General features: G+C 43.5%; 1 protein-coding gene and 1 long non-coding RNA gene across 3 annotated transcripts; one reads left to right on the top strand and one right to left on the bottom strand.

Moving 5' to 3' along the window:
- Positions 1-30,603: 30,603 nt before the first annotated feature.
- LOC144894040 (uncharacterized) lies at positions 30,604-65,233 on the bottom strand. Of its 2 annotated transcripts, none has more exons than XR_013624730.1 (3): positions 64,733-65,233; positions 37,100-37,743; positions 30,604-31,681 (listed from the first exon to the last, which is right to left on the bottom strand). It is a non-coding gene; the product is annotated as an uncharacterized LOC144894040 (long non-coding RNA). The 2 variants fall into 2 exon arrangements; XR_013624729.1 differs by having other exon boundaries at positions 64,597-64,742.
- Positions 64,947-68,799, top strand: LOC137434528 (homeobox protein Hox-A1a-like). The gene is made up of 2 exons (XM_068127641.2): positions 64,947-65,589; positions 67,707-68,799. Exons 1-2 carry the CDS (start codon positions 64,947-64,949, stop codon positions 68,096-68,098), a joined length of 1,035 nt encoding a protein of 344 aa, XP_067983742.2. The 3' UTR covers positions 68,099-68,799.
- Positions 68,800-72,089: the final 3,290 nt, after the last annotated feature.

Raw genomic sequence — 72,089 nt, 5'->3', positions numbered from 1 at the left:
GGCACTCGTGGCATATTCCACTGTTCAGACAGACCTCTTGATATTTCCTGCTGCTGTTCACGCCAGTAACGGAAATGCATTGCCTCTATTTCTGGTATAATGTCTCTGCAATGGAGATGTGCACATTACCACTCAATATGGAGTTGTCGGCAGAGCATTGGTCCGCAGGCAGGAGTGTTCTGGAGACTTCAGAACAAATTGAAATACGAATGTTAAATGTAATGGATGTGAATGCTTAATATAACTTGCCTATAATGTTGGCGCACTTGCAACCCCCGCCATGACCGCTTATTACCACGGTAGGGTGTGAAGTTGCAACCGCTAGAAACAGTCGCTTCGAGGATAGCCAAATTGAGGAGTACCCCCCAGTGGTGTGGACACTTCGTCTTTTAAAGAGAGCGTCTAAACACACTCGTTACCAAGATTACGATTAACTTTATTAACTTAAACGGAACCTCCAGGGATTTGCCACTACAGTATTCCGAACAAATTTGGCTCAGCGTGGCAAGATGCGGAATGATGCCGCCTGATTTTTTGGAATAAGAAATGTTTATAAAAACACAGGACAACATAAAAGTAGAATCCCATACAAAAAAGACTTTGACTATGAATAATAAATAAATATACTTAGCTATACAAATAATGAAACTAAAGGCGCCACAAACACACAGATCTCACACACACAAACCAGACCGGATTAGAGGGGCAGGAAGCGGCTCGTAATGATGCTGGTGCAGACGGATGAGAAGGCATGGATAGTTCAGCCATGCCACAAGAACGACGACTGCAAGGAGAGTAGCAGAGTGAGAGTGTGAGGAATCAGCAGACCACTAGGGCCCCAGTCACAAGACCTTGAAAACCCTCCCAGAACCTCGAGGAAGAAACACCAACATCCTTCGGTCACTCCTTCGATGAGCTCCCATAGAACCCACTCCTTTGAGAGTCTGACCTGCCCAGCCACTTGAGACTATAAGCATGATGGTAGCTAATACCTCCCATGGACATATCCACTGAGGGCGCCATATGCATGCATCCCCGGGGCCAATGGGCTTGACCTTGCAATGATGTTCCCCTCCACCAATCATGAGGCAGACAGGTGCCAGAGCCTGTTGGATGGCTAATCACCGGCTGTGATGCAGCCCCTGGGTATACACAGTACATGTGGACCAGCCATGTTAACGTTTAATTGGCCATTTTGTCACACTGCCTCTTCATGGCTTCTGTCCAGTTCACATAGGGAGGAACATCAGATGAGACACCCTCACCCTATCGGTCTCTAATTTTTACCATACCCCCCACCCCCCTCCCCCAAGCGAGCTAGCCACCAAGTAGCTTCATTCCAAACATAGATTAATGAATGAAGAAAGCCTTTTGCTGGTGGAATATTCATTTAGTTTTAACCACCGCTCGGGTCACCCCAAAGTAATGGTATTTTCGTCTCCTGGAAATCACCATTTCATGACGGGATTACCCGCCGAGACCTTAGGCCATATTCTGGGGGAGCATTGGCTGCATCTTGTTGGAAATATCACCTTTACTTCCATTTCGCCATGTTAGTCGAGCGTAACAGGAAACGGAGAATTGCCAGCAAGTATCTACCATCTCATGATCACACGTGAGTAGAAATTCACACACACACAACATTTTTACAATAGAAAGACCACCAACCTGCCTGCGGTGAGTGAGTGAAAGGCCCTCAGAGATAGCTTCATCACGGGAGATTCCAATGATTCTGAAAGCTTTGGTTTTAACAGCGTGGAGCCGAGCTAGGTGTGAGGCAGGAGCACCGGCCCAGAGGGGAGAGCAGTATTCCATTGAGCTGCGGATGAAAGCCTTGTACGTGGTGAGGAGCTCAGGTGTGCCAAGGAAGGACTTCGCATGACGGAGGATGCCCAGTCGGCGACTGGCTTTGGAGGCCAGATTGGAAATCTGGTTTTCCCAGGAAAGATCATGGTTGATGGTGAGACCCAAAAGCCTGAGTGACAGAATTTCTTCGAGACGATTGTTGAGAAAGTAGATGGGAGGGTTTTCCAGATGGTATTTTTTTTAAATCGTTTTTTGCCATATCTTTAAATGGTGTAGAAACACCTAAAATTATAGGACCCAGATTTGGATCTTCACCAAATCGAATAATTTAGTCATTGTCAGACACCCAACCCATCCCACCAAGTTTTATCCAAATCAATACACAACTTTTTGAGATATCCTGCTATGTGTCGTTTTTGGCCATATCACTCAATGGTGAAGAATCACTTCAAAAATTATACTAGCTGGATCCAGATCTTCACCCAAATTGAATCAATTCTTCCTAGTCACACACACACACACACACACACAACCTGTCCAACAAGTTTCGTCCAAATCCATCTATAACTTTTTGAGATATCCTGCTATGTATCGTTTTTGGCCCGATCTCCCAATGGTGAAGAATCACTTAAAAATTAAATAATTCTCACATCCGAATCCATATTCAGATCTTCACCAAAATCGAATAATTTAGTCATTGTCACACACCCAACCTGTCCCACCTAGTTTCGTCCAAATCCGTCCACAACTTTTTTAGTTATCCGCTCACAGACAGGCAGGCAAACAGGGGTGAAAGTGTCTTAGAATGTACAAAGTTAAGGGTGTAGTACTGGTGAACAGGTGTTTTTTTTGTTTGTTTGTTTTTTCAGCTGAACAGTTTCCTTATAGTCTTATAAACAAGAATCATGCTATTAGAGGTCATAGAAGTACCCCTAATTATTGAAAAATTCAAATTTCAATTCAATTCAATATAATATTTTGCATGAAATTTGTTATAACTTGGGAAATGCATCATTCTTTTGGGCTGAAATTTGGACAGGATATTCAGAATATCACTTCCTTTAAAATGATGAAGGCTTTTGTTTATAGGAGTAGCCATTGTGGATTTATTGAAGGACGACCAAGTTTTATCTGGTAATTGGCATAATTAGCTAATTAGTGAACATTTGACATAATTTCACAAAATCCTCTCATCAGGTAGTAGAGTAACACATGTATAATACATGTACCAAGTTTTGTGTGAAAAGAATGACAGGTGACATAGAAGATAGAAGTAGAAATGTGTTCTTTGTTTTTCCTTGTTTTTTATTCACGGTCTAATTTATGCAAATGATATGCATGTAATATGACAAAGAAGCGTTGAAACTGGTCTGAGTTAAAGCCAAGATTATATCTTTCAAGAAAAACTGAAAATTAGATATTAACTTGACTTTGTTTTTGTGTAAAGGCCTCTCAAAGGTACCTATGTAGTTTTCTCAATTTTTCACCAGCACTACACCCTTAAGGCTAAAATTACAAAATTCTCTACCCGGTGTCCTCACCCTACCAGTTCCTCGCTCTGCTCCCTCTCCTGTCTGTCCTCCCTCTCCTCCCTCTCCTCCCTCTTCCCCTTGGTCAGTTCACTCCCTCGCACCACAGATACTTTTGATCCTACCACTGATTCTTCTATCAATGTTGGCAACTATGTTGTGGTAGACCGTGTGTGCTCTGCAGAAACCTGTGAGAGTGCAAGAGAGCCAAGAGAGTGTGCAAGACCAAAAAGGATGTGATATAATAGAGAGGCCACCAACCTGTATGTGATGTGAAAATAACAGGTGTATGATTGTTTGTCCAAACATTATGGAGCGTTACAGGGAAGTAGGGGATGTTACCAGTGGCGTTATATAATGTTATTGACCAAAGAATACTTTGTTTACCTCTATAATGGAGTCGCAACAGTTAAATCCTTATGCGTACATGACTGTATACAGTACCAACCGCCAGGAACCGGAAACGTTGTATGAAAACGTCACGACGTTGTAAGAAGGTGATCTTCTATTGGTTAGCAACGTAAGAGTAAAACGACATTGTTAGGAACGGCGTTGTAGGAGAACTTACTGTACATTAAGTATGAGATAACTGACCTATATTATGCAAAGTTATCCCCTAGGAGTCATTCCCAAAACACTACCTACCTTCCTTCTTCAGACTCTCCTGAGTCTGCCCCAGAAAGGAGGAGCATCGCGAGGTCTGGCTCCACTTCCCGTGCAGTACAACTCCGCACCCTAATCTAAACCCGCATGCAATAATTCAAAAGAAAAGAGTTCGTTTCCAATTCATCGTTCCACTAATCCTATGCATTCACTCCATAGTGCGTGCAGATTAAACTACTAAACCTGGATGCAATGAATAGAAACAAAAATGTGTGGTTGAGATGGGGGTGGGTGCACCAGGGGCTTTTCTTCTTTTGCTCATTTGAGTCTATGAAGTCCATTGTTTCTGTATCCGCCTACCCGTTAGCATCTCCCTCACCTAATGCTGTCTATCAGGGTCTATCAGCACCCAGTGCTCTGCAATTGCCCATAGAGCCTCTCCAAAACGGAACTCTTCCAGCCTTTATGACCCAACAACAACAACAACAATTGTGCAAAAGGGATGGGAATTTTCTTGGCTCATGTGAAAACTTGAATGGCACTCGGTAGAGTCGGTAGTGGAGGTAATGGCATAGGGCTCATGTGGCCTTTCAACAAAGGTCTTCAGCCTTAAAAGCCCAACAAGCAATGATGGCACAAAAGTGTCTTCATAGCACAATCAGAAAATGGCACAGGTTAGGGGAGGGTAGGGTTAGGGTAGGGTAGGGTTAGGGTTAGGTATTGCCAGATGTGTCTGCCAGGTGGGAAACATGGCAGGTATGTGGCATGGCTGGCAGGTGGGCAAAGTGAGACAGGTGAATGGGCTGATGTTGTAAGCCAGCAGATGGATTGAGCCAGCAGATGTTAATGGTCATGGCAGCAGGTAAGATGGCCGGCCTCGGCTCTTATCTATACCCTCCTACCCCACTAATCTCTCTATTTCATCCATATATCCTGCCCCTCTAATCCCTCAAAGGTAATTGGGAGTATTCGCTTAGAGGGTTTAGGGGGATCTAGGTGTCTTGGGAGGAGATCAAGAAATGTGCAGTGACAACGAAGTGGAGGTGGCATGGCCTTACCTGGCTCGCCATCGTTGTAGATTGATGGGGGTAGTGCCCACCCCCTACTCTACAATTTTGGACTCAAGGAATGGTACAATACCCTACTCTGGTTCTTCTCCAGGAGCCGCAGATGTGTGTTACGCTCGATCGTTTGGGACATTCCAACGATTGGAAAATAGCGGGTTAAAGCAGCCAACTAACATCTGAGGGCGTTACCGGTCTACTTGAGATGTGTTTACACAGCACGACCTTCATCTACGATGGTACACACTGTCGAAAAATATTTGGCTCAGCTATGGGTTTACTGATCTCTGCTGTTGTAGCTGACTTGGTAATGGAGGAACTTGAAATAAAGATATTTGAGGCCCATGAGAATTGACTTCTGCAATACTGGAACCAGTACGTGGATGAGACTTTCGTCATTGTGCATATAGACATGACAGACCACCTACTTGGGCAAATTGGCCGGGTATTCCCCAACATTCGTTTTACAATATAAATGGAAAAAGAAAGCAAATTGGCCGGGTATTCCCCAGCATTTGTCTTACAATTGAAATGGAAAAAGAAAGCAAATTGGCCGGGTATTCCCCAACATTCGTTTTACAATTGAAATGGCAAAAGAAAGCAAATTGGCTGGGTATTCCCCAGCATTAGTTTTACAATTGAAATGGCAAAAGAAAGCAAATTGGCCGGGTATTCCCCAACATTAGTTTTACAATTGAGATGGAAGAAGAAAGCAAATTGGCCGGGTATTCCCCAACATTCGTTTTACAATTGAAATGGAAAAAGAAAGCAAATTGGCCGGGTATTCCCCAACATTAGTTTTACAATTGAGATGGAAGAAGAAAGCAAATTGGCCGGGTATTCCCCAGTATTAGTTTTACAATTGAAATGGAAAAAGAAAGCAAATTGGCCGGGTATTCCCCAACATTCGTTTTACAATTGAAATGGAAAAAGAAAGCAAATTGGCCGGGTATTCCCCAACATTAGTTTTACAATTGAAATGGAAAAAGAAAGCAAATTGGCCGGGTATTCCCCAACATTCGTTTTACAATTGAAATGGAAAAAGAAAGCAAATTGGCCGGGTATTCCCCAACATTAGTTTTACAATTGAGATGGAAGAAGAAAGCAAATTGGCCGGGTATTCCCCAGTATTAGTTTTACAATTGAAATGGAAAAAGAAAGCAAATTGGCCGGGTATTCCCCAACATTAGTTTTACAATTGAAATGGAAAAAGAAAGCAAATTGGCCGGGTATTCCCCAACATTCGTTTTACAATTGAAATGGAAAAAGAAAGCAAATTGGCCGGGTATTCCCCAGCATTAGTTTTACAATTGAAATGGAAAATGAAAGCAAATTGGCTGGGTATTCCCCAACATTCGTTTTACAATTGAAATGGAAGAAGAAAGCAAATTGGCCGGGTATTCCCCACCATTCGTTTTACAATTGAAATGGAAAAAGAATGCAAATTGGCCGGGTATTCCCCAGCATTAGCTTTACAATTGAAATGGAAAAAGAAAGCAAATTGGCCGGGTATTCCCCAGCATTAGTTTTACATTTGAAATGGCAAAAGAAAGCAAATTGGCCGGGTATTCCCCAGCATTCGTTTTACAATTGAAATGGAAAATGAAAGCAAATTGGCTGGGTATTCCCCAGCATTAGTTTTACAATTGAAATGGCAAAAGAAAGCAAATTGGCCGGGTATTCCCCAACATTCGTTTTACAATTGAAATGGAAAATGAAAGCAAATTGGCTGGGTATTCCCCAACATTCGTTTTACAATTGAAATGGCAAAAGAAAGCAAATTGGCCGGGTATTCCCCAACATTCGTTTTACAATTGAAATGGCAAAAGAAAGCAAATTGGCTGGGTATTCCCCACCATTCGTTTTACAATTGAAATGGCAAAAGAAAGCAAATTGGCCGGGTATTCCCCACCATTCGTTTTACAATTGAAATGGCAAAAGAAAGCAAATTGGCCGGGTATTCCCCAGCATTCGTTTTACAATTGAAATGGAAAAAGAAAGCAAATTGGCCGGGTATTCCCCAGCATTAGCTTTACAATTGAAATGGAAAAAGAATGCAAATTGGCCGGGTATTCCCCAGCATTCGTTTTACAATTGAAATGGAAAAAGAAAGCAAATTGGCCGGGTATTCCCCAGCATTAGCTTTACAATTGAAATGGAAAAAGAATGCAAATTGGCCGGGTATTCCCCAGCATTCGTTTTACAATTGAAATGGAAAAAGAAAGCAAATTGGCCGGGTATTCCCCAACATTCGTTTTACAATTGAAATGGAAAAAGAAAGCAAATTGGCCGGGTATTCCCCAACATTCGTTTTACAATTGAAATGGAAAAAGAAAGCAAATTGGCCGGGTATTCCCCAGCATTCGTTTTACAATTGAAATGGAAAAAGAATGCAAATTGGCCGGGTATTCCCCAACATTCGTTTTACAATTGAAATGGAAAAAGAAAGCAAATTGGCCGGGTATTCCCCAGCATTAGCTTTACAATTGAAATGGAAAAAGAATGCAAATTGGCCGGGTATTCCCCAGCATTCGTTTTACAATTGAAATGGAAAAAGAATGCAAATTGGCCGGGTATTCCCCAGCATTAGCTTTACAATTGAAATGGAAAAAGAATGCAAATTGGCCGGGTATTCCCCAACATTCGTTTTACAATTGAAATGGAAAATGAAAGCAAATTGGCCGGGTATTCCCCAACATTCGTTTTACAATTGAAATGGAAAAAGAATGCAAATTGGCCGGGTATTCCCCAACATTAGTTTTACAATTGAGATGGAAGAAGAAAGCAAATTGGCCGGGTATTCCCCAGTATTAGTTTTACAATTGAAATGGAAAAAGAAAGCAAATTGGCCGGGTATTCCCCAGCATTAGCTTTACAATTGAAATGGAAAAAGAATGCAAATTGGCCGGGTATTCCCCAGCATTCGTTTTACAATTGAAATGGAAAAAGAATGCAAATTGGCCGGGTATTCCCCAGCATTAGCTTTACAATTGAAATGGAAAAAGAATGCAAATTGGCCGGGTATTCCCCAACATTCGTTTTACAATTGAAATGGAAAATGAAAGCAAATTGGCCGGGTATTCCCCACCATTCGTTTTACAATTGAAATGGCAAAAGAAAGCAAATTGGCCGGGTATTCCCCAACATTATGTTTACAATTGAAATGGAAAATGAAAGCAAATTGGCCGGGTATTCCCCAACATTCGTTTTACAATTGAAATGGCAAAAGAAAGCAAATTGGCCGGGTATTCCCCAACATTAGTTTTACAATTGAAATGGGAAAAGAAAGCAAATTGGCCGGGTATTCCCCAGCATTAGCTTTACAATTGAAATGGAAAATGAAAGCAAATTGGCCGGGTATTCCCCAACATTCGTTTTACAATTGAAATGGCAAAAGAAAGCAAATTGGCCGGGTATTCCCCAACATTAGTTTTACAATTGAAATGGGAAAAGAAAGCAAATTGGCCGGGTATTCCCCAGCATTAGTTTTACAATTGAAATGGAAAAAGAATGCAAATTGGCCGGGTATTCCCCAACATTCGTTTTACAATTGAAATGGAAAATGAAAGCAAATTGGCCGGGTATTCCCCACCATTCGTTTTACAATTGAAATGGCAAAAGAAAGCAAATTGGCCGGGTATTCCCCAACATTATGTTTACAATTGAAATGGAAAATGAAAGCAAATTGGCCGGGTATTCCCCAGCATTAGTTTTACAATTGAAATGGCAAAAGAAAGCAAATTGGCCGGGTATTCCCCACCATTCGTTTTACAATTGAAATGGCAAAAGAAAGCAAATTGGCCGGGTATTCCCCACCATTCGTTTTACAATTGAAATGGAAAAAGAAAGCAAATTGGCCGGGTATTCCCCAACATTCGTTTTACAATTGAAATGGAAAAAGAAAGCAAATTGGCCTTTTTGGATGTGAAGGTACACTGTACGTCTGGTGGCCAGCTGAAGACGTCGGTCTACAGGAAACCAACCCACACCAACAGATTACTGGATTTTAATTCCTGCAACCCAATCTCCCACAAACACAGTGTAACATGGACTGTGTCATTTTCCATAGCTGATGGAATTAAAGAAATCTGATTCGTTAGAGGAGTCTTGCTCAAAAGTGGGCATAGCAAAGGGATGCTCCCTAACCTGAAAGAACCAAAACATACAGAAATGGAGGAGCCATACATACTTGGGCACTGTGCACCGTCATACTACCTGGGTCTTTCCGAAAAAATTGTCAAGATAATATGCAGCACACGGATTGGTGTGGCCTGCAAGCCGCTATGCACCATCCACGATGTCATTTCAAAACTTAAGGACAATATCAACTGCTGATAAATCCGGAGTGGTTTACCATTCCTCATGGAAAGACTTTGACCAATTCTTCATTGGTGAAACTGGAAGAAATTTTAAACAAAGGCTGGAAGAACATGATAGAGCAGTTAGACTCTGAAAGGTGACACAGTCAGCCATAGCACATTGTTTCCTGCAATCTAACCACAAATTTGACTTTGATGGGACCCGTGTCCTCGACACGACGTCCAACAAATGACGCAGATTGAAACTGGAAGGATTGCATGTGAAGAGCTGAGAGGGTGGTCTAACTGGGGAGATGGCGGACATACCCACACAATACACACCTCTCATACAAATGGTAAAGGCTGGTTGGTACAACCAACTGGACAAGATGAGTAACAAACAACAACAACACTCGATGCCAAACACCACACCCACGTGTTTACAACACCCAACAGAAACTCCAGCAACCACACAACCTGCACCTCTTCACATGCAACCCGGACATGAAACCACCCATGTCATTCCCCGGAAATACTACAAAAACAACAACACCAATCGCGCACGTGCTCACACACACTCATACAACACCAGATCACGTGTAAGTAATAATAAAAAAGAGGAGAGCAGCCCATCATTGGTGTGCTTTGAGGTTTATTTGCTTTAGGTTTGCAAAAAATATACTAGAACAACACTCTTCGACGCCACGCGTCGACCGATATGCCTCCGCCTTTTTCACGCAAGAGCACCTGAGATTTTGGCCTGACCTTGATCGTCCACACCGTCTTGGGTCCTTCCTGATACCTGGGCGTCAGCAGCTAACTAACTTGCCCTCATAGAATCTCTGGTGGCCCTCCGTCATTTAAAAGGCCTCAAAGCTAGGCGTCTCCAAAATCCTACTTGTCTACTTCTCCGACACCACCCTCCCATCCCACCAACCACACTTTCACACTCCATACTTTCCTCCTCTTCATCGACAAACTTTGCCATGCCCTATGACCAGCATCCTCGCAGTTCACATTTTTTACTTATCGAAACCCCCAAACTTGCATATAGCTAGGAGAAGCCCCCATCCAGTAGGGGGTGCTGCTCTTTCACTTTCACTTGCACTCACTCATTCTTCACACCATACAACTAAAATTTTGTCAAACACCCATTCCAAATTCACACACCTAGACACTCTCCATTTATATCAAATCCAACTAGAACGCCACTCAGTAGAGCGCATACTCCCGCCGTGGGTCAAGTTGGAATAATACGTTTTGTTTAACATCCCCTCTCCCCAAAACAATAAATGAAAAAGAAAGTAAGCCCTAACTGTCAGATAATTTATTTTGATATATCTCGGAATTAGAGGAGAAAAACATCATTTAAGAATAAGAATAAAAGCTTTAATGCAGCAAAACAGAAAAAAAAAATTCCCCAAAAAATTTCCAAAAAATATTCCTGGATCCGGAATAATATCCTGAGCTTCACCAAAAACTGATCAATTCTTCCTTTTCCCAAGCGCAATCATCCCACCAACTTTCATCCAAATCCGTTCAGAACTTTTCCAGATATCTTGTTCACGAACACACGAACATACGAACACACACACACACGGACGGACACGATCGAATGCGTTACTCCCTCGCGGGAGTAATAAACCTGAAAATCGCAGAGCCAGAACCAGAATTATTTATTTGGTCTGGGAGGTTTCTTCCATGCGAGGTTTCTTCTTCTTCAGCCCCTCACAACCCTGGGTGAATATGCGATCTTTAAAAAAAAAGTTGGAATTTTGCCAAATCTGTTTATTCGTTTGTTAATATACCTCAGCCATTGACAAATCTGGAACTAAGTCTTCATAAGTTCATCAAATACTGACACCGCGAATGAAATTCGCTGAGCTAAATGTTGATATCTCTTCTGAGGTAAAAAAAAAAAAAAAAAAAAAAAAAAAAACCCTCAAAAAACCAGTTTTAAAGCATTATACGTATCAAACGATACATTTTATGCAACTGGGAAACCTAATACACACTTTGGTGGTTTTAAAATGACAGAATATGTCTTTATTAGAAGAAAAAGAAATGAACATTGAAGACGACGCTGCTAATAAAATACACCGCTCTAACGCATAACCACGAGTTTAAACTACATTTACAACAAATATGAAAACGAATTTCATAGCACAATGTTAAATATAGAATATATAGAAGATAATGTTTAAAAAAATGAGCCCTATCTTCCAATGGTAAAAAAATCCTTCAAAAAATTCCTGGATCGGGAATAATATCCTGAGCTTCACCAAAAACTAATCAATTCTTCCTTATCCCAAGAGCAATCATCCCACCAACTTTCATCGAAATCCGTTCAGAACTTTTCCAGATATCTTGTTCACAAACACACACACACACACACACACACACACACACGGACACGAGTGAATGCATTACTCCCTGGCGGGAGTAACCAGAGCAGGAAGGGGAGAAGAAAGGTATACCCTAACACTGTGTATGACTACAAATCATGCAAATTAACCTCCATTCTAACTGTATGGAATTTCTTCTTCATAATGCCAATGCTCCTCCTACTTATTTCCCACTTTAATTTATAGTAGTCCTACATCACCTCTGCTCTCTACCAACTGTCTGTCCATTGCTGTCACTCACAATTGACAGCTACAGCCTTTATTGCTCTGGGCTCTGCTGCAAGTCTAGGCCCCTCTGTTGTTATTTGCCCTGTTGGTTTTCCTTGTGCCAAGGTGGGCCCTGGGCCAAATTTCTACATACCGTATGATTAGGGGGAGAGTGTCTCTAAATTGTGAAGATGATAAATATAATTCCTACTCACCATTTGGATTGAAGAACCGTTAGAATAAACTTTCACTAATGTAAAAGAGGCTTAACTTTCAGGAAAACCCTCTCCATTCGGTAATCATGATATGAAGCAAATGGCGAGCAGTGTTGAGAGAACTAAATACCTCGTGAAAAGTCCATGATAAAACATCAGATCCCTCAGAGAAGATGTGGGATGTCCATGAGTAAAAGGGAAAGCACTTCTGGCGAACAATTCAAGTGATAAGTGTAAAATCCACAAGCAGGTCACGCAAAAGACGTCCCACGAAAGGTGATACTTCGCTGTATAAAACTCCATAATCAGCGGGAAGTAGAACGAGTTCTTCCTAAGGCCATGTGTCTCTCCAGTCTTCTCCGCACCATCCTCCCTGTGGTTTTTCCCACCGTTCTGGTGACGTCATTCTCTTCCAAGAAGATTGGCCAAGAAAATATATCGCCTTTTCCCCTTCCAAAACCAAGCCAAAGAGTGGAAAAAGCACCCAGAAAGAAAAACGAGGATTGATGGTCAATAAGGTAAAACCACGCTTCACACTAAAACGGTCACATGGCTATTGGAATGGTGTCGGCGGAGACATGACTACAGCTAGCCAGCTCTGAGATCATTAAATAAAATTAGGATATGCATTCCATGCCAATATACAGTATGTAGTGTTGAATGAATGTAAGTGGAGAAAAAAAATATATGCTAAATTAAAAAGGCAATGTAGGGATGGCAAAGTACAGTCTAAAAAAGGTCCTAAACAAGATCGGGATTATGTTGGTTTCGACAGTAGCTAAGAGTATTGCCATCACATAACAATCCCTACATCACTGCCTCCAAACTAGTGTCTCGGGCTAGGCCGAGCTAAAAAATATTAGAAGCTCCTATATTTCATTTCTGCATAAGTATAAGAAGCTCCTATATAATTTCAGGGACTTCTTGCAGCTTCAGTTGTCTTTCCTACTTTTCTTTTTTATCAACTTAGAGTAACCAATCACAAATGGAGATAATTATAGAATGCTGTTATTAGAGATGTCCATGCAGTTTGTAAGAAGTTGATGATCATGTACTGATATTATAACATTGTACTCCGGCTGCTAATTTGTACAGTCTCAGTATGTGGCTACACTACAAGAGTAATCAAGTACCGGTGTAACCAATGAAGTGTTTGTTGAAGCTTGAAGCAATAATTGATGAAGTGTAAATGAGGCAGTGATGTAGGGATTGTTATGTGATAGGCAATACTCTTCGCTACTCTCCAAACCAACATCATCCCTAAATGTGGAATAACACAATGGTATATCTCAATACCCAATCTCAGAAGATACCCAATCTTGGAGCAAAAGTGCCAAGATATCTTAGTCAGCAATGTCAAACACTGCACATGTATTCCTATATTGTCTTACGTAACCCTGACTGTATCTTGCAGCTCTGTCTCATTGCTCGTTTCTCAAAGAGTAATGTCTTCATCCAGCCTCAGCCACACAATGACCTGCACTTATAAATGCATTATTGTTGAAGTGTTTTACTTGTTTAAATGAAACTTGTGCAATAATGTTTTGACAACTTGGTCAGTTTTGAAGCTGAAAAGCATTTTTGTTTCTTTCCCCCCAAGGATCTGACTGCTGAGTGCTGACGTCATGTGTGCCATAATCTGGTGCAATTATTTCCGTACTATCCGTTTTCAGGTAACTTGCGATGCAAAATAGTTAGTTTGATCCAGATATACTGTACCAAGTCTGGCGTCGCAGGTCTACGAGAGCTCCACATGGTTATTGTTGTTGTTGCTGTTGTTGTTTTTGTGATTCTTGTTGGGGGTTGACTTTTTAAATGTGCACCCATTGGTCGGACAGTTTCCGGACCCCACACACATTTGTGGCTTGACACCCACCATGGCACCCAAAAAACATAATTTGACCTCCATGTTGGTTATCTTGTGGGCTTAAGACATCAGGCCTGTAAGCCTCTGCTGATTATACACTGCCTGGGTTTGTTGCACCAGATTTCCATTGTTTTTTTTGGGGGGGTTGAGTGTTATTCACGGAGCGACCCCAAAAAATCTAATTACATGTCAAATATAAATTATTAGTAACTAAGGTTTAATCAAGGCTGTCAGTTCACACGCTACATCAGAACACATGGTAATAAAGAGTTACATAGATTACTAAAAAAAAAATAGTGTTACGTAATTTTTGAACAGCCCCATATGCGGGTTAAACAATCCGTGACCATATGACGAATCAGCTCGTTGTGATATAACCACGGGGAGGCTGATATGGATGAGAGGTGTCAAGTTATTTTCTTATTAGTGCGTTAAATGCGCGTTTCCCAATCACGCTGTTCATCTTTTAATCGTGTGTTAAATGCGCGTTTCCCAATCACGCTGTTCATCTTTTAAGAGTGCATTAAATGTGCGTTTCCCAATCACGCTGCTCATCTTTTAATAGTGCGTTAAATGCGTGTTTCACAATCACGCTGTTCATATTTTAATAGTGTGTTAAATGCGTGTTTCCCAATCCCGCTGTTCATATTTTAATGGTGCGTTAAATGCGCGTTTCCCAATCACGCTGTTCACCTTTTAAGAGTGCGTTAAATGCGCGTTTCCCAATCACGCTGTTCATCTTTTAAGAGTGCGTTAAATGCGCGTTTCCCAATCGGCCTATTACCAGATTTTGTTGCAGGTTGTGACCACAGTGCGGCCATTCTTGTTTGAGAAAGACCTAATATATACAGTTGTCGGATGAAGAAATGTTGGTTGTGCAGTTACTAACTGGATAACTGGAGGAACCAGGGGTAAAAATTACAGCACTTCACCAGGACACCATCTCCAAACAAGAGCTGATATAGATCCAGATGCACTTGATAAACCTTTCCATTTATTGGCCTGTTTCTGGTGTTGCAAAGACACAAAACAGAAAAGATAATGTTATAGCGTCACTGATACAAATTTCTTTCCTTAATGAAGGTTATGATACTTATTGAAGTATACAAGAGGTACAAAAAGAATGGCGTCAATGAAATGTGTACCTTTATCTCAATGTACCCTCTATTGTGTATTGTCAGGTTGATGAAGTATCAACAATGGAACCTGGTCTAGTTACAGATTATATTGTTGGTACTTCATCAAACGATGATCAAACTTTGCCAGAGCAAAAATAATAATAACGTTGTTTTATTTTGCTTTGATGAAGGCTAACACTCAAAACATCAGCCACACCTTATTTTCCACACTTGTACCTGGTCTTGTCTCATATACAACATGTAGTCTGCAGGTGTGCATCGTTGCTTGGGCGAACAGCTCTGTAGCGGATTCAAAACGCCCTGTGGATTAGAGCAGAAATTTGTTGAGAGTGTCCATCGATGATAACTCGCCTACTCTTTGTGCGACACTGTGGGACATTTATTGTCCACTAAATAATGATAGCAGGCAGGACACCTAGCTTAAAGTCCATCCAAGGGATGTTGCACTCTGTCATGCGATGCCCTGCCTGCGAAACACTAATATGGCAGTTTATGGCCGGCCATGAATCAAACCCAGACGAGACAGCACAAATGTAAATATGCCTTTCCAACTACGCTCCTTTCCTATTCCAGCTCGAAGCATGATCAGATTGAATTGAAAATTGAACAGCATTTGCACATTGAGTCATTAAATAGGGAAACCAACTATTTTAAGGTCAAAAGGTCAAAGGTCAACTCAAGGTCAAACTTCCAAAATCATCAATTTTCATCTGAAAAACCATCAATTTTTGTCCAATTGACTTGAAAATAAAACAGCATTTGTAGATCGAGTCACTAACTGGGGAAACCCACTATTTGTAAGGTCAAAAGGTCAAAGGTCAACTAAAGGTCAAACTTCTAAAAGCATCAATTTTCATCTGAAAAACTCAATTTTCATCCAAATGACTTGAAAATAGAACAGCATTTGCATAGTGCTTCACTGAATTGGGAAACCAACTATTTTTGAGGTCAAAAGGTCAAAGGTCAACTCAAGGTCAAACTTCTAAAATCATCAATTTTCATCTGATTGACTTCAAAATTGAACAGCATTTGTATAGTGCCTCACTGAATTGGGAAACCTACTATTTTTGAGGTCAAAAGGTAAAAGGTCAACTCAATGTCAAACTTCCAAAATCATAAATTTTCATCTGACAAACCATCATTTTTCATCCAATTGACTTAAAAATAGAACAGCATTTGCATATTGAGTCACTAAATATTGAAACCAACTATTTTTAGGTCAAAAAGTCAAAGGTCAACTCCATGTCAAACTTCCAAAATCATAAATTTTAATCTGACAAACCATCAATTTTTGTCCAATTGACTTGAAAAGAGAACAGCATTTGCATATCGAGTCACTAAATACGGAAACCAACTTTTTGTTTTAGGTCAAAAGGTGAAAGGACAACTCAAGGTCAAACTTCCAAAATCATAAATTTTCATATGAAAAATCATAAATTTGCATCCGATTGACTTGGGAATTAAACTGAATTTGCATAGTGCCTCACTGAATTGGGAAACTGACTATTTTTGAGGTCGAAAGGTCAAAGATCAAATTTCTAAAAGTTATCAATTTTCTTCTGACAAACCGTCATTTTTCGTCTAATTTACTTGAAAATAGAACAGCATTTGCAAATCGAGTCACTAAATACGGAAACCGACTACTTTTGAGGTCAAAAGGTCAAAGGTCAACTCAACATCAAACTTCCAAAATCCTGAATTTTCATCTGAAAACCCATCAATTTTCATCCGATTGACTTGAAAATTTAACAGCATCTGCATAGCACCTCACTGAATTGGGAAACCAACTATTTTTGAGGTCAAAACATCAAAAGCTCAACTCAAGATCAAACTGCCAAAATCATCAATTTTCATCTGAAAAACCATCAATTTTCATTAGCTTTAATTGAAAATTGAACAGCATTTGCACTTTGAGTCACTAAATAGGGAAACCAACTATTTTTGAAGTCAAAAGGTCAAAGGACAACTCTGGGTCAAACTTTCAAAACCATCAATTTTCATCTGAAAAATCATCTATTTTCATCCGATCGACTTGAAAATTTAACAGCATTTGCATAGCTCTTCACTGAATTGTGAAACCAACTATTTCTGAGGTGAAATGTCAAAGGTCAACTCTATGTCAAACTTTTAAAATCACCAGTTTTCATCCTATTGACCCGAGCTTTTTATTTTTTTTATTTTTTTTTGTATACTGAATCGAGGCTTGTGAAAGAGCTAACATTTACTTCACAAACAAATCAACCAGACAAACAAAATATATAAAAAGAGGGAGCGGAAAACAAGATGGGGAGAGAAGGGGAAGCACACAAACACAACATTTGAGAGCAGGGAGATGTGTGGAAGAGAGAGGGCCCGGGGAGAGGAGGCGTGGGAAGGGGGGAAGGGAGAAGTATAAAACACAAAGACACCAAGGACTTCCAGGACAGAAGTTGGTATTTCAAAAAAGTGGAACTGGTGTGAAATTAGCAGGGGGTAGAAAAGATCAAGGTTTTGGATGGGGGAAGATAAGAGATGGTGGTGAACAGCTGTTTTAAAGACCTGGAGGGTGGAGTGGGATTGAAGAGAGTGAGGGAGTTTGTTCCAGAGGCGGGAGAAAAGAGGAATGAAGGAGTGAAGGTGAGCAGAGAGTCTTGATTTTGGCAGTTTGACCATAAGAGGGTTGCAGGCAGATCTTGTGCGACCTGTAGGAATATTTGCGGGACAGAGCCCAGAGAGAGCTGGGGGGGCAAGGCCAGAGAGGAGTCGGTAGAAGACGGAAAGACCACCAACCTGCCTGCGGTGAGTGAGTGAGAGGCCCTTGGAGTTAGCTTCATCGCGGGAGATTCCAATGATTCTGAATGCTTTGGTTTCAACAGCGTGAAGACGAGCTAGGTGTGAGGCAGGAGCACCAGCCCAGAGGGGAGAGCAGCATTTCATTGAGCTGCGGATGAAAGCCTTGTATGTGGTGAGGAGCTCAGGTGTGCCAAGGAAGGACTTCGCACGACGGAGGATGCCCAGTCGGCGACTGGCTTTGGAGGCCAGATTTGAAATGTGGTTTTCCCAGGAAAGATCATGGCAGATAGTGAGACCCAAAAGCTTGAGTGACAGAACTTCTTGGAGAGGATTATTCAGAAAGTGGATGGGAGGGTTGTCCAGTCGATCTTTTCGGAGAGACATCGTAAGAGTGTGAGATTTGTCAGGATTGAAAGACATGTTCCACTTGTTTGCCCAGTCTGTGATTTTGTCCAGGTCTGCAGAGAGTGAGGAGGCTGCAGACTGCCGATCTGAGGGATGAAGAATGGAGCGACAGAGAGTAGAGTCATCAGCAAAGAGATACAGAGGATTTTCAAGAGATTCAGAGAGATCATTGATGAAGACCAGAAAAAGCACAGGGCCCAGAACACTGCCTTGTGGAACTCCAGCCTGAACAGGAAGAGGAGATGAGAGAAACCCATTCAGGGCCACACGTTGACTACGTCTAGAGAGGAAGTCCGCCAGCCATGCGTGGAGATTTCCATGGATACCAAAAGAGGAGAGTTTGGTGAGCAGAGCGGGGTGCCAGACCATATCGAAGGCACGTGATATGTCAAGGGAGACTGCTCTAATTTCCTGTTTGGCATTGAGGACCTCCATCTATTGTTGAGAAAGCAGAAGCAGCATGTCCAGAGTAGAGTGTCCAGGTCTGAAACCAAATTGATGATCAGAGATCAAGCCATTGGAGAAGAGGAAAGATTTCATATCTGAAGCAATGATGGATTCCTTGACTTTGCTGATAATTGGGAGAAGGCTGATTGGTCTGTAGTTGCTGGGATCTGTTTTTGCACCTTTTTTGTGCAAAGCGGTGATGTTGGCAGATTTCCAAGCAGATGGAAGATGACCTTGAGCAAAAGAGAGGGTGAAGAGAACAGAGAGAGGGAGTGAAAGAGCGGAAGAACAGGATTTTAGGACCCGTGGGCTGGTGCCGTCAGGTCCAGTTGCAGAATCCGAGTCGAGGGTTGACAGAAACTTTTCCACCTTGTCAGGAGGAAAGGACACAGAGTCCAGGAGCAGCTGGGTACGACTGGGTACGGTGGGTACAGAGAGGGATGGGTTTGGGACACAAGATTTAGAGGCAAACACAGAGTTGAGGCATTCAGCTTTTTCACGTGCGGAGTCAGCCGTGTGGCCATTTGAGGTGAGGGAGGGGATGGAGGGGGAACAAACACCAGAAACAGATTTGACCAGACGCCACCAGGATTTGAAAGAGGGAGACAGATAAGAGAGTTCGGTCCTGAGAACGGAGAGATATTGTTTCCTGGCTCTCCTGAGGGTGGACACACACTTGTTTCGTGCTTTGTGAAAGGAAATGAGATTTCCTGCCGTTGGATTTGCTTTACAGGACACGAAAGCAAGTTGTTTCTGGGCAATAGCCTCACCACAAGACTCCGTGTACCATGGACGGGAGGAAGGGTATGACAACAGAAGACGACATGGGATAAATCTGTGCATGAGAGAGAGCAGTTTGCTTTGGAAGAATTCCCAGGAAGAATTTATGTCAGAGGCAGTAGAGATGGGAGACCAGTCCAGATGATTGATGGCTGCTTGAAGACCGTGCCAGTTGGCCTGAGTGAAATGCCAGACTCGACGACGCTGAGGAGGCTCTCTGAGAATGGTCAGAGAGATGTCCACTTTAACAAGCACATGATCAGATGAGCCGATTGGAGCAGAAGAAGAGCAGCAGATATTTTCAGGGAAGTTAGTCATAACCAAGTCCAGAAGAGAAAATGCTCCGTTGACTGAGATCCGGGTCGGGAAATTGACAGATTGTGTCAGTCCCAGTGAGTCGCAGAAGTCCTTTGCTGAACAGCCATGGCTGGTGAGAGCGGTACCCACACCCAGCCAACTGGCTTGGTGACAATTGAAATCACCACATATGAGGAAGAGAGAGTTGGGATGGGTAGATAGAAGTTGGTCCATATTATCAGACATCGAGATGTAGATGGAGTCATCACTGTTTGGTGGACGGTACAACACACATATGAACAAAAGGTGGGAGCGAAGGGGAAGCCGTAGCCAAAGGTATTCCTGGGGGTGAGATGGAGAGAGGGCAGTGCAGGGCGAGTGAGGAAGAGAGTTTTTTAAATAAAGATAGCAACCCCACCTCCAGGACGAGGCTCAGGTCTATCATACCGGAGGAGGGAGTAACCTGGGAGAGATACCAAGGAATCAGAGACATCATGAAGGAGGAAAGTTTCTGTTAAGCAGATCACGTCTGGTTTGTCAGAAGCAACCTGTATGGAGAGATCAGACAAGTTTGAGCGAAGGCCCCGGATGTTTGAGGTCCATACTGTTAAGGAAGAGGAAGGGGGAGCATCGGATACAGAACATGGGGGGGGGGGGGGAGCGGTAGGGTAAGATGTGGAAGAGGAGGAAGAAGTAGGAAGAGCTGTTGAAGGTGTGTCGGAGATTACAGAATAGCTTGGAGAAAGGGAAGAATGGGGCGGACAAAAGGTTTGATGGTGATTGGGAGAGGCGCAGTGAGGTGTTATTTGATGAGGGGGAAGAGCGAGGCAGAAGGTTGAGGGAGATGAAGGTGAAAGTTGGAAGGGGGAAGAAGCGGGGAGGACGCTTTGAGGAGGAGGGGTGAGAGGGGAGTCTAGGAGGGGAGGAGTGAGGGAGAGTCTCGGAGGGGAGGGGTGTGGGGGGAGATTTGAAAGGAATGGGTGATTGGGAAGATTTGGAGGGGAGGGGCAAGGGGGTAGATTTAGAGGGGAGGGGTGATGGGAAATGGGATTTTGGGGTGATGGGATTTTGAAAAGTGTACGATTAATGGGAAACGAACATTTATTGCAAAATGAGTTTCTTGAGACATTCGAGTCAAAAATAATTTTGAGGACGCTGGAGGGAGGATGGAGTGCTGGAGAGTTTAGGGAATGAATGAAAGATGCACTATAAGAGATGGAATTTTTTTTTGGAATGAATAGATTTGGTGAGCAAGTCGAAAGCATCCTTTTATAGAAGAAGAAGAGAAAGGTGTTATAGAATATGACAGAGTACAGGTCTTCAGGGGAGAGATGAGACATTTTTTAACAACGTGATCACGTGATCACAAACAACGTGGTCGAAGAACGAACAAACAAATAAGAACGAATAAACGAATAAGAACAGAAGGAAAATATATATATATATTTTTTCTTTTTTTCGATTTTAAAACAAGGAAGTATGGGGGTGAAAAGACCGTGAAAAACAGAGACCGGAAAGTAATTCCAGCTCGATCGGAGAACCGCTGAGACAAAAACAAAGCCTCAAGTCAAGGTCGGACACGATAGCCTCGTACTACACTTAGGCCTCAGAATACGCGATACGAAAGACCGACGATTCTGTACACAGGTATGAAAAACCAACACCAAGAATACTATTAAAGACACCCCAAGAGGTACATAGTACATACACCGAGAGAAAGATACAGTTTCGACAAAAACACAATTGTGAAAAGTTACTTAACTTCGAAAGCGAGCGCGCATGGGCAGCTTTGAAGAGACGAGACCTCCAATCTTGTGCATGCGCATCCAATTTCAAAATGTCAATTTTGATGAAGATCGTCAATTTTGATCTTGATGAAATTGACAATTTGCTGTATTAATGGAAACCTTTTTTGGGGGGAGGGGGGGGGTGGGAGGCAGGAGAAGAAGGGGAGTGGCTCACGTTTCTGAGTGAATGTGCCTCACGTTTCTGAGTTAAGTGTGATGCCGATCAGGAAGAAGAAGAAGCCATACTACCAAATTCATACACTTCCGGAATTGTTTGATTTATTTGTATTCAAATGTCTGGTAATTGTTTTGTATTTATTTATGCGAATGTGTACTTGTATATAACTGTTGGTTCACGAGTTATCAAGTGACCACTATATTCGTCATGTGTGTGTGTCTGTCTGTGTGTCTGTCTGTCTGTGTGTGTGTCTGTCTGTCTGCAGCATAACTACCCGATGATATCATCCGATCTTGATGAAACTAGCGTGGGAGGTTGAGATCATGATCTAGTTGTGTCCTGCCTAGAGTGGGCATATTGGGCCCATTGTGGGCGGAGCCACGCCCAAAAAAGATGTCTTTTTAGGGGTAATCGATTTCAGGCTACATCTTCCCTGAGGGGTTTGGTGGAATCTGACAGGGGTTTCGCTATTTGGTTAGGCCAATGTCATGTGTCTAGCCCCATGGAGCTCGATTTTTCATTTTTCATTTAATTTAATTTTTTTTCATTTTTTTTTTTTCATATATATATTTTTTCATTTCATTTTTCACCGAATTTTCGGTATTGTGAAGCTAACTAACCTCATAACTGATTATACATTATTTTCTTTCTCATTTCAAGGCCAGCAACCTTCGTTTTGACATTTCCGGGCCTGGCCTCTCCGGGCCTGTTTCGGTTATCGTCCGTCCTTTGTCATTGAATACCGCTCGTTCGTGAACCATCGTCATCTCCTGACTTGTCATTCATTTAAAAAGGCTTTGGCACTATCGAGCGTATTTTTTTTAACTCCAAAAAACGAACTTTTTTTTTCATTTTTATTTTATTTTTTCAAAACGAACTTCGGCACTTCAATCAACTTTTTACCCATGCTCACACGCCGATAGCTTAGGGCAACGGAATGAATTGCATAAAATCGAGAGGTTTCAGATCATCCTAACTCGGACATTCGGTCTACCATGCCCGTGTTGCATCCTCGTAGAGCACCAATGTACAACTAGTCATGATCAGAAAACATCAAAACTTTTTTGTTGTTGTTGTTCTTGTTTTTTAATAAATCATGAAGATGATCTTGTGATAAACTGTCATTATTTGACAATATGGCGTTTCTTTTTGGAATTATTTGTGCCACATTACAGAACTTACCGCAGGTAAATTTAAAATGGCCACATTGGAGGCTGGTAGGTAATAATGTTTTATTTTTGCGACTGTAATATATTCTGCATCTGTATGCCACAGGGATGGAGCTTTATCTGAAATATATATTTCATGATTTTCCTAACAGTGTTCATATATGAAAATGGGAGTATTTTAGCATTTACAACATGATGGACCTGTATTTATTAAAATAGAGCCACATATTGTTTTTTAAAATTTCCTTTTGCAAATGAATAACAAATTAACTGGGTAATTATGTATATTATCCTTAAAATTTACGACGGAACATCTATATAATAATAGCGTAAGGACTCGACTTTGTTATCCCTTTTACGCCGCACCCAGTGACCCGATGCCCACGGCACTAATGGATTTACGATCTACGAACGGCGCTCTTTGTTTATCACGTACAGACATACTCGAAAAATCTGAATTAGCCGACGTTGGGGCCCAAAAGCATCTGATTAACTGCCGATACGACGCCATCTTACGACGCCATCGTATTGGCGTCTGCTGCGCGAAGGCGAAGCAAGCCGTCCGCTGATTGGACAGGCGAAGGCGAAAGCAAGCCGTCCACTGAGTGGACAATCCACAGCATGCATTTGTGCCGGTGTCGGCGATCGTTGTTCATATACGCACTCTTCATTCTCATCTTTCTTCCTAACTCTTACTCGGACAAGCAAATCCCCTATGCCATCCATAATGGTACACTCTATCCATACACCACATCCTCCCTTCCGTGGATGTTCCACGGGTTTCGGCTAGTTAAATATGATTCCTGGAAAAAAATATCCAACACTCCGCCCCATTAGTGGGAACGTTATAGGCCAGTTTTCACATTTCAAACAAGGTGGACCTGTGATGTATAAAGTATATCCATATATTGCATCTTTTTGTAATTTTTTGTAATTATTATCAATCAATACAGTCAACAATATAGCAATAAATTTGAGGGCCTGTGGTGAATTTTTTTTGTTTGTTTTTTTGTACACAGGATCGAGGCTCGTGAAAGAGCTAACATCTATCTCACAGAAAAAATCAAACAGACACACAAAACATATAATAAGGGTAGCGGTAGACAAGATGGGGAGAGAAGGGGAAGCACACAAACACAACATTTGAGAGCAGGGACATCGGGAGATCTGTGGGAGGGAGAGGGCTTGGGGGGAGGAGGCATAGGAAGGGGGGGGGGGAGGGGTGGGAGAAGTATAAAACACAAGGACACTGCAAGGACTTCCAGGAAAGAAGTTGGTATTTCAAAAAAGTGAATCTGGGGTGAAATTAGCGGGGGTAGAAAAGATCAAGGTTTTGGATGGGGGTGAACAGCTGTTTAAAAGACCTGGAGGGAGGAGTGGGATTGAAGAGAGTGAGGGAGTTTGCTCCAGAGGCGGGAGAAAAGAGGATTGAAGGTGAGCAGAGAGTCTTGATTTTGGCAGTTTAACCATAAGATGGTTGCAGGCAGATCTTGTGCGACCTGCAGGAATATTTGGGGGACTTAGCCCAGAGAGAGCTGGGGGAGCAAGGCCGGAGAGGAGTCGGTAGAAGACAGAAAGCCCACCAACCTGCCTGCGGTGAATAAGTGAAAGGCCCTCGGAGTTAGCTTCATCGCGGGAGATTCCAATGATTCTGAAAGCTTTGGTTTCAACAGCGTGAAGCCGAGCTCGGTGTGAGGCAGGACCACCGGCCCAGAGGGGAGAACAGTATTCCGTTGAGCTGCGGATGAAAGCCTTGTATGTGGTGAAGAGCTCAGGTGTGCCAAGGAAGGACTTCACACGATGGAGGATGCCCAGTCGGCGACTGGCTTTGGAGGCCAGATTTGAAATGTGGTTTTCCCAGGAAAGATCATGGCAGATAGTGAGACCCAAAAGCTTGAGTGACAGAACTTCTTGGAGAGGATTATTCAGAAAGTGGATGGGAGGGTTGTCCAGTCGGTCTTTTCGGAGAGACATCGTAAGAGTGTGAGATTTGTCAGGATTGAAAGACATGTTCCACTTGTTTGCCCCATCTGTGATTTTGTCCAGGTCTGCGGAGAATGTGGAGGCTGCAGATTGCCGATCTGAGGGATGAGGAATGGAGCGGCAGAGAGTGGAGTCATCAGTAAAGCGATAGAGAGGATTTTCAAGACAGTCAGAGAGATCATTGATGAAGACCAGAAAAAGCAGAGGGCCCAGAACACTGCCTTGAGGAACTCCAGCCTGAACAGGAAAGGGAGATGAGAGAAACCCATTCAGGGCCACACGTCGACTCCGATTAGAGAGGAAGTCCTCAAGCCAAGCGTGGAGATTTCCATGGATACCAAAAGAGGAGAGTTTGGTGAGCAGAGTGGGGTGCCAGACCGTATCGAAGGCACGTGATATGTCAAGGGAGACTGCTCTAATTTCCTGCTTGGCATTGACGACCTCCATCCATTGTTGAGACAGCAGAAGCAGCACGTCCAGAATAGAGTGACCTGGTCTGAAACCAAATTGATGATCAGAGATCAAGCCATTTGGGAAGAGGAAAGATTTGATACCCGAAGCAATGATGGATTCCATGACTTTGCTGATAATTGGGAGACGGCTGATTGCTCTGTAGTTGCGAGGATCTGTTTTTGCATCTTTTTTGTGGAAAGCGGTGATGTTGGCTGATTTCCAAGCTGATGGCAAATGACCTTGAGCAAAAGAGAGGGTGAGGAGAACAAAGAGAGGGAGTGAAAGAGCGGCGGAGCAGGATTTTAGGACCCGTGGGATGATGCCGTCAGGTCCAGTTGCAGAATCAGAGTCGAGGGTTGACAGAAACTTTTCCACTTTGTCAGGAGGAAAGGACACAGAGTCCAGGAACAGCTGGGTATGACTGGGTACGGTGGGTACAGAAAGGGATGGGTATGGGGCACAAGATTTAGAGGCAAACACAGAGTTGAGGCATTCAGCTTTTTCACGTGCGGAGTCAGCTGTGTAGCCAATTGAGGTAAGGGAGGGGATGGAGGGGGAACAAACACCAGAAACGGGTTTGACCAGATGCCACCAGGATTTGGAAGAAGGAGACAGATAAGAGAGTTCGGTCTTGAGAACGGAGAGATAGTGTTTCCTGGCTCTCCTGAGGGTGGACACACACTTGTTTCGGGCTTTGTGAAAGGAAATGAGATTTCCTTCCTTTGGATTTGCTTTCCAGGAGGCGAAGGCAAGTTGTTTCAGGACAATTGCCTCACCACACGATGCCGTGTACCATGGACGGGAGGAAGGGTATGACAACTAATTGCGAGATGGGATAAATCTGTGCATGAGAGAGAGCAATTTACTTTGGAAGAATTCCCAGGATGAGTTGATGTCAGAGGCGGTAGAGATGGGAGACCAGTCCAGATGATTGATGGCTGCTTGAAGACCGTGCCAGTTGGCCTGAGTGAAATGCCAGACTCGTCGACGCTGAGGAGGCTCTCTGAGAATGGTCAGAGAGATGTCCACTTTAACAAGCACATGATCAGATGAGCCGATTGGAGCAAAAGAAAAGCAGCAGACATTTTCAGGGAAGTTTTCCATAACCAAGTCGAGAAGAGAAGATGATCCGTTGACTGAGATCCGGGTCGGAAAATTGATAGACTGTTTCAGTCCCAGTGAGTCGCAGAAGCCCTTTGCTGAGGAGCCATGGCTGGTGAGAGATGTGCCCACACCCAACCAACTGGCATGGTGACAGTTGAAATCAACACATATGAGGAAGAGAGAGTTGGGATGGGTAGATAGAAGTTGGTGATACCCCCCTTATATCAGGCAAGATGTCCCACACTAAAGCAAACACCAAAAAAATATAGCAGAAGCATGGTGCAGTAGGCTGTTATTTGCTACATTACACATATACCATTAATATGATTTTAAAAATTGCATTGGGAACAACAGACTTTGAGATCATAACCCTATTTTTAGACAAATTGTCATTGCTAACCACTACTATACAAAATGGCCTTCAGGAAAAAAAGACCTATAGCACAATCTGGAGTTACACTCCAGGTGACAGTGACAGTGATTTGACAGTGAGTGACAATCTGGAATGACAAGTGCCATTCTGCAATACTAGAAATATTCCAAAAGTAAAAAGTGTTAGGTTGCCCTAACAGAATATACAGTCAAGCCTTGTGGTGTGGGTTGAAGGTGACCTTTTTTTTCCCAGGCCCTGCTCCTGGACTACTCGAGAAACATGGCACAATCATATTGACTAAATCTTTTCATATGATATTCAAAGTAATTTTGTAAGACTGTAAGAGTATATCAGAGACTCCGTCCCAGCAAGAGCAGAAGAGCAGATGAGCAGATTTGAAACAGTTGGGGGCGCTGTGGTTCCCAGCTAACCGAAAGAGAGCAAAGCCAAAAATGGATCTTTGCAACAAATCTCCTTTATTGTTTGTCAAAGGGTTTTTCCTGCTTTTCCAACAGTTTCAAACCCGAAAAACATGATAATTATTCCAATGCCAAAAAAAAACACTGGCCGATGGCAACAATATGACACAAACTACTTAGAAAAGAATGACCAGCTGTGCCGAGTTTCGGTATGTCTGGATGAAAAACTTTATGATTTGCCTTCGTATTTGTGAAATTATGATTATTATTCCCAATACCTTAAATCCACGATTGAATGTATTTATTGCATTTTCGAAGGTGAGAAGCCAGCACTTACTGGTGGAGGTTAAAAATCCATGCAGAGAGTCTTTTGCAAAGAGGTGAACAAATAAAAAAATCCTGCACCTTCATTCTAAGGTTAGGCTTGGCCAGAGGCTTATAGGACCGTTCTTGAACCGGTTCATAATAGACGGGTCAAGAACGTTCCCCAGCTGACCACTCAATAAGGTGGAAATAATTGAGGCCTCTGAAGAATCAATAATCCTAGCTCCTCTAGAAGCCTCGACTCTATATCGTGTGTGTCTCCTCTCAAGAGAGCCAGAAAACAACATCTGTCGAATCTCAGGAATGAGCTTTCAAACTTATCTCCCTCCTCTAAAACTTGGGGACACCTTGTTAACTCTGTCTCTGGTGTATGCTCCCCTTCCATCCCTTCCCTCACCTGAAATGGCACCACAGCTACTCCACTCATGAGAAGGCCAAATGCCTCAATTCCGTGTTTGCTTCCAAATCTTATGTCCCTCACCCCTCTCTCTCTGTGTGCCCACCTACTTCTGAATTCTGTGTATTTTGCACCTGAGAAGGTGGAAAAGTTTCCAGAAACTCTGCAACAGGACTGGACGGCATCAGCTAACGTGTCCTAAAGTCTTCTCTTCTGCTCTTGCACTTCCTTTCTTTGCTCTTTTCACCTTATCATTTACCCTAGATCATCTTTCGTCTGCTTGGAAAACAGTCAACATCACGACATTACACAGAAAGTTGCAAAAACGGATCCCCTTAACTACAGACCAATTAGCTTCCTTCAAATCATCAGCAAGGTCATGAATCCATCATCACAGTTGACATAAAATCAATCCTTTTCTCCAACAGCACCAATTTAGATTCAGACCTGGTCACATCTACCTTGGATATGCCACTTCTACTCTCCCAACAATGGATGAAGGCCCTCAATATCGGACATGGGATTAGGGCCGTCTCTCTGGACATATCTCGAGGTTTTGATACAGTCTGGCATCCACGCCTTGCTCTCCAAACTGTTTGCCTATGAAATCCAAGACCAACTCCACTCTTGGATTACTGAATTCCTCTACTCTCTTAGCCAACGTGTTGCTCTCAACGGAACCCTTTCTTCTCCTCTCCTTGTCAAGGTGGGAGAACCCAGTATTCTCGGCCCCATCTTATTCCTAATCTTCATCAATGATCTCACTGACTCTCTGCAAATTCCTCTTCATCTCTTTGCTAATGACTCCACTCTCTGCTATGACATCCCTCATCCCTCTGACAGACAGGCTGCACCCTCTTCCCTCTCTTCAGACCATCACAAAATCACAAACTGGTCAAACACTTGGAATATGTCTTTCAATCCTCAGAAATATCACACACTCTCTCTCTCTCTCTCTGGAAGGACAGTACCGCAAACCCACCCATTTACTTTCTCAACAACTGTCTCAAAGAGGTACAGTCCCTCAAACTCTTGGGTCTCGCTCTCAGCCACGATCTCTCTTGGTAAGCCGCTTTGCAAAGTTGGCCTCCAAAGCCAGACACCGCCTGGGCAACCTCCGTTGTGCAATGTCCGTCCTTGGTGCACCTGAGTATCGACCTACAAGGCTATCATCCGCAGCTTTATAGAGTACTGCTTCCCCCTTTGGGCTGGGCCCCTGCCTCCCATCTTTCTCAGCTTGATGCTGTGGAAAATCAAGATTTTCAAGATAATTGGAATCTCTCATGAGAACCTAAGTCGATGGGCCTATCACTTTGCAATTGCCGACAGGTCACTGGTTTCTCTGTCTTCTTCCACCTCATTTCTTGTCTTGCACCATCTGCCCTCTCCATGCTTTGTCCCTCTCTTAGGTATCTGCAGAATGCACGCGGTGCATCAGCACCCCTCTCCTATTGCATCGGCCTAAATCCATAACCACTGCACACCTCCACTCATTTATTCCTCGTTTTACCCACCTGTGAAACCACCTTCGACACTCTCTTCAATCCTATTCTTTCCTTCAGGTCTTCAAGACAGCTGTTCACCGCCATCTCAGGTCATCACCCATCCAAAGTCTTTATCTTTTCTACACCCGTTAAACCACCCCTGCCCCTCCCAGAATTTAGCTTAAATGTATCTATCTTATCCACCCTTGGCGATCTCCTATAGCCATCACCGTTACCTGCATCCCTTGTTTATCCGTCTCCGTCTAACGTCTTCATCCACCCTGCTGTTGGCGTTTCCCCTTTATCCTGCTGTTCCCCTTGTTACCTCTGCCCCCGAAGGAGGATGGAGGTTATGGTTTTTTTTTCAATTCTTAAGTGATTCTTCACTATTGAGTGATGGGGTCAAAAACGATATGTAGCATGATATTTCAAAAAGTTGTGGATGGGTTATGACAAAACTTGGTGGATTAGTTGGTTATGTGACAAGAACAAGCTGATTCGATTTTGGTTCAGGTCTGAATCAGGTCCGGCCTATCAGTGGGATACAAAACATAAACTGTTGAGCCTGGTGGAGGTTGCCATTTTCCAAGTGCCATTCTAGTTAGGTTTTGTCATGATCTGTTGTGTCCTAGCTCTTCCACGAGCCTAGATCATCTATTAAAAATTGAAGTTGGTGGTAGTAAGATTAACATTAGATAAATCTATGGTCAGTTTAAATCTATTGTTATGACACCAGGGGTCAGAAGTTACCATGAGGGGGTTTATCGGACCTGCTCCCTGACGCCACTAGGCAAGGATAACTCTGCGTCCCGACAAGTTTTTAAGCAACCGCGGATGTCGTTTGGGATAACTCAGTTTAGCAGGGTCTCTTCACCTACCTTTATGTCATGTTACCTGTTGGTGACCCAATGACCTCAGCAAAGGACCAACCCTCAGCGTTCACCCGTCTTCCAGCTACCATCACTACTATAGCAGAGCACACCATGAGTGAACGCTGACTAAACACTATCGAAAAGGAACTGTGCGGCTGAACTGGCTATCCATAATGTACACCCTTGCATCGGATCAATGGAAGAAGGTACGGGAAGGCAACAGAAGGAAAATGCACAACTATTATTTATTTATAAAGCAAAGGTGAAAAACACTTTATTTACAGGTCTTTATTCAGCAAAGCAAAATAAAAGGAAAAAGGGTTAGGGTTAGGTCTTTACATGGTATTTACAGCAAAACAAGCAAAGTAAAAATACACAAAATAGCAGACCTAACCTCAGCTGGTATCCTTATAAACCTCAACACAAACAACGAGACAAGGTACCTGCATCCATTCCTTGAGAAGAAGTGGTATTCCTTGAGAAGAAAAAGCAAAGAATGAATAATAGAATGAAAGAGGCAGTTTGGAGTATTTGAACAACTCCAAGCTCACCTCACACAATCAGGCAGGGTTGTATCGGGCCAAATAATATAGGCAGGTTATAATGGGCTAAAGAAAGGTTGTAATGAGGAGGGCGATGGAATGTTAATGTGGTGATAATGTGATGGTGCCGTGTTGCATGTCAGAACCTCCGCGGCATCACTGTGCCCTTGCATCACTCTGGATCCAGCATTGCTTGCCCTGGACCCAACGCGACCCAGCGTGGTTCATTCTGGCAGGCGATCCTTGGAGTAGGCAGCACTAGTAATGGCTTCCACACAACGTCACAGTTCATTCTGAAGCAACCCTGACATACACACAATGGCCAGATTGTTCTGAAGCATCTCTGACGTGCACACAACTGCCCTGAATAAAGATTCATTCTCCACTATATGCTTGCCACTCAGAGCAGAGCTTCCGAGTGAGCATTGTGTGTGCAGCCTTTCCCATTGGTGCACGTTTGAAGGGGGCAGTTGCCGCGATGCACTGGGTGGAAAGTCCCATTGCCACTGAGGAGGATTTCAACAACGCCCCTAAGCAACACCCCTTGTGCCCGCAACAGCGTGGGAAGTCCCCAGCCATCCCCACATGCGCAAATGATCCTCTATACAGTACATGCAGTGCCCTCCAGAAGTATTGGAACAGTGAAGTCAAATTTATTATCGTTCACATATGAATTCACATATCACACATATCACATATCACATATGAAAAGAGGTGTGAATGTCTGGTCTTGCTTTTTGCCTTGGGAGTCCTTGGGGGAGTCTGTAGGCATGAAGGAACATGAAAACCAGAGAACTGTCTATGAAAGAAAAGCAAGCAATTTGGAAGCTGAAAGAACATAACATTTCAAACGGAAAGAACATAGCACAAATATTTGGGCATAGCAAATACAACAATTTGGAATATCTTGAAAAAAAATAGAAACCATTAGTGTACTTAGCAATAGACACTGGTCAGGTTAACGAAGCAAAACAACTGCTGTTGAAGACAGAAAAATCATGAGAGCTATGAAGAAAAAAACGTAAAATAACGGTCAGTGAAATTACCAACAAATTCCAGAGTGAAGGGGTGAAAGTATCACGGTCTACCATTCATATAAGACTTTGACTACAGAATTACAAAGGCTACACCGCAAGATGCAAACCTCTCACCAGCAAAAAAAATAGAAAAGCCATATTAGAAATTGCCAAGATGAACAGAGGTGAGCCAGTGAGTTCTGGAACAAAGTTTTATGGACAGATGGACCAAGATTAACCTCTACCAAAGTGATGGAAAGGTGAAAGTGTGGAGAAAGGAAGGAACTGCATTTGATCCAAAACATACTCCCTCATATATGAAGCATGGTGGAGGTAGTGTCATGGCTTGGGCTTGCATGGTTGCCTCTGGAACTAGCTCACTCATCTTTATTGATGATGTAACTAATGATGGCATCAGCAGAATTAATTCAGAAGTGTACAGAAAGATTTTGTCTGCCTATGTACAAGAAATTTTTTCATCATTGGCAATATCAATGTGACCAAGCAATTAATCAAGGGTAAAAAGTGAAAGGTTTTAGACTGCCTAAGTCAATCTCCTGATTTAAATCAAATGGAGCATTTCATTTGCTGAGGAGAAGACTAAGGTCAGAAACCCCCAAAAACAAACAACAACTGAAAATGGCTACAGTAAAAGTTTGGAAAAGCATCTCAAAGGAAGATACCAAGAGGTTGGTGATGTCAAAGGGTCACAGGCTCACTGCAGTTGTTGCATGCAAGGGATACGTAACCAAATACTAACTATTGTACTACTTTAACTTACTTTAAGTTACTCTGTTCCAATACTTCTGCTTACCGAAAATGAGGGGACTGAACATAAAAAGTGCTATTGTTCTGCAATGATAAAACATGTATACATAGAAATACTAAGAAATAAAAGCTGATCTTCTGTACTCTTGCCTCATTCATCTTTTGATCTCAAATCGAAATTTATTGAGTGTATAGCAATAATAACAATTTCGACTTCACTGTTCCAATACTTCGTGCAGGAAGCAAGTGGTAAAGCATGTGGTGAGGTGGAAAGAACTGGGAAGTGGCCGTGTGCTGTGTGCAGGAAGGGTGTCAGAGTGAACTCCATTCAATGTACAATGTGCGCTGAGTGGGTTCATCAAAAATGTAGTGGTCTGAGAGGGTCATTAACCAGTGTGGCAACTACATTCAAGTGTAAGGTGTGCACAGAGGGAGCTGCAAATGGAGGAAACGTTGAGTTGGATCTTGGAGATGGCGTGAAGCTGGAAGGTGTGAAAACATTTTGCTACCTAGAAGACATGCTGAATGGAGAAGGTGGATCAGACTCGGCAACGGTTGCTAGAGTGAGATGTGCATGGAAGAAGTTTCGGGAACTGAGTGGCGTGCCGATGAGGAGGGGTGTCGTTGAAGCTGAAGGGAAAGGTGTATGCTGCATGTGTGAGAAGTGTTATGATTTATGGGAGCGAGACATGGGTAATGAATGTAGAGCATCAACGAAGGCTGGAAAGGGAGGAAATGCGAATGGTTCGGTGGATGTGTGGAGTATCGTTAAGAGAGAGGAAGACAAAGGATGAATTGTGAAAGATGATGGGAATAGAGCCTGTGATGGATGCAGTGAAGAGAAACAGGTTGAGATGGTTTGTTCATGTGTTGAGGAAGGATGAAAGTGACTGGTTGAGAAGAGTGATGGAAATTAAACCATGAGTAGACGGTAGAAGGGAGTAGAGGATGGGGAAGACCGAGAAAGACTTGGTTAAAGGTGGTGGAAGAAGAAAAGCGGACAAGGGGATTAACAAGAGGAGATGCAGAAAATAGGGCAAAATGGAGAAGATTGTCATGGGGCCCGCAAGGCTAACCCCCACTCTAGCAGGAAAATGGCCTTAAAATGCCTGTTGTTGTTGTTGTTGTTGTTCCAATACTTATGGAGGGCACTGCATATCGAGCAACGTGGCACCCTGGACAGTACATAATGTGCTTGAAAAGGTGCTCAGGTTCGCTGTGCAGCAACTGGCATGTCTGAAATACCGAGCCCTCATACTCCCCACATTTGGCGTGTTTGAAAAGGAATTCTTGATGACGAACATAGTGGTGCAAGAAGGTATGACGGCCAACCCAGACGATAATTGCTAATAAGATTCATCGTTACTCACGGGCGATATGGTTGTCAGTACGAGTTTGGATGGATGCTAATTATCAATAATGAATGGGTGAAGGGTTGAACAAACAGATGGACCGGAGGTGGGAATGAACTGGTCACGGGGTTGAAAGGAGGGATTGAAAGTGAGAGAATAGACTGATTGAATAGATGGATTGAAACCATGAACTGAATGTCATAATTCAAAAAAATAGTCATAAAAATGTCATGTAAATCGATTGGTGCTGAGCCAATTAGAAAATTTGACTATAACCGATTACTGATTTTTAAAAAAGAAAAAGAAAAGTCGGCCGATACCGATGCCGATTATAAAGTGCTAAATAATGACATCATAATGCATTGTCTAGACATGAAGTGGACACTATGCCAGATTGACGTTATTGAGTGGTTGTGAATCGATACATTAAAAAAAATCCTTTCTCCAATAGATTGATGCATTGAACGGCACAACATCCTGTCATTTGTAAACAAATTATAAGCTACCAAATGCTCATTCGATAAGCTGAAGCTGAAATGAAGAGGTTTATGCTTGTTTGTTTGTGTGAAAAGCAAGTTTATGCAAAATACAGTGCATGGAGTCCCTGGGTTACAAAAGGATTCCTTTCCGAACAATCTTCAAATCAATCGGCCAAAGTTTGATCAAGCGGGTTAATCAGAAAATAATTCCAAATAATGCTGGACTTCGGGATCATGCAGCAAAACATTCAAGCCAGTGCACCGGGAACCGGAAATGCAGTATGCACTTATAACGTACCTATAAGTTAACGTGTTATACAATGGGGCTGTTGAAGACTGCATGTGAAATGTGCCCCTTTTGCTCGGGGGCCCAGAATATGGTAGACCCGCCTTTGAAATGTGAAAAGATAAATTTAACTGACGCTTTGTTGCACTCGGGTGGGTATGCCTGGAATGTATGACGTCAAGACAAACTTGGCTAGTTAGTAGGGTTTTAACTTTTAACCTCAGCAGCATATGAGCGATTGCATTTTCCTTTGTTCCTGTGGCTGTTTCTAAAACAATTGGTCAATTAATACGAATCGGGTGTGCTTTAGAAACGTTATGTTGTTTCTCTTTGTGAGTTTAAAAGCAAAATAAATTTGATCACGCCTGTTTTATGATCCGTTTGACATACTAACATGTTTTCCAAATTACTAAACCAAATTTTTCTACACATTGCGATTGCCAGCTGTTTATAAAGAATAATGTTTATGCCCATCTCCTTGAAACGTCCATAATTACAATTCAACGTTGTTTTTTATTTGTTGAAATTTACCTGAAACAAAGGTGAAAGCTACTCGGGGTTTTTGGGGTGTATATAGTACAGGACTGTAATCAGTCAGCAGCACTAAACACTGACGCAAATCGGCCAATGCCGATTACCGAAAAATTGCCGATATCGGCCTGTGCTGATTACCAATACCGATAAAGGCCCAGCACTTGTACTAATCATATCTATCAATGGGTATATATAAAAAACATTGTGTATATTATAGTACTAATCATATATACCAATACATCTAATAAGCATTTTGTGTATGTTATATAGAGTACTAAACATATATACCAATACATATAATAAACATTGTATATGTGCTTTTACCTGGTGCATATCCCAATGGTCTTTGGTCTGTCTTCTGTCCTTCAATACATTGAATCAATTACTGTGGATGCAATCTTGGTGCATCTGCCTGGCTAAATATTCCTTATGAGGGGAGAGCCTTTATTTCCCTCCCAAACGCATAACGACGTACTAACCCAAAATAAGGGGAAGGGGATGAAGGTAATGTTCTGCTATGAAATAACTATTCTATTAACTAGCAACGGCAACCGCCCTATGGGCGGGGCTTCAATTGGGAGGCCCAAATGAAAAGGTAAAATATCAGAAATTGAAGGCTTTTTTTTATTTTAAACGATTCATATAAACATCCGTTAAATCATATCACACGCAAATCATCAAAATCTAAACAGTATCTTACTATAATTCACCAAATGTCCCACAGTGATCGATACACTATGATCGTGATGATCGTGATCGTGAATCGTTGTCGATAATCGTGTTCACAATCGCTATGTCGTGTGTACTCCCAACACATGTTTCCTTCAGTTGAAATGGGTTAGAATTCTCTCAAGCAGGGATTCAACCCGTGTCCTTATAAAAGGTCTTTGTCTGAGGTCACCGAGTTTGATCGGTGCAGCCGTTTGTGCAGCACCCGGGAAAACAACATCGTCACAATGAGAACAATGAACGTTATGCGAACGCGAATGTTATGCGGGAGTCAAAACCTGAGAATGCTGGAGACTAAAGTTGAAATTGGGAAAACTAAATAGCCTACTTTACTCCTGCAGATCCCAGGATTATCCACCCAAAATATCTTTGCGATCGGTTCAGCAGTTTTTACGGCACCTTCAAACAGACAGACAGACAGACAGACGGACATTTGGTGAATTATAGTAAGATGGTGGTTGCCATTACTTCATATAGTACTCATCATATATATCAATACATATCATAAACATTGAGTATATTTTATATAGCACTAATCATAAATACCAATACATATAATAAACATTGTGTATATTTTATATAGTACTAACCATCTATATCAATACATATCATAAACATTGTGTGTATTTTATAAAGTACAACTCATATATACCAATACATATAATAAACATTGTGCATATTTTATAGAGTGCTGTTATGAATTTGGAGTAAAGGGGAATATCTAGATCTAGGTAGATCTGTGTAGGTATCATGCTTCGTCTGTCGTGGGTAGCTGGAACCACCTCGATGTAAATAAGTCAGGGACCTGTAGCCCGTATGTCGGATTAAGTGTATCTTCGTCCCCGCCACGAGGGGGCGGGGCATGTTAAGTAGTTGTAGGGAATATGCTAACTCCATTGTATGTCGTTCCCTCTGTGAACATCCCAGTGTCCCTCATGGCAATACATTCCATAGACATTAGATAGGCCCTTATTGCACACACTAATTAAATCCCCCCCCCCCCCCCACCCCCTTACCATGACTGACCGGAAAACCAACAGGCAGTGGCCACGCAGTATGCCACCATGGCGACAAACATCGTACCAGGCAGGCTGGGAGCCACGCCCAGGAGAACGTGTGATTGGTTGGGGGAGGGACAAAAGGCTTCCCCGTGATTGGGGGTAAGGAAGGTGAAGGAGTGACACACTGATTGGCCACCGACCGATGACATCTCGGCCATTCAGTGCGGAAGGCGCGAACACCATCGGCCAGTTGGTGTGGAGGGCGCAAAGGAGGATGGAACAAGCGATGCGCTGATTGGAGGAGAAGCGCCGGTGACGTCAAGGCTCGGGCGGTAAAACTATGGGCAAGCAGACATTTTGCCCTTCTCGTTCCTGGTTCCTTCCTGCACAGCTCTTCCCTTTGGCTTTTGCCTTCCCTTGACTGTCCCTTTGTGCTGGACCTGTTTTTGCCTTTGGACTTTTGACCTGTTCTTGCCTATGAACTTTGGTGGAGAGACCAGCGCCGACGATTCTCTTCCCATGCGTTTGCATGCCAACGACGAGTGAGGCTTGCGGTTGGAGCCCTGACGAGCGATCGCGCGGGCGCGCTGAGGGGTGTTCGCACCAATACCCGAGCGGTTCGCGCCAACTGGAGCCGCGTCTGGACGTGAGCTTGGGACCTGGATGACAGAGACAGATAAGACGCACCACACAAACCCCAAACATGACGATTCTTTTATATTAATTCTTTCCCTTGTCTTGTATGTGAAGTGAGGTGTGCGGGATCCCGATTTAGGATTTAGTTTCTTCCGTCGCGTTTTCTTGTTCTCGGGTTCCATTCAATAAATCATTCCTTTTGTACATTTTACATCTGTTTTTGGTTGAGTTATTAATTGATTTCAGGTTGAAGACGCCTGTGGCCGTGAAGGTAAGTCGGCAGAGTTCATCCCGGCTGGTGTATTGGTCCGCTATCAATTGGGATAAACACCTCCAAGTAAGCTCGATTCCATCCACGATCCCCTGGGCTTAACCAAGGGGCAATCGCGCGACAGTACTTATCATATCTACCAATACATATAATAAACATTGTGAATATTATATAGAGTATTAATCATATATACCAACACATATAATAAACATTGTGAATATATCATTGTACTAATCATACATACCAATACATACAATAAACATTGTGCATATCATCGTATTAATCATATACCAATACATATAATAAACAGTGTATATTATAGGATGAATCATACATACCAATACATATAATAAACATTGTGTGTATGATTGCACTGATCATATATACTGTTACAGACACGACTTTGATGTTAAGGTGGGCCGAGCGGAATGGCCGTCGTGTCCGCACAAATTACCCGATTGTACTCGAACGTTGACGAAGCCGCGCCACGCTGGCTCAATAAGGAAAAAGAAGACACACGGCTGAATTATAATGACAGACACCAGGGATACGGTTCTCAAGACCTCCGGAGGAGATTATATTCGTGCGGAAGGTCAGATTACAGGGACGAGAGGTACAACATAGAAAGACAAGCACTTAGACACAATCTTATATTATTCCCCAACAGACGACAGGCAAACGGGACAAGGCTGACTCACACGGGGGTTGATGAAAAGGACAGCGGGTATCGATGGCTCAAGGTGCACTCTTGGCTCAAGGACAGGGTCGACCCGGTCCGGTCCAGAGATGCGGAAGGTTGCACAGCGCTCGAGGTGGTAACGTTCTTTCACAGGCGGGTTCTCTTCCTCTCAGCGGTCGTAGGCAACGTTCTTTTTTCCAGCTGGGGGCGCATCTGACGTCACATCCGGCGCGTGGCCGCGTATATCCGGCGGGGAGTGACACGCCCTCGGCTCGTTAGCTCCGCCTCGTGGAATCGGCACGTTGCTTCTCATTGGGTGCGTGCGGGGGGGTTTACCAGGCTCCGCCCTTGACGAGGAGCTGACAAGGAGCCCCTTCGTGGTAACCCCGTGGAGCGCATGGTCTGGAGCGCATCGTCTGGAGCGCATTGTCGATGGCGGCGAACCGAGCCGGCGGGAGGACGCACACTCCCCCCCGCGCAGCGCCGTGCCCCTCTGTTGTTGTAGACGGGGAAGAAGATGGGAGGAGGTATGGGAAAGGTCCTAAACTCACTACTGGTGCCATATAATCACATTCTGGTGCAACGAAGAGTCATAATTAATGGAAACGAGGCCTTAACTGACATAGATTAAGAATAACTAGCAAGATGTCCGAAAGTTGTCTACGTGTGGTGCGGTGGACCTGGGCACGACATTTAATGGGGGAATAAGGGGAAGGTCGGCTCTACTGATTGTTGTTTACATGCAATGGGACTAGGGAATGGGGGATTAGGGAAAGTTGGGGAGTATTGGAGAAAATAGGGGAATATTTACAAGCGGATATGGAGGCCAAATTCCATATTCGCAACATTGCACCCTTCTCTACCCTCGGGGCGTCCCGACCCGATAAATTTTTACCTACTTTAGTGTGGCACGCAATGTAGTTCCCTCTACTATTAACTCTACCCTGAGTGCGACAGTTTTACAGATATTCACAAATGAGTAAATATGTCCCCCTGCGACGTTGCACCCTTCTCTTCACAGAAACACACCCACAGGATAACCGAATCCGGAAAGAATTCTCAAACTACACATACAGCCGGTAGGGAGCATTATTTACAAGATTACGCTGATATCTACACTACGATCCAGGACCTGTTTTTGGAGGAACACATGCAGATGTTATGCATAGAGAGAGCGCGCTTGCCAGCATCGATACACCAACCCACGAGTGCTCTGTGGCCGACGGCCTTTAATAACGTGCAGAGCACCCTTCCCGAGCATCAAAAGCACCACCCCACCACCAATCGGTGCAGTCACCATTGTTCATTGGAATAAAAATAAATTCGACAACCCCTAACCCTGCAGGTGTCTCTTGCTCTTCTTGTGGTGCACTTGGTGTTAACTAAAAGTGGTTCACCTGTATGGCATAGGTGCCACGTTGACCCATAGGTCCATTCCCGGGTGGTGCTTGGCCGCAAACGAACTGCGGTCCATTGTGGGTGGCCACAAACATTGCGGTCCATATGGTGTATCGATCCCGGCAGCAAACAGCGAAAGTGCAGGCCCACAACTGCGCAGCCAGCACCTCTCTCTCCTCTCTCTCTACCCCAAAGCCAGATCCTCGGAGGTGGGAGACAAAAGAAGCAGACAAGTGAGTAAGGTGGCAAGGGCGCAAAAGTGCACGCAATGTAAGGTGATGCACACTGGGGGCACATGGGAACCAGGTGAGACAGGTACGTTCCTATCGTACGCCCCCCCCCCCCACCAGGTAACCTACATGGCCCCTCCCTTACCCCTTACTGTATCCACAAAACACAACACTACCCATAAACATCTACTTTACAAATCAACAAACATCCCTACTGTCTTCCCCGTTCCTCCCATATACCAAATTCGTCTTCTCTCCCTCCTAACCAATCAAAGTTGCCATTTTCAACTCTCATCAAAATTTGCCATTTTCAACTCAACATCAAAATTTGCCATTACCAATTCAACATCAGTCCCTCCTAGGGAGGGAGAGATGGAATCACCCCAATGTCTCATCCACGTCGTGATGCGTCTCACAAATCCACACAGCAATCTCATTTCCTGCAACAAACAAAGAAAACACAGGTGTGGAGTCATCATCATCACAGGTAAGTGGCTGCGTATGGTGCGACAGGTTCTTCAATCCTAACTATTTCCTAAATGACTTTTACAACTTTACACTACCCGGGGTCTTTCTCCGGCCAAACCATTGGCCCTCTTACACTATGGGTTCTAAAAACCAATTCCCATTGGCCAAACTGTGGTGCTTTTCAATTTGGGGTCTCACTCCCCCGATTCATCTCCCGGTGCCCTCGCACAATTTCTGGGCTGTGGCGTGTACCTCTCCCAGTGGGTCTACCCACCTGCACACCTCCACCACTGCGGTTGCCTCCGAGCTTACCTGCTCCTTACCCTAACCTAACTACCTGGGGAAGGCCCTCTGGCACTCTCCCCACTCGGTGCCCTCTCTGGCACTGGGCTACCCGGGTCCATCCTCCGGATCCTCGGGCCCCATCCACAACTCTACCGGCTCCCAGAGCCCACCTGCGGCCTCACCTGGCCGACATCCTCACAGTGGTGGAGTGCCCAACCAACTACACACACTAACAGGCTACACGCCCAGCCATTTCCACAACACTAATGCACCCATCCACAACACCATTCTGCAACCGCACCACAGATGCCAATATCCAACCACAATTTACCTGTACCCTCTACCTAACACTTACACTACCCGCCCCGGGTACTCGTGAAAGGGGGTCCACTCTTCCCCCATCCACACCTTCGCACCATGCACACCACTCCGTACCACTTACTCCAACTCTCTCCACACACCTGTACTTGCACACCTGTGCTCTCACACCTGGTGCCACCTGCACCCTTCTCTCCCCAAGCGCATTCGCGCTGATCCACAACACTCACTACTCATACACTGCTCCACACACCTGTCCAGTTGCACACCTGTGCAATCACACCTGTTCAATTCTCACAAACACGGCATCATCTCAGCTAACTACTCCCTTCTGAAACTTGCGCTTCCCAGTCGTCCCTTTAAACTATTGCGCTCCCACGTCATTATCATCCATACTAATCTACCTGCGTCCCCACTACAGGTATCAGTCACTAACTAATCTTAACGTTACCTACTGTCATCTTCTAGGGCCCTATTGATATAACCTAACCCACCCGGGCTAGTTTTCACTGCCATACACCCCATAAACTATTGCGCATTTGCCCCCGCTTTCTGTGAGGGATGGTGGATTTGCCATCCCACCACATCGGGGGTCTCTCACTACCAATTTCGCTCGTCCAAATCCAACAATTCAAAAATTTTCTATTTACTGCCAATTCTATTCACTTTTCTAAATTTTGTATCAAATCACTACTATCACTATCACCATTACCCGTCTACTTATTACATCCTCTCGGTGCGCCAATTCACATCTACAGCCCGGCTTCGTACAGCCGAGCAATGAATGCGGGTCGTTTTGTGCCAGCGGCTGGATACGTCCCGCATTCGGGGCAGGGACGGGGGCTTACCCGGGCCGAGATCCCACGCACCACTTCGGCGTGGAGCCATCCAATGTCCCGATCTCGACCTGCCGGCACGTCTCAATAGAAAGTGGTCGCCATGACGACCCTTCCTATCGAGCTGCCCGCTCCGCCTAGTGGAGCCCGGACGCGGCCGTTCCACGCGAGGCCCAGCGTGGATCGCGCACGGCGGTTCTTTCGAAACCGCCGTGGTTCGGATCCCCGCTGGTTCTCGCGGCACGCGAAGCCCGGCACGCACCGAGGGCCTGATTCGGCTATAAGTCGTTCTAAACTCTACCCCGTCTAACGTCGATGCTTCACCTGGATTCTTACACCCCGCAGCCCGTTCCTTGCTCACACATCCAGCCGTGCCCATGCTCCTCGTACCTTTCCTTACACACCCAGGTACACCCATTCCACTCACAGCCTTGGTCACACACCTGACCACCGAACACTTTGGCACACATTCGTTGCTCGCACACCTCACCAATACACCGCTTCGCGCCCCCTCCTCGGTCACCTCCTCTGTGACAATCACAGGTGTGCCCTCATTCGCACACCCAACCACGTGCCTCACCACCAACTCCAGCGTGCATTCCCACTCACGCTCTACCATTCCAGGTGTACATCCTTCCATCCCAGGTGTACATCCTCGCTCACCTGTCACAACCAGCTCACTCTCCTTGTCACTCTCACTACTCTCACCTCCACTCGTGACAACGCACTCACCCTTACTCTTGACAGCACACTCTTTCCCCATGCACCTGTCCGTCACACACCTTTCTCGCGCACACTCTCCCGTTACACCCTCTGTAACACTCACCACAGGTGGACACTCTTCCTTACTTCTGACAGCGCACTCTTTCCTCATGCACCCCAGAGTCGGACTTTCTTGCACACCTCCATTTTCGCACACCAGACCTGTCGCACACTTCACCAACGGCCTCTCACGAACACCCGGGTCTATCTCGACCCCCAAGCCTCTTAAATCACCTGGCGCATCATACGCACGACCATATTGGTCACCACTTACACCGGGTCCTCTTCCTCTTCGCTTCTCCTCCATCACCTGCGAATCCCTCATCCGGTTAATGAGCACATCATCACGATCCAAACACAGACTTTGGACCAATTCTTTTATCTCCTCTTTTATCTCTTTCTTATCCCCTCTCCGTCGCTTCTTAATTTCGCTCATCCCTTCTTCCACTTCTTCTAGTTTCTGCTTCACCTCTTTTATTCCCCGGTACGTCTCCTCCAGCTCGTCCTCTAAGGCTACCTTGACCGTTTCCATGTGCGTCCTCACCTGCCGGTCCTTCGTCTCCATTACCTCTATCACCTCGTCCAACCTCGTTGTCAGTCCCTCACGTACTATCTGACATTCCCTCTTTGTCGCTATTAAGTCGTTTTTTATGTCGTTTTGTGTCGCTTTTAAACCTCCTAATACTGCAGTGTTCCTTTGAACCTGCTCCGTTAGTCCTTTTTGTCCCTCCGTCAGCTGTTCCACCTCCTGCGTCAGGTCCTCTATGCCCCCTTGTAACTTTACAGTCCCCTTTCTCACCTCCTTTTCCATGTGCTCCTCACAGTGCCTCACCTCCTCGCGCACTCCTCCGACCTCCTCACTCACTCCTCTTCTGATCCCCTCTCCCATCACTTGCATCTCCTGCCCAGATGCCACCCTCATCTGCTCCATTTCCTCCCTGTGAGCATCCAGTTTGGTTTCTACCCCCATTCTGACCCCCTCTATCTGCTGCCCCATTTGGTTAACTTCCCTTTCCGCTTGGTCCCTCATGTCCCTCAATTTGCCTTCCATGGTGTTTTCTAACCCCTCTAACCCATTTTTCACTCCCTCTGATTCTCCTGGGCAGCCATTCTATTTTCTACCCCCTCTAACCCCTTTTGCATCCCTTCCATTTGATTCTCTTGAGCGGCCATTCTGTTTTCTACCCCCGTTAACCCCTCCTGTATTTCCCCTAATCTATCGTCTAATTTCCCAAATTTCATGTCTAATCCCTTAAAATTATTGTCTAATCCCTTAAAATTATTATCTAATCCCTTAAAATTATTGTCTAATCCCTCACTGGTACCCCTCGCTTCGTCCCTCATTACCCCCAATTGCTCACTCTGAGCCCTCGCTTCGTCCCTCATTACCCCCATTTGCTCACTCTGAGCCTCCATCCGGTTCCCCATTACCCCCAATTGGTTACTCTGCAGTTTGAGGGACGCCTGCATTTGCGCCATAAATTGCTCCATGAGGACCTGCATCTGGGCCATCCCTCCCACTTGTGCAGCGGGTGCGGCCGCCGTAGCTATGTGCGAGGCGCCATTTCGCGCGTCTGCTACCCCCGCTGTTTCGCTCTCCTCGCGTCCCTCAATTTGGTCCTGGACCGACCCTGCTTCACTCTCCCCTACCGGACCCCAGCCGTCTTGATCCGCCATAGCGCGACTTGCAAAATTCGAGTTTCGTAAAACAAATCCAAATTTTGCTGTTATAATTTCGTCGAGCGCAGTAACCGCGGGACCGCGCTCCGGATCGATTTGGTCGAGCGCCGTACGCGCTCCGGCTCGATTTTCCCTCCCAAAATTTGGGCCTAACTAATTTAGTCCCGGGTCCGAATCTCACTCCTCGACACCAATTGTTACTCTAATAGTACAATTGGTGTTCCAAAATTTGGGCTAAATAAATGTAGTCCCAGGTTCGAATCCAACTCCTGACAACCAATTGTTACAGACACGACCTTGATGTTAAGGTGGGCCGAGCGGAATGGCCGTCGTGTCCGCACAAATTACCCGATTGTACTCGAACGTTGACGAAGCCGCGCCACGCTGGCTCAATAAGGAAAAAGAAGACACACGGCTGAATTATAATGACAGACACCAGGGATACGGTTCTCAAGACCTCCGGAGGAGATTATATTCGTGCGGAAGGTCAGATTACAGGGACGAGAGGTACAACATAGAAAGACAAGCACTTAGACACAATCTTATATTATTCCCCAACAGACGACAGGCAAACGGGACAAGGCTGACTCACACGGGGGTTGATGAAAAGGACAGCGGGTATCGATGGCTCAAGGTGCACTCTTGGCTCAAGGACAGGGTCGACCCGGTCCGGTCCAGAGATGCGGAAGGTTGCACAGCGCTCGAGGTGGTAACGTTCTTTCACAGGCGGGTTCTCTTCCTCTCAGCGGTCGTAGGCAACGTTCTTTTTTCCAGCTGGGGGCGCATCTGACGTCACATCCGGCGCGTGGCCGCGTATATCCGGCGGGGAGTGACACGCCCTCGGCTCGTTAGCTCCGCCTCGTGGAATCGGCACGTTGCTTCTCATTGGGTGCGTGCGGGGGGGTTTACCAGGCTCCGCCCTTGACGAGGAGCTGACAAGGAGCCCCTTCGTGGTAACCCCGTGGAGCGCATGGTCTGGAGCGCATCGTCTGGAGCGCATTGTCGATGGCGGCGAACCGAGCCGGTGGGAGGACGCACACTCCCCCCCGCGCAGCGCCGTGCCCCTCTGTTGTTGTAGACGGGGAAGAAGATGGGAGGAGGTATGGGAAAGGTCCTAAACTCACTACTGGTGCCATATAATCACATTCTGGTGCAACGAAGAGTCATAATTAATGGAAACGAGGCCTTAACTGACATAGATTAAGAATAACTAGCAAGATGTCCGAAAGTTGTCTACGTGTGGTGCGGTGGACCTGGGCACGACATTTAATGGGGGAATAAGGGGAAGGTCGGCTCTACTGATTGTTGTTTACATGCAATGGGACTAGGGAATGGGGGATTAGGGAAAGTTGGGGAGTATTGGAGAAAATAGGGGAATATTTACAAGCGGATATGGAGGCCAAATTCCATATTCGCAACAATACCAATACATATAATGAACATTGTGTAGTGGTTACCAGAAGCATGACACAATTACCTTGCACCGGCCGATGACGCAACCGGCGAGCGGTCACTTGTCCGGACTCGCCCGGGCGTGTCCAGACTTGCCTTTCCCGGGCGAACACTTGGCTTACCTATTTGCATACCACGCCCCGCCTGAGAGGCGTGGCTTTTGTGTGTTGAACTTTACTTATAAATTGCCGCCCGTTCGATGGGCTGATTCAGTGCTTTTGAGTTCTTTCGAGTTGAGCTAAAATAAATAGCTTCGTGAAGCTCCGTTCCTGGTGTCGTCCGTTTTGTCCGGCTTTGTCGTGCGAGCAGCGCTCCCACAATTGAGTATATTATATGTAGTACTAATCATATATACCAATACATACAATAAACATGATGTATCTTATAGAATTAATCATATATACCAATACATGTAATAAACATTGTGTATATCATTGTACTAATCGCATATACCAATCTTATTATAAAAGAGCAAACGTATATGGTTCGCTATGTATGTATGTTTATATGTGACGAAAACGTCTTCTTCTTCTTCTTCAAATAATATTACCACCCTCTTAATTAACCCTCTTAATTGCGTTAAGACTGCTGAGACCCCTCAGACCTTTGACGACCCTTTAAATTCCCCCAAGACACTTCAGACCACCAAGAACCCTGAAGACCCAAAATACCCTGAAAACCCCCAAAGACCCAACATACCCTGAAGACCCCCAAAGATCCCAAAGACCCAAAACACTCCAAAGACCCAAAATACCCTTCAAGGCCCTGAGGCTCAAAAAGACACTGAATACCCAAAAACCCAAAAGACCCCGAAGACCCAAAACACCCCGAAAACCCAAAAGACCCCAAAGACACAAAACACCCCGAAGACCCAAAACACCCTGAAGACCCAAAACACCCCAAAGACCCAAAACACCGCGAAGACCCAAAACACCCCGAAGACCCAAAACACCCCGAAGACCCAAAACACCCCGAAGACCCAAAACACCCAAAACACCCCGAAGACCCAAAACACCCCGAAGACCCAAAACACACCAAAGACCCTGAAGACCCCAAATACCAAAAAGCCCCCGAAGCCCCAAAAGACCCCGAAGACCAAGAGTACACCGAAGACCCAAAAGACCCCGAAGACTCAAAAAGTCCCTGAAGACCCCGCAGACCTAAAAGACACTGAAGACCCTTAAGACCCAAAAGCCTCTGAAGACACCAAAGACCCAAAAGATCTTGATGACCCAAAAACACCTCAAAGACCCAAAATACCCTTAAAGGCCCAGAGGACCCAAAACACCCCGAAGACCCAAAACACACCGAAATGGTCAAAGATGCATACCTCTCTGAAACGACGTGTGGTGAGGAGCACCGAGTCACGCTCGTACATAAAATAAACATTGTGTATATATCATTTAACTAATCATAAATACCAATACATATAATAAACATTTTGCATATCATCATATTAATCATATATACCAATAAATATAATAAACATTGTGAAAATCATTGTAATAATCATATGTACTAATGCATATAATAAACAGTGTGTATCTTGTTGTATTAATCATATATACCAATACATATAATAAACATTGTGTATCATTGTATTAATCATACATACCGATACATATAACACACATTGTGTGTATCATTGGATTAATCATATATACCAATGCATATAAGAAACATTGTGTATCTTGTAGTATTAACCATATGTACCAATACATATAATAAACATTGTGTATCATTGTATTAATCATATATACCAATACATATAATATACATTGTGAATATGATCATAATAATCATAAATACCAATACATATAATAAACATTGCGAATATGATAGTACGAATCATTTTTTTATTTTTTTATTTTTTTTGGGATACTTAATGAGGATCGTGAAAGAGCTAACATTTATTTCACAAACAAATCAACGAGACAAACAAAATATATAAAAAGAGGGAGCGGAAGACAAGATGGGGAGAGAAGGGGAAGCACACAAACACAACATTTGAGAGCAGGGAGATGTGTGGGAGGGAGATGGCTTGGGGGGAGGAGGCATGGGAAGGGGGGGGTGGGGGGGAGATGTATAAAACACAAGGACACCAAGGACTTCCAGGACAGAAGTTGGTATTTCAAAAAAGTGGATTTGGCGTGAAATTAGCGGGGGTAGAAAAGATCAAGGTTTTGGATGGGGGAAGATAAGAGATGGTGGTGAACAGCTGTTTTAAAGACCTGGAGGGTGGAGTGGGATTGAAGAGAGTGAGGGAGTTTGTTCCAGAGGTGGGAGAAAAGAGGAATGAAGGAGTGAAGGTGAGCAGAGAGTCTTGATTTTGGCAGTTTAACCATAAGAGGGTTGCAGGCAGATGTTGTGCGACCTGCAGGAATATTTGGGGGACAGAGCCCAGAGAGAGCTAGGGGGGCGAGGCCAGAGAGGAGTCGGTAGAAGACGGAAAGACCACCAACCTGCCTGCGGTGATTGAGTTAAAGGCCCTTGGAGTTAGCTTCATCGCGGGAGATTCCAATGATTCTGAACGCTTTGGTTTCAACAGCGTGAAGACGAGCTAGGTGTGAGGCAGGAGCACCACCCAGAGGGGAGAGCAGTATTCCATTGAGCTGCAGATGAAAGCCTTGTATGTGGTGAGGAGCTCAGGTGTGCCAAGGAAGGACTTCGCACGACTGAGGATGCCCAGTCGGCGACTGGCATTGGAGGCCAGATTTGAAATGTGGTTTTCCCAGGAAAGATCATGGCAGATAGTGAGACCCAAAAGCTTAAGTGACAGAACTTCTTGGAGAGGATTATTCAGAAAGTGGATGGGAGGGTTGTCCAGTCGGTCTTTTCGGAGAGACATCGTAAGAGTGTGAGATTTGTCAGGATTGAAAGACATGTTCCACTTGTTTGCCCAGTCTGTGATTTTGTCCAGGTCTGCAGAGAGTGAGGAGGCTGCAGACTGCCGATCTGAGGGATGAGGAATGGAGCGACAGAGAGTAGAGTCATCAGCAAAGAGATAGAGAGCATTTTCAAGAGAGTCAGAGAGATCATTGATGAAGACCAGAAAAAGCACAGGGCCCTGAACACTGCCTTGGGGAACTCCAGCCTGAACAGGAAGAGGAGATGAGAGAAACCCATTCAGGGCCACACATTGACTATGACAAGAGAGGAAGTCCACCAGCCATGCGTGGAGATTTCCATGGATACCAAAGGAGGAGGGTTTGGTGAGCAGAGTGGGGTGCCAGACCGTATCGAAGGCACGTGATATGTCAAGGGAGACAGCTCTGATTTCTTGTTTGGCAATGAGGACCTCCATCCATTGTTGAGACAGAAGAAGCAGCATGTCCAGAGTAGAGTGACCTGGTCTGAAACCAAATTGATGATCAGAGATCAAGCCATTGCAAAGCGGTGATGTTGGCTGATTTCCAAGCAGATGGCAGATGACCTTGAGCAAAACAGAGGGTGAAGAGAACAGAAAGAGGAGGTGAAAGAGCGGAAGAACAGGATTTTAGAACCCGTGGGCTGATGCCGTCAGGTCCAGTTGCAGAATCAGAGTCGAGGGTTGACAGAAACTTTTCCACCTTGTCAGGAGGAAAGGACACAGAGTCCAGGAGCGGCTGGGTATGACTGGGTACGGTGGATACAGAGAGGGATGGGTTTGGGACACAAGATTTAGAGGCAAACACGGTGTTGAGGCATTCAGCTTTTTCACGTGCAGAGTCAGCCGTGTTGCCATTTGAGGTGAGGGAGGAGATGGAGGGGAAACAAACACCAGAAACAGATTTGACCAGACGCCACCAGGATTTGTAAGAGGGAGACAGATAAGAGAGGTCGGTCTTGAGAATGGAGAGAAATTGTTTCCTGGCTCTCCTGAGGGTGGACACACACTTGTTTTGGGCTTTGTGAAAGGAAATGAGATTTCCTTCCATTGGATTTGCTTTCCAGGAGACGAAAGCAAGTTGTTTCTGGGCAACAGCCTCACCACAAGATTCGGTGTACCATGGATGGGAGGAAGGGTATGACAACTGAAGACGAGCTGGGATAAATCTGTGCATGAGAGAGAGCAATTTACTTTAGAAGAATTCCCAGGATGAGTTGATGTCATAGGCGGTAGAGATGGGAGACCAGTCGAGATGATTGATGGCTGCTTGAAGACCATGCCAGTTGGCCTGAGTGAAATGCCAGACTCGACGACGCTGAGGAGGCTCTCTGAGAATGGTCAGAGAGATGTCCACTTTAACAAGCACATGATCAGATGAGCCGATTGGAGCAGAAGAAGAGCAGCAGACATTTTCAGGGAAGTTAGTCATAACCAAGTCCAGAAGAGAAGATGCTCCGTTGACTGAGATCCGGGTCGGGAAATTGACAGATTGTGTCAGTCCCAGTGAGTCGCAGAAGTCCTTTGCTGAAGAGCCATGGCTGGTGAGAGAGGTACCCACACCCAGCCAACTGGCATGGTGACAATTGAAATCACCACATATGAGGAAGAGAGAGTTGGGATGGGTAGATAGAAGTTGGTCCATATTATCAGACATCGAGATGTAGATGGAGTCATCACTGTTTGGTGGATGGTACAACACACATATGAACAAAAGGTGGGAGCGAAGGGGAAGCCGTAGCCAAAGGTATTCCTGGGGGTGAGGTGGAGAGAGGGCAGTGCAGGGCGAGTGAGGAAGAGTTTTTTTTATAAAGATAGCAACCCCACCTCCAGGACGAGGCTCAGGTCTATCATACCGGAGGAGGGAGTAACCTGGGAGAGATACCAAGGAATCAGAGACATCATGAAGGAGGAAAGTTTCTGTTAAGCAGATCACGTCTGGTTTGTCAAAAGCAACCTGTATGGAGAGATCAGTCAAGTTTGAGCGAAGGCCCCGGATGTTTGAGGTCCATACCGTTAATGAAGAGGAAGGGGGAGCATCGGATACAGAACAGGGGGGGGGGGGGTAGGTTAAGATGTGGAAGAGGAGGAAGAGGTAGGGAGAGCTGTTGAAGGTGTGTCAGACCTTTCAGAATAGCTTGGAGAAAGGTAAGAATGGGGCAGACAAAAGGTTTGATGGTGATTGGGTGAGGCACAGTGAGGTGTTATTTGAGGAGGGGAAGAGCGAGGCAGAAGGTTGGGGGAGATGAAGGTGAAAGTTGGAAGGGGGAAGAAGCGGGGAGGACGCTTTGAGGAGGAGGGGTGAGAGGGGAGTCTAGGAGGGGAGGGGCAAGGGGGGAGATATGAAAGGGATGGGTGATGGGGAAGATTTGGAGGGGAGGGGCAAGGAGGAAGATTTGAAAGAGATGGGTGATGGGGAAGATTTGGAGGGGAGGGGCAAGGATGTAGATTTGAAGGGGAGGGGTGATGGGGAAGTTTTGGAGGGGAGGGGTGATGGGGAAGTTTTGGAGGGACGGGGTGATGGGGAAGATTTGGAGGGGAGGGGCAAGGGGGAAGATTTGAAAGGGATGGGTGATGGGGAATATTTGGAGGGGAGGGGCAAGGGGGAATATTTGAAAGCGATGGGTGATGGGGAAGATTTGGAGGGGAGGGGCAAGGGGGTATATTTGGAGGGGAGGGGTGATGGGGAAGTTTTGGAGGGGAGGGGTGATGGGGAAGTTTTGGAGGGAAGGGGTGATGGGGAAGATTTGGAGGGGAGGGGCAAGGGGGAAGGTTTGAAAGTGATGGGTGATGGGGAAAATTTGGAGGGGAGGGGCAAGGGGGAATATTTGAAAGAGATGGGTGATGGGGAAGATTTGGAGGGGAGGGGCAAGGGGGTAGCTTTGGAGGGGAGGGGTGATGGGGAAGTTTTGGAGGGAAGGGGTGATGGGGAAGATTTGGAGGGGAGGGGCAAGGGGGAAGATTTGAAAGGGATGGGTGATGGGGAAGATTTGGAGGGGAGGGGCAAGGGGGAATATTTGAAAGAGATGGGTGATGGGGAAGATTTGGAGGGGAGGGGCAAGGGGGTAGCTTTGGAAGGGAGGGGTGATGGGGAAGTTTTGGAGGGGAGCGGTGATGGGGAAGTTTTGGAGGGAAGGGGTGATGGGGAAGATTTGGAGGGAAGGGGGTGAGATTGGATTTTGAAAAGGGTACGATTAATGGGAAACGAACATTTATTGCAAAATGAGTTTCTTGAGACCTTCGAGTCAAAAATACGTTTGAGGACGCTGAAGGAGGGGTGGAGTGCCGGAGAGTTTCGGGAATGTAGAAAAAAGGAACTGTAAGAGATGGAATTTTTTTTTGGAATGAATAGATTTGGTGAGCAAGTCGAAAGCAACTTTTTATAGAATTAGAAGAAAAAGGTGCTATAATATACGACAAAATACAGTTCTTCAGGGGAAAGTTTAAACATTTTTAACAACGTGATCACGTGATCACGAACAACGTGATCGAAGAACGAACGAACAAATAAGAACAACGAATAAACGAATAAGAAAGGAAAAGTGAATTTTTTTTTATTTTATTTTTTTTTTAGTTGAGATTTTACACAAGGAAGTATGGGGTGAAAGACTGGGACAAAAAGAGAGAACGAAAGTAATTGCAGCGCAATCGATGGACCGCTGAGAGGAAAACAAAGCCTCAAGGTCAGACACGGTAGCCTACTAGGCCTCAGAATACGCGACACGAATTAACCGACGATTTTGTATACATGTATGAAAAATTAACACCGAGAATCTTACTAAAGACACTCTATAGGTACACACACCGAACGATAGATACAGTTTCGACAAAATCACAATTGTGAAAAATTACTTAACTTCGAAAGCGTGAGCGCATGGACAGCTTCGAAAAAACGTGACCTCCAATCTCCAATCTCCAAAAAAAATACCAACACACATATATATATATATATATATATACCAACACATATAATAAACATTGCGCATATGATTGCACTAATCATATACACCAATAAATACAATAAACATTGTGTATATTATATGTAGTACTAATCATACATACCAATTCATATAATAAACATTGTGTATATTATTGTAATAATCATATATACCAATACATTATAATAAACATTGTGTATCTTATAATATTAATCATACATACCAATACATATAATAAACATAGTATATCTTTTTGTATTAATCATATGTACCAATACATATAATAAACATTGTGAATATATCATTGTACTAATCATATATACCAATGCAGATAATAAACATTGTGTATCTTATAGTATTAATCATATATCTACCAATACATAAAATAAACATTGTACATCAAAGTATTAATCATATATACCAATACATATAACAAACATTGTGAATATGATCATACTAATCATATGTACAAATACATAATTATAATAAACATTGTGTGTATTATATATCGTACAAATCATAAATACCAATACATATTACAATAAACATTGCGTATATTATCGTATTAATCAGATATATGAAAACAAATAATAAACAGTGTGTATATTACATGTAGTACGAATCAAATATACCAATACATATAATAAACATTGTGAATCTGATCGTACAAATCATATATACCAATACATATAATAAACATTCTGTCTATGATTGCGTTAATCATATGTACCAATACATCTAATAAGCATTGTTTATATTATATGTAGTACGAATCAAATATACCAATGCAGATAATAAACATTGTGTATCTAATAGTATTAATCATATATACCAATACATATAACAAACATTGTGTATCATAGTATTAATCATATATACCAATGCATATTATAAACATTGTGTATTTTATCATATTAATCATACATACTAATACATACAATAAACATTGTGTATCGGGTATTAATCATATACACCAACACATGAAATAAACATTGTGTATATATCATTGTACTAATCATGCATGCCAATGCATACAATAAACAATGTGTATCTTATAGTATTAATCATAAATACCAATACATAAAATAAACATTGTGTATCATTGTATTAATCATATATACCAATACATATCATACACATTGCGTATTGTTACGTGATCCTCCCCAAACCCCGGGGAGGATCCAACAAACAAGTATTGTATTAAGATCACACAAGAATAACAGTACAACAACAATAGTAATCAATTGTACAACCAATATATATTTCCTATGATGGTACCATCGGGTTCGTACAATATAACTCACTGTGTTCCAAGTGAGCGAAAGAAGAACATTCCCCAATGTCTCTATTCCGGTATCAAGCCAAAGTTGAGCCGCTGCAGCGATTGTCAGAACGATGTCTAATCGAGACCAGAATCCCGTTCGGATGACAGTCACAGTCCCGCTGCCAAAGCTGTGCAAAGGCGCCCTCAAGGCGACTGGGAAATCACACCCTCGGGTGTGGACGTTCCACGGCTCCCACTCGGCGAACCGCAGATTTCCCACTCAAAAGCCACGTCACAAACACACCAGCTTAACGTCTGAATGCGGTGAAAATGGTTGAAGCGAAGTGAAAAACCTTGAGCGAAGCGCAAATCCTGCGCGAGGCAAAAATGGCCGATGGCCCGTTCTCGTGGCGTAACGGCACTCTGATGATTCTCTCCGGAATCAACCGCAAAACCTGTCACTCAGGTTTATCGGTCACTGCTATAACAACTCTGTCACAGGAATCCCTTTCCCGGGAAACCCAAAGTTCACTCGTGACCCTCGTTCGCCAATCGTTCGCTGCAGACCTCGAAGCAGCTTGGCTTCTCTTCCTCCTCTTCCTCTTCATCGTCATCCGGTTCTGGTTTCATGTAAAACATTAAGTTTTTTACCTTTTGAAAATAGTAATCTCTATCTCCCTTAAACGACAACAATAATAGTACATGGAATCAAATTTTTTTACAGTGGATGAAAACCACAACAACGGAAGTGAAGAATCCGTAACACTCCCCCCCCCCCCCCCCCCTCAAGAAAGAAAGTTTGAACATAGTGAAAACTTTCTTTGCAGGCAAAAACACTTTTAACAAACAAAAGTAAAACTCACACCCAAATTATCAATTCACGTGAGCAACAATAATTAATATTCCCCAAAATAAAGCAACAAAACTTCCAAACAACCAACAGAAATTTCCAAAGTTAGTTCACTCTGGACAAAGCATCAGCAACGACATTGTCCCTGCCCTTTACATGCTCAATTTCCAAGTTGAACTCCTGCAAAGCCAAACTCCATCTCATCAACCTCTGATTTTTATTTTTCATTTTTTGAATGAAGGTTAAGGGGTTGTGATCAGAAATCCAAAGCAAAGCAAATCTATAGCACTTTTTGAAGGAGGCCAAGCTGAGAGCAATGTTTCATGGTGGTTGGGTGGTGAGGCCTGGAAGTATTCACTGCATGGGCGCATTTAGTAACGTGGAGTTCACGGGTTAATCCGTGTAGGAATCTTGGCTCGGCTGCTCCTGAGCACTCAGTGCTTCCAACTCTTCTCTTGATCATAAAAATCATAATCACGGTTGCAGAGTCGGGTGCTGTAGTCACGTGAGTAGCGGTCCCCATCTCGGCTACCACCATAATAGTCATCCCGTCGAGAGTTGCCAAAACTGCGCTGCTGCTGCTGGGAGCCTCCGTAGTAATCATGACTGCGGCCACCACCAAAACTACTACTCCCACCCTGGGAGCCATAGCCACCCCTGAAACTATCTCCACGTTTTCCTCCTCTGTAGCCCCCTCGATGCCTATGGCCTGCCTTTGCTACTGTTATGGTCCGACCATCCAAATCCTTGCCATTCAAATCCTTTTCTGCAGCTTTGGCGTCCTTTGTGTTTTCAAACGTGACAAAGCCAAACCCTCTTGACTTTTGCGTCTCCCTGTCTTTTATCAGCAGTACTTCCAAGAGTGGTCCATATTTGCCAAAGATAGAGTCCAGAACATCTTCACTTGTGTCAAAGTTCAGTCCACCTACAAAGAGCTTGCCAACATTGCCTCCATCCATGACTTGTGTGTGCTGACACTTAGTTTCAGGGTACTCGACAAGAAGTGCCTGTGCAAAGCATGACGTCAGTACCTTCTCCTTCTCTTCAGAGCGCTTCCTACCCATAGCACGAGTCGCGGCACAGGATGGAAAGATACGCGGAATCTCCTGCTCTAACTGTGCGGTGTTATTTTCCATACTAGGCTTTTCAACAAACATCGGATTACCAGAAACTCGACAACCGGCCAAATCATTCCCGATAACAAAAGAGATTCCCTTTACAGGTAGAGTGGCTTGTAAACCTATGGTGACCGGTCCTGACACCAAATCAGACTTCAAATGGATGACATGAAGTGGAGCTTTAACATAGCCACCAACCCCCTGTAAAAGAACACTAACACCAGTTGCCGTCTTCTCTGACAATGGCAAAATGCCCTCAAGCATCAAAGATTGATGTGCTCCTGTGTCCCTCAATACCCAAACAGGTCTCTGGTTCGTTAAGTCTCCATCCAGTGACACAACCCCCTCTGAAATAAAAGGTTTGTAACCCTCTTGAACAAGATCGTTCTGTGATACCGTAACTTTGGCATGGGAACCTTCACACGGCACTGTCCTCCAAGGACGATTTCTCGCATTTGCCAATGCATTCGGAGTTGTACTAGTCTGACTCCGCTCCTGATTTTTCCCCTTTCAGGGCGTAACATTGGGACATCAAATGCCCAGGTTTCTTGCAAAAAGCGCAAGTAGGCCCGGAGGAAAAACTCGAGGTCTGCCTCGGGCCCCCGGAAGATAAGTCTGTCTTGGAACTGTAGTCTTCTGATCCCTAAAAATCGCGGTATCAGATTTGTCCCCATATTCATCTCTAGGCTGCCTCCATGAATATTCGTTCTCCGCACCTGATTTACCATAACTCCCCTGGCTAACTCTAGGCGGGAAGTTAGATTTGTGGAACCCCATCCTGTGTGTCAAGGCATAGTCATCTGCCACGGTTGCTGCCTCATACAACTCTGGTACTTTCTTTTCATCCAGATGTAATTTAATGTCCGCGTGGACACACTGTTTGAATTCCTCCACCAAGATCAATTGTCGCAACAGGTTGAAGTCTTTCCCAATCCCCTTCGAGTCACACCACCGATCAAACATGGTTTCCTTCATTCTGACAAACCCCACATGGGTCTCACTCTCCCTCATCCTGGAATTCCTGATTTTTTGCCGGTAAGCTTCAGGAACCAATTTATAGGCTTTGAGAATGGCTTTCTTCACTACCTCATAATCTGCACATTGGTCAATCGGTAAAGCCGAATAGATATCTTGAGCTTTACCCACCAGAACCCTTTGCACTAACATAGTCCAGGACCACACAGGCAATTTTAGCACTTGAGCCACTTTCTCAGTGTAAAAAAAACTTGGCTACCTCCTTTTCATTGAAGGGTGGAACCAGCCTCACATGCCTACCAACATCCCAAGTGTTCTGACTAGTTGTCGAACTAGCCGGCATGGATACTACTCTCTCCGTTCTCCCATTAATTCCAGCTCTTTGAGTTTAAGTTCCTTCTGATACTCCATGTCACGTTCCTTTAACTCCCTTTTGGCTCTCCTTTCCTCTGCTCTTTCCTCTGCTCTTCTTTCTTCTTCAGCTCTCCTTTCCTATGCTCTTCTCTCCTCGAGTTCTCGTTCCTGTTCTGCTCTTCTTTCCTCCAGTTCCTTTTCAGCTCTCCTTTCCTCTGCTCTTCTCTCCTCGAGTTCTTTTTCAGCTCTCCTTTCCTCTGCTTTTAACCTTTCCTGGCTCTGCAGTTGCATCTCCATTTTCCGGAGCTCCACATTTTCTTTTTCCTCGGGTAACCAATCCAAGGCTACCTCTTTCCATGTTCCTTGTCCCACCAGAGATTCTACCACCAATGTCTGCATCTCTGCTTTCTTCATATTAACTCGGACCTCCAAGTTAAAATATTTGGCCAATATCAAGAGTTCCGATCTTTTTAATGCTTGGAACTGTGCCTCATTAGGGGATGCCGCAAACCTTTCTGCGTCAAACACCATGGTGACTATCAGTTAACACCTGTTAACCTTCACACAAAAAAATTGCCTATGGCCTGGTGACTATCAGTTTAAAAAATGTTTTTGTTTTTTTTTTGGAAAAATTTGGGAATGTTAGAAAAATTCCAAATTTGGGAATTTTGGGAATGTTATGGAATTCTATCCCGGACGAATGTTAGGGAATTTAATCCCGGAGGAGGATGTTGGGGAATTCTATCCCGGATGAGCCCCCGATTTCTGTTACGTGCTCCTCCCCAAACCCCGGTCACGGTGTACCTCCGAGCCCGGAGAGGAGTCATGGCAGAAAGATGTGTTATTCTGTATGTCAAAGATCAATGGTGAAGCCACACCAATTGTTACCAACAAACAAGTATTGTATTAAGATCACACAAGAATAACAGTACAACAACAATAGTAATCAATTGTACAACCAATATATATTTCCTATGATGGTACCATCAGGTTCGTACAATATAACTCACTGTGCTCCAAGTGATCGAAAGAAGAACATTCCCCAATGTCTCTATTCCGGCATCAAGCCAAAGTCGATCCGCTCCAGCGATCGTCAGAACGATGTCTAATCGAGACCAGAATCCCGTTCGGATGAGAGTCACAGTCCCGCTGCCAAAGCTGCGCAAATGCGCCCTCAAGGCGACTGGGAAATCACACCCTCGGGTGGGGACGTTCCATGGCTCCGACTCGGCGAACCACAGATTTCCCACTCAAAAGCCACGTTACACACACACCAGCTTAACGTCTGTATGCGGTGAAAATGGTTGAAGCGAAGTGAAAAACTGTGAGCGAAGCGCAAATCCTGCACGAGGCAAAAATGGCCGATGGCCCGTTCTCGTGGCGGAACGGCACTCTGATGATTCTCCCCGGAATCAACCGCAAAACCTGTCACTCAGGTTTATCGGTCACAGCGATAACAACTCTGTCGCAGGAATCCCTTTCCCAGGAAACCCAAAGTTCACTCGTGACCCCCTTTCGCCAATCGTTCGCTCCAGACCTCGAAGCAGCTCGGCTTCTTGTCCGACTCACTCGCTCCACCTTCTCTTCCTCCTCTTCTTCTTCGTCGTCGTCCGGTTCCGGTTTCATTTAAAACATTAACTTTTTTACCTTTTGAAAATAGTAATCTCTAACTCCCTTAAACGACAACAATAATAGTACATGGAATCAAAAATGTTTACAGTGGATGAAAACCACAACAACAGAAGTGACAAATCCGTAACAGTATATATCGTTGTATTAATCAAATATACCAATACATATAATAAACATTGTGTATCATTGTATTAATCATATATCCCAATACATATAATAAGCATTGTGTATATCATTGTACTAATCATATATACCAATGCATATTATAAATATTGTGTATTCTATAGTATTAATCATATATACCAATACATATAATATACATTGTGTATATCATTGTATTACTCATATATACCAATACATATTGTCGTGTGGACGGCTCTATTAAAACGGAGCACAGCACGGATGACAAATTGAGCGTTAATTTGAGGCGACAATCAAACACTGACTTCACTATACAAGGGCGGGAAGAAGGAAGAGGAAGAAGAAGCAGGAAGCTTTTACCTGACGGTCCCCAGCAGATTTCAAACCTGCAGGAAATAAACTCAAACGAAAACCGATGTAAAATGTACAAAAATAATAGATTTATTAAACGGAACCCGAGAACAATGAAACACGCCGGTAACTAAAACCCCCTAATGAGCGCTCCTATATACAGACGTTTACAACAACCAAGGGAGGATATAAATGAAAAGAACAGTTGTGTTTGTGTTTGTGCTGGGCTTAGCTCTGTGCGTTGTCTGCAGTCGTCCAGGCCCTAAGCGTGCAAGACCGCCGCGGCACTGTTGTGGGCGGGCAGAAAGGCCGCCGTCCACCTGCTCTCGCTCCACTAGGCCCCACCAAGCCACTCGCTCGCCCCGGCCTCGTCTGCTGGCGTATCACCGGCCTTCTGCGAGACTTGAATGGGTCGCGTGCCGTTTGCGCCTCCGGCCGTGCCTGGCTCCGTCCACTCAGAATTGCTCGCTTGGCATCCAGAACGGGAAGGGCAGGAACGAAGAGATCAGAGGACAAGATATTCAACAATAAGCAGGAACCAGAAGGGAACAAGAAGACGGTCCAAACAGGAAGGGCAACGAGAGAAGGGAACGAGAAGGGAATGAGAAAGGAATGAGAGAAGGGAACGAGAAGGAGGTCCAAATGAGAAGGAGATCCAAACGAGAAGGGAAAATGTCGGTCAGCCAGTTGCTTTATCGGCCGTCTCGTGATGTCAGCACCCCCTCTCTCCAATCAGTCAGTCGCCCCCTCGACCTCTCGAATGTTCTTCTGGCATCCTTCCCTCACCATTGGCCGAGCACTTCGCGCTCTCCTTCTCACGTCATCGGTCGGTGGCCAACCAGTATGCCGCATCCTTCTACCTTCCTTCCACCAATCCGAGTGAAGCTTCTTGCCCCTCCCTTGGCCAATCACTAGACCCTCCTTACTCTGCCAATCAGCAGCCTTCGTCCTGCCTGTGCTATGTGTCATCACCAAGCCGGCACAATGCGAGGCCGCTTCCTGCCTGCTCTTCCGGTGAGTTGTATTGTGAGAGGGGAATTAATTAGTGTGTGCGCTAATGGGCCTAACTACTCTACGTGTCTGTGTGCGTTGCCATAAGGGACAAAGGATAGATCACAGAGGGAACGACGTACAAGGGAATTAGCATAATCCCTACTCTATTTATCACAAAGCCATCCTCGTATGAACACACACACACAAAAAAAAACACTTTTAGAGGCCATTTTCCCCCGCAAGCGGGGGTTGGCCTTTTTCGGGGACAGTGGTTGTTGTTGTTTTTGGGTCCCCTTTTTTGAAGTCAATGTTTTACGGCAGGATGCTCTTCCTGCCGCCAACCCTTTTTGTCGCCTTTTTACGACAAGGAGGGAATTACCAGTGAACTGATACTCAATTAGCCGACCTCGGAAGGATGACAGGCTGAGTCAACCCCCCTGGCATTAATTCAGCGATTGACCGGGATTCGAACCCAGGATCCTAGGATCCTAAGCTGGCACCCTAGCCGCTCGCCCAACACCAGGCTCAACATATGACCGACTCGACATATGACATATGACATATGACATATGACCGACTCGACATACGACATATGACCACAAAGATACACTTAATTCAACATCCGGGCTAGACAAACTCATTACATGTGGGGTTCCCTATCACAACAACCGGAGCATGATACTTACACAGATGTACCTGATCTATATACCACTCTACCCCAAAATTCATAACAATATAATAAACATTGTGTATCATAGTATTAATTATATATTCCAACACATATAATATACATTGTGTATATCATCATATTAATCATATATACCAATACATATAATAAACATTTTGTATATATCATTGGACTAATCATATATACCAATACATATTTAAACATTGTGTATATTATATATAGTACGAATCATCTATCTATAATTCCAGTAATCTCTGTGTGTCTGTGTGTCTGTGTGTTTGTTTGTCTGTGACCGCTGTTTCTCGACAACCACGGGTCCGATATACTTTTAACTTGCCAGGTATATTGCTGGGGACCCGAGGATGTGCCTTTTCAAGGTTTCATATTAATCGGACAATTACTTACCGAGCTATGTCCAAAAAACGATTCAACCAATCAGAGAGCAGCGAGCTATCACGTGTGCCGAACGTGGCGATCAGACTCTGCCTCGGACGGCACATTTGACAGCGTATTCATTTATTTCACGTTGGAAAACTATGTTGCCGTTAAACTATGTTTTAAAACGAATTCAAACTGCGATTAAATTAAAACGATTCATCGTAACTGCGATTTGCGAACTTCCGGACAGTGAAGACTGTCCGGCAGCACGCTTTCCGGCAGCCAATCACAGAACGCTTTGTTGCGTAGGCGTGGCCGATGTGAGAGCGAGCGGAGCTGAGCGCGTTATGAGCTGACCGCCATTACGGTTCGTAATTCGATTTCTTATGCGCATTATTTCTCCCAATTCAGTCAGAGCGAAGGGCGGAAGCGAAGAGCGTTGTTTTTTTTGTTTACGGGCGTACGGGTGGGGTAGAGCGTACGGGTAGCGTTTTTTTTTTTTTTTGGCAAGGAACGGGCACCCACGTACGGGCAATGCCCTAGTATATACCAATACATATAATAAACATTGTGTATCATTGTATTAATCATATATACCAATACTTCCAATAAACAGTGTATAAGATCATACTAATTACACAGACCACTACATATAAGAAACATTGTGTATATTATATATAGTACGAATCATATATACCAATACATATAATAGACATTGTGTATATTATATGAATATGATTATATATAGTACTAATCATACCAATACATATAATAAACATTGTGTATATTATATGAATATGAATATTATGTATAGTACTAATCATATATACCAATACATGCAATAAACATTGTGTATATCATCATATTAATCATATATACCGATACATATAATAAACATTGTGTATCTTCTACTATATAAGAGAGCTGTTGGTCTGTGTGTCACCATTTTTCTCAGAGTAGGCTGAACGGACCTTTCTCAAACTTTCAGAGGTTCATCAGTGAGTGCCTGTGAATGTTTTAGGGGGGGAGGGGGGGGGGGGGGGGGGAAGAAAAATAATTTTTGGAAAAAAAAAGTTTGTTTATTTGGATTTATATATATATATATATATATATATATATATGTATATATATATATATATATATATATATATATATATATATATATATATATATATATATATATATATATATATATATCCCTTGATAGTGCCTAAGCCTTTTTAAATTAATGACAGTTATATACAAGTACACATTCACATAAATAAATACAAAACAATCACCAGACATTTGAACACAAAGAAATCTAACAATTCCGGAAGTGTACGAAGTTGGCAGTCAGGCTTCTTCTTCTTCCTGATTGGCATCACACTTAACTCAGAAACGTGATGAACGGCACATTCACCAGCATATATTCAACGAAAAGGAACCCCCTTCCACTCCCCCACTCCCTTCCTCCTCCCCCCACCCCCACCCGGGTATTATATATAGTACTCCTGCTAGTATTATATATAGTACTTATCATGTATACAAATACTTGTAATAAACATTGCGTATATCATTGTACTGATCATATATACCAATGCATATAATAAATAGTGTATATAATCATATTAATCATATATACCAATACATATAATAAACATTGTGTATATCATCATATTAATCATATATACCAATACATATAATAAACATTGTGTATATCATCATATTAATCATATATACCAATACATATAATAAAGATTGTGTATATCATCATATTAATCATATATACCAATACATATAATAAACATTGTGTAAATCATCATATTAATCATATATACAAATACAAATAATAAACTGTGTATATCATCATATTAATCATATATACCAAACATATAACAAACATTGTGTATATAATCATGTTAATCATATATACAAATACATATAATAAACATTGTGTATATAATCATATTAATCATAAATACCAATACATATAATAAACTGTGTATATAATTATATTAATCATATATACCAATACATATAATAAACATTGTGTATATAATCATAGAAATCATATATACAAATACATATAATAAACATTGTGCATATCATCATATTAATCATATATACCAATACATATAATAAACTGTGTATATAATTATATTAATCATATATACAAATACATATAATAAACATTGTGTATATAATCATATTAATCATATATACCAATACATATAATAAACATTGTGTATATAATCATATTAATCATATATACCAATACATATAATAAACATTGTGCATATCATCATATTAATCATATATACCAATACATATAATAAACATTGTGCATATCATCATATTAATCATATATACCAATACATATAATAAACATTGTGCATATCATCATATTAATCATATATACCAATACATATAATAAACTGTGTATATAATTATATTAATCATATTTACAAATACATATAATAAACATTGTGTATATAATCATATTAATCATATATACCAATACATATAATAAACATTGTGTATATAATCATATTAATCATATATACCAATACATATAATAAACATTGTCAACGTGCAGGTCAAAGGTTAAAATTGTAGTCAAAGGACAATTTGTGTAAGAAACTGTTTCATTAATGAGTCATTGTCAATACAAGGGGTTTGATTTGCTCATGATTACCCGTGTTGTGTCTATACAAAGCACTACGTCATGTGAGGTGCAAATGATTATTATAATTTGTGCTTTGACGTTTAACTGCAGCAATAACGGCAAAATGCATATTAAAGTGAAATCCATGACCATATTGACACCTGTATACCATATTCTCATATGACTATGAATTCCCCGACATACATTAATGCCATACATTTCCTGTATGGGATAATCGGAGACGCTGGCCTAGGACCACCGTTTCCCCAAATGGAGGACACTCGTGGGCGACGTCAACATACTTTAAAAGAGCTTGAAGACCCGTCACCAGAGATCTCTGAAGACCAGCTGTGCACAGCGCCCACGGACCGCAAGGGAAAAATGGAAATACAGGCACAGACAGCGATTCACCATGACAGCATCAGCGCTATTCATTACCTGGGAGATTAAGCCGCGACCGACACCATTGGATGGTTCAAGTCACGTGAGCTCTTTCAAGTCCGCGTGTGTGTGTGTGTGTATGGTTTTTTTTTTTTTTCCCCTCACGTGGCTCCTCCGGATAGGAACCCCGCGAATTCGGCATCAAAATCAACAAGGTAGTTGAGAGGTGACGTGGGGGGACAGAGCCTGAGCGCGCGACTCCGGCGGACAAATGGACATTTCCAGAATGAGTTTCCTCGACTACGCACCACCGTATTGCAACGGTGACAGGGCGTCCTATAACCCCAGAGGCTTCTCAGAGCCCTCGCTCAGCCCCTTCCAGTCGTGCACGGTGAGCGCCGGCGCCGTGCCCGACGCCAGGTATTTCCAGCCACATCCGTCCCAGCAACATGGTCTCCATCAGCCGCAGTGCGCTCAGTCACAGGAGCAGCAGTTGCTGTCTCAGGCACAGTCGAGCGGTGCGAACGGCTTCTCTCTGTCCAACTTCAACTTCAACTCGTACGCCCCCGCGCACCCGGCTCCGGTTCAGGACTTCGCCGGATACGGCGCCCCCGCATTCGGCCTCTTCGCCTCGGGTCCCCAAGAGAGCGAATTCGGTGCGAACCATGCGGCGCCCGCGCACGCGTACGGCGGCGCCCCACCGTCTGCACGGGGCTACGGACGGTCGGCGTACGAGACGTGCTCTCGGGCGGTGGAGCTGCCCGCGGATTGTGCCGCGGGTTGTGCCGCGGGGTGCCCGGCCGCCTCGGAAAAGCAGGCCGAGCGACTCGGCACCGTTCCGGAATCCGACGGCGCACAGGGTTCGTCGCACACTTTCGATTGGATGAAAGTGAAACGGAATCCGCCAAAAACAGGTCAGAAGGTAATAGTCGAGGAACAAAAATGTATAACAACCTACCAACCGTTTTTTAGTTATCAATACGTAAGAACATAACAGGGGAAAAAAAAATTTTGCTAATTATTTATCGAAGAATCGAACATCGTTGGTGTTTTCCAACATTGTGAGCATCTCAATTTGATGGCTTTTGGAACGTTCTTCATGGCTCCAAATGTACCAATTTAAGTACTCTTGTGGTGCTTCTTTTGCTTTACGGATATTTAAAGCGTAATGGTTAAAGCGTCCGCTCTGAGTCTGGGAGGTCGGTGGCTCAAACCGCAGCCAATCAAACCAAAGAATTTGAAAATACTATTTGCTGCTTCCTTGCTATACACTCAGCACTTATAGGATAGAACACGGACAAATGACGCTGAAATGGCAAAAACAGCCAGTAAAACGCGTCTTCAGAAACTCCTTCGGCATCACCAACACTACATAAAGTGTACGGTACATCAAAATAAAAACTTGATTAAAAAAAGTTAAATTTATTGCTATATTTGATATCGATTTTTCGATACTCGTTATTATTTATGCGTCATAATGAATTTAAGTTGATGCGCAACATGCAATGAACATCATCCATAAATCAAATGCTCTTGTGAATTCGATTCTTCGTTAAAAATGTATTAATTCTCTTTGTTAGTTGTATTATTGTTATTATTAATTTCCGCGATGCAGGATAAAGATGTTACACAATGGTTGACAACTGATGGTTTGGATACGTATGAGGGTTGTCCACCATATATCCCAAAATACACGACTAATTTTAGTATTGAGAATCACTGGTTATGAAGGATGGATAAGCTTTCAAGTTATGGAACCCCCAGCATCACCAATTGCTACCCGCCGGCAGGAATTTGTAATTTGTTCAGAATTCCATTGATAACTCACATACTTTTCACGAAAGATACCGTTGGATATCCGACGTCCACAAACAGGTGGGTTAGGAACAACGGGCCGTGCGCCGCTTTACCGTTTTCGGGGCACACATTGATGCCTCACCTGCATGTGAAACACGAGGGTGGCAATTTCTAGCTCGGTCGACATTTGTACCCAGACAAGATGGTGTAAAGGTGAGTGTGCACACCTCTCCTGCTACCCAAGTACGAACTAAGTGCCGACTTACTGTTCATTTCTCCTATCAAATCATTTTTCATATTATGAATGTTGGTGTACTTTTGTGCTATATGGAAAAATGAAGATTCCCAAGATCAACCATGTTATGAGTATTCTTATTGGTTTATTTCTCCATTTACGTGTGTGTGTGTGTGTGTGTGTGTGTTTATATATGTTGAATATTCTGGGATATTTGTCAGATAAAGTACTATTTTCATTTGTATTCTTATTTTACGCCATAAATGTAATCAATTTGTGTTGATGATTGTGAACAATATCCAATTAAACCTTTCACAAAATTAAACAAACCTCATAAAAAGGACCATTATCGATTCTGCATGCAAAATAAGATTCGTTAAGTATGATAAGTCAATAAAATGCGGTAACTCGCTTTTGTATCACTAAAAACAAAGTAAATACCCCAAATACTCTGCACTGTGGAATGAAGATACACACATATATGTATATATGTAAGTATATGTATATGTGTGTATATATATATATATATATATATATATATATATATATATATATATATTTATGTATGTACATGTATATTTATATATGTATACATGTATGTATCTATGTACATGTATATTTATATATGTATGTATATATGTACATGTACATATGTATATATGTATGTATATCTGTACATGTATAATTATATATGTATATATGTATGTATATCTGTAGATGTATATTTATACATGAGGGTAATTTATATATGTATATATATATACATGAGGGTAATTCAAAAAGTAAAGGCAATATGTGTGTAAAACTAACCCAATAAATTGCCTTTACGTTTTGATTTACCCTCGTGTGTGTATATATATATATATATATATGTATGCATGTATCGCGCTCGGATGGCTCTCACCACCGGCCTATGATAGGTGAGCAACACCGTGGTGCGATGTTTAACGGTTCCTGACATTGTGAGCCATGAATAACCTGCATGTCATTGCGCCGCAGCTCGATCCGTGGACTACATGAGTTCGTGCTTCACCGGCGCTCCTGCATCAAACGTCGCCAGGACGAACTTCAGCACGAAGCAGCTGACCGAGCTTGAGAAAGAGTTCCACTTTAACAAGTACTTGACGCGCGCTCGGCGGGTCGAGATCGCCGCCGCACTGCAGCTGAACGAGGCGCAGGTGAAGATCTGGTTCCAAAACCGGCGGATGAAGCAGAAGAAACGCGACAAGGAGGGTCAGCAGCCCGCGTCGGGATCCCACACGTCAAGCGGATCCGGAGCCTCGCAAGCGGAGACAGCCGGAGCGGACGCGGCGTCGGACAAGTCGGGCGCGACTTCTCGTAGTCCTTCTCCAGGTTCCCAGACCTCGGAGGCTGCGGATGGTTCTCCCTGAAAAAGAGAGGAAAGAAAAGTATAAAGCTGCAGTTAGATGGATCGGTACACCCACCACCTTTGGTCTCCTGTTGAACATGGTGAACCACGTGTCATGGCAATCGCAGAGCAAAAGCAAAGGTGCGCGTTATAGGTAATGAGTAACGCGACGCTGTTAATGTTTGACCAAAGAGTTTTGGCTTTTCACACGGATGGAACATGGAATTGTGGAAACGATGAGGGAAGTTTGTAACATCCAGGGTGTTTATTTTACAATTCAGGTTTTTGAACAAAACTTTGCAATTGTGTGAACTCACTGCGTACTCGCTATCTGCACGACGTTATGACGTACACGCTTTAACCATGGTGTCTATTGTTGTCGAAATAATAATAATAATTATTATTTTAAATTGCTGAATGTCATTGTCCAGGTACACATCGTACGTGTATACCTGAGGCTCCATATGTAATGTACAAACTTAACGTACACGTTTATTGTCGCTCGGAAACGCAGTAAATGAACAGGGTATTGAGTTCTCTTCCAAAGATGTACATATATGGTGTAAATGCTGCTCATCGGCGATTATGCCTTTTTATATGCTTTGCACTAAAACCTTAGATGCCCTACTTAAGCCAAAGACGTTTGTTTGGAATTTCTCTGTCGGTTTTTTAAATAAAGTGTTTAAAAGTTTTCAACAACATTCATTCATCACGTGTCCTCAATATTCGATGCAAGTTTATCCTCATAAAATGTCACGTGACGTGCATCTTCTGGTCTCTGAGTGTTCTTTGACAATGCATCCGTGGTTGCCATGGAAACGCACATTTATATAAACAAACTAAAACGCACACCGTAGAGAGCAAACCTCCGCCTGGTTGGCCATATCACACAATGGTGAAGAATCACTTAAAAACATTCCACTATCCGGATCCGGATCTTCACCAAATTTGAATCAAATAGTCCTTGTCAGACACTCAACCGGTCTACCAAGATTCATCCAAATCCGTCCACAACTTTTTGAGATATCCTGCTACGTATCGTTTTTGGCCCTATCTTCCAATGGTGAAGAATCAGTTTAAAAATTCTAGTAGTCGGATCCGAATCCGGATCTTCACCAAAATCGAATCGAATAGTCCTTGTCAGACACTCAACCGGTCTACCAAGATTCATCCAAATTCGTCCACAACTTTTTTGAGATATCCTGCTATGTATCGTTTTTGGCCCTATCTTCCAATGGTGAAGAATCAGTTTAAAAATTCTAGTAGTCGGATCCGAATCCGGATCTTCACCAAAATTGCATCGATTCTTCCTTGTCACACACACAGCATGTCCAACAAGTTTAGTCCAAATCCATCCACAACTTTTTGAGATATCCTGCTATGTATCCTTTTTGGCCCAATCTCCCAATGGTGAAGAATCACTTGAAAATTAAATAATTCTCATATCCGAATCCATATTCAGATCTTCACCAATATCGAATCGATTCGTCCTTGTCACATACCCAACCTCTCCACCAAGTTTCATCCAAATCCGTCCACACCTTTTTGAGATATCTTGCTATATTTCATTTTTGGCCCTATCTCCCAATGGTGAAGAATCATTTAAAATATTCTAGTAGCCGGATCCGAATCCGGATCTTCACCAAAATCTAATAATTTCGTCCTTGTCACATTCGCTACATCTCTGCCAAATTTCGTCCAAATCCGTCGACAACTTTTTGAGATATCCTGCTACGTATCGTTTTTGGCCCTATCTTCCAATGGTGAAGAATCAGTTTAAAAATTCTAGTAGTCGGATCCGAATCCGGATCTTCACCAAAATCGAATCGAATAGTCCTTGTCAGACACTCAACTGGTCTACCAAGATTCATCCAAATTCGTCCACAACTTTTTGAGATATCCTGCTATGTATCGTTTTTGGCCCTATCTTCCAATGGTGAAGAATCAGTTTAAAAATTCTAGTAGCCGGATCCGAATCCGGATCTTCACCAAAATCGAATCGAATAGTCCTTGTCAGACACTCAACTGGTCTACCAAGATTCATCCAAATTCGTCCACAACTTTTTGAGATATCCTGCTACGTATCGTTTTTGGCCCTATCTTCCAATGGTGAAGAATCCGTTTAAAAATTCTAGTAGTCGGATCCGAATCCGGATCTTCACCAAAATCGAATCGAATAGTCCTTGTCAGACACTCAACTGGTCTACCAAGATTCATCCAAATTCGTCCACAACTTTTTGAGATATCCTGCTATGTATCGTTTTTGGCCCTATCTTCCAATGGTGAAGAATCAGTTTAAAAATTCTAGTAGTCGGATCCGAATCAGGATCTTCACCAAAATTGCATCGATTCTTCCTTGTCACACACACAGCATGTCCAACAAGTTTAGTCCAAATCCATCCACAACTTTTTGAGATATCCTGCTATGTACCCTTTTTGGCCCAATCTCTCAATGGTGAAGAATCACTTGAAAATTAAATAATTCTCTTATACGAATCCATATTCAGATCTTCACCAATATCGAATCGATTCGTCCTTGTCACATACCCAACCTCTCCACCAAGGTTCATCCAAATCCGTCCACACCTTTTTGAGATATCTTGCTATATTTCATTTTTGGTCCTATCTCCCAATGGTGAAGAATCATTTAAAATATTCTAGTAGCCGGATCCGAATCCGGATCTTCACCAAAATCTAATAATTTCGTCCTTGTCACATTCGCTACATCTCTGCCAAATTTCGTCCAAATCCGTCGACAACTTTTTTGAGATCTTTTGTTCACAAACAAACGGACAAACAAAGAGACAGGTGTGAAAACATAATCACCATCCACCTTTGGTGGCGGAGGTAATAATGATACACTTTAAGCTCCATTTGGTGTTTACTGTAATATATTTATATATACACTGTATAAAGGAGGGTTAATCAGCAAGGGTGTTTGTTTACACGAAAAGGTTTTAAAAAACAGCATGGAGATGAATCAGTCATCCAAAGTCATTCATTTGCATGTCTAATGTAAGGTCATGGGCACACTGCTCATTGGGCTTTGCAGGATAGGTATGTGCACTCACCTCTGACCTGTTTATCCTGGGTTCGAATCTCGACCCACCCTGGTAATCCGCACGGCATCAAAGTGCTTAAACCATCCATCGGAGGACCCGTCCGTCTGCCAACACAGAGGGTTGGGTGAATGTTGCACGTCAAAAATCCTACGGTGTCTTTTGAGAAGGGTAAGCGAGTTATCACCGGCACCTTGAACAAATTACAAATTCCTCCTAGTGAAACGTCAGGCCTGGCCTGCCAGATCCAGAAAGACTTGTGCCAGGAGCACCCTCACCCACAACCCCCTCCTCTCTCCACGATCCCACCAGTAGGTGGGAACAATTTGGACCGTGGAAGAAGCTGGGACAGATTGCTAATCCAAAGTTTTCTTTGAAAGTTAAGATTTATTCAAATAGCCCATTACAAATGGTGAATCTCCTAACTCTTTAAATTTCGATTTCTTCATGCCTTTGAATCCTATCGAATAAAACTTTAAAGCCGATGATCCTTTGTAGAAAGTTTTGAATAATTAATAAATCGATGAAGTGAGAGCATTGATCGGAACACGGTATCTCGCAGTAGAACGCGGAGCATTGGCATGAGGCATTTCACAGCTGTTCGTGAACCACTGCCCTTTGAACCCGTCACCTTCGTCCCAAATAAACGAAGGGCTGTCGGTGAAAAGGAAATGCTTGGAGCAATATAAAAAGCACTACACACGCCCAATATCGTTAACATGATCAGCTTTTCATCCAAAGTAACGCATCATTATCCTCGAGAAAGATTTTTTACATGGGGAAAACGGGATGTCACAATAAAATATAAACAGATTTTAGATATCGAAACTATACTATCTTGTCGTTACCTTATGGGTAGCAGCTGACTGATGACCTGAAATCAGTCTACCAAACGCAAATGACATCTGTCCGCGATTAGTAACACTCAACATGGCCTCTTTATCTGCTATATAA

This window comes from Myxine glutinosa, chromosome 10 (assembly GCF_964187855.1).
Source record: "Myxine glutinosa chromosome 10, kmMyxGlut1.1, whole genome shotgun sequence".
NCBI classification, from domain to species: Eukaryota; Metazoa; Chordata; class Myxini; order Myxiniformes; family Myxinidae; genus Myxine; species Myxine glutinosa.
This window is presented reverse-complemented; position numbering and strand designations above follow the sequence as displayed.

What these genes read in the sequence shown, in the direction of transcription:
- LOC137434528 (XM_068127641.2), top strand. Translation starts at nt 64,947, where the DNA reads ATGGACATTTCCAGAATGAGTTTCCTCGACTACGCACCACCGTATTGC. An exon ending in ACGGAATCCGCCAAAAACAG is followed by an intron (nt 65,590 to 67,706) that starts GTCAGAAGGTAA and finishes ATTGCGCCGCAG; the next exon opens with CTCGATCCGTGGACTACATG.